Genomic DNA, 72,089 nt, shown 5'->3' with positions numbered 1-72,089 from the left:
TTGTTCCCGCTGTAACGCCGTTATTGGCTGTTCTCAATACGCTTTTCAGCAACACCAGAATTAAAGGAGAGAAATTGTCACAGAAAACCAAATGTCACCAAATGTCTGACATAACCCCTTATTTGTAAACAGAAGAGCCTGCTGCATGAAACATTTCAGAAATACCAGCGGCCTTCCTGCAATTTTGTAATGTAAGTCCTAACTAAATTTGGCGTAGGTGATAAATGTGCCGGCCTTTATGGCGGAGACCGTAATTCTGGTCCCTGAATCAAAGCATCCCAATTGCTATTTAAAATTATTGCTGGAAAGGCATTTGCTCATCTGCCCTTATCGGTTTTGCTTCCGTCTGTACAGAGCTAAATGTAGATTTTTTCTGCCTTTTCCTTCCCTAAGAATCTTTAGCATTTTTGTCAATCTCTGAATGGGATTTTTTGCGTAGTCGGTGTCTTCATTTGTTACCCTAGATGCCTTTCAAATGTGCCTCCAGAGCCCATTCAGTACCTTGTAATAGTTCAGTGACAAAAATTTTCACTGTGTTTGTCTACGTTTTACATAAAGTCAATTTTGGAAGTGTTACAAAAGACAGCAATTGACTGAATACCAAATGGAAGTACAAGGCCACCCCCGATCTCCCAACGACATCCTATTAAAAAATAATAACCCCCAAAATGTACAGTAAGAAAGCCTTTCTCATGTTAGTAAGTACACAACTTTTTCGTAAACTGTGGTGACAGTGACAGAAAAAGAACAGTACGGTGCTGCTGCACCAATCCACATCACTTGTGTTGTGTGAGATTGTGTGCGCTCATAAATTTTGTATGTGAATATAACAAGCATATGTATAATGCAACAGATCCCATAGATACTGTAAATGTATATGCCTTTGGTAAGTGGGAGGGTAGATAAAGAAGATGAGTGGGCAGCATACAGGATAGAAAGAGATTTATTTTGTGGACAAATGATATATAGATGCCACAAGAAGATAGAGAGAGGAAAATGAAACGAGCGCTAGAGTGATGAAGGAAAGGAGAGATGGGCAGATAGACAGGAGAGAGGTAATTCACAGAGTGATGGTGTTCCAGCCAGATGTGCAAAGTTCACGGGGACAGTGGTTAAACTACTGGAAAGCTGTGCTGAAGGGATTCAGTGACACGTAACTGCAATGGCTGGACAGGACTGAGATGGCTGGTACCGTGGGGATGGAGGGCAGCTAGTAAACGGGCTGACAGACAGACAGGAGACAGACACACTTGGTAGGACACTGCATGCAATGGACAAACAGACAAGGCCAATACTGCAAATGAAAGCTAAATGGGAAACAAACGGAAGGAGAGGAATGGGCAAATGCAAGCCTCAACAGACAGATGCAGGCAGTGAACCAGATGAATGTGCCGGGCAGACAGACAAGGCAAGAGATGCAAGAGATGGAGCGGGACAGGCAGAGGAGTGACAGTGGGACACGCAGGGACAGAGACAAGCCCCGGTGCAGCTGGGAGGAGAGCCGGAGGGGAGCCGGGGGCACAGAGGCCGCGGAGGGATGGAGGGACAAGAGAGGGGAGTTGCAAGGCACAGCCCGGGGAGAATCCCGGGCACAGGGGCACAAGCAAGGAGGACGGGAAAGCGCGGGCAGGGCCGGAACGAGACGGTGCGGGGCAGAGGGGAGAGCGAATGAGGCGGAGGACAAGCGGGTGAGCTGGGCGGCCAGGTGCCCGTACCAGGCAGAAGGACAGGCGGGAGGACAGGCAGGGTGCGCGGGGGGCCAGGCAAGGGCAGCCGGGGAACTGCTACGGGTCAGGCAGGCGGAAAGAGAAGGTGGGCAGGAGGACAGGCAGGGCGAGAGGGAAGACTGACAGAGGTCAAGCAGGGGGACTGACAGGGGTCGAGCGGGGGGAATGACAGACGGGGCGAGGCAGGACAGGCGGGGAGCGCGGCAGGGCAGGGGCCGCGGCGGGTCGGGCAGGGGGCGCGGGCGGCGGGGGCGCGCGGCCGGGCGGCGCCCACCTGTCTCGGCGAAGCTGATGATCTCGGAGACCGGGTCGTGGGCCGGGGGCCCGGCGCTCGCCTGCCCGTCCAGGCTGGGGATCTCCACGCGGCCGTCCTCCCGCACCTTGCCGGCGTGCAGCTTGCGCAGCGCCGTGACCATGGCCGCCTTGGGCACGGCGTGCGTGATGTTGGGCCGGTCCCGCATCTGCAGCCGGCTCAGGATGTGCCTCTTCACCGCCTCCAGGAAATCCCCGTCCACCTTGCCCGGCTCCTCGGGCCGCCGGAAGCCGCAGGAGGTGCATGTGTCCTGCGGGGAGCCGCCGGCGGGGGCCGGCGGGGTCGGGGTGGCCGCGGCGCCCAGCAGGAGCAGCCCGCAGGCCAGCAGCGCGGCCAGCACCCCCCGGCGAGCCGCCCCGTCCATGGCGGAGGAGCGGGGGGCCGAGCTGGGGGCCGCCCCGGAGCGCCGCAGGGAGCCCGTCTGCAGGCAGCGCCGCTCCGAGCGCTCCGCGGCGCGGAGGGGGCGGTGGCAGCCAAGCTGGGGGGCCGCAACCGCTCCGCGCAGGGGGGGAGCCGCGGCGGAGGGAGGGGGCGCCCGGGGAAGCGGCGTGTGCCGCCGGGGAGGCGGAGGGGGGAGGCTGCACGCGCAGGCACCGAGGGCGAAGTTGGCGGCGGGGGGGGGGAACAGGCTTGGCGTGCACGGAGAGAGCCCGGCTCCACGGGGGAGGGGGACGGCAGCAGGTGAGGGGGTGGCTGCGGAGCCCGGGGAGGAGGGAGGGGGAGCGGGGAGCGAGCCGGAGGTGCGAGGGGATCCGGGGAGCAGGGGAGAGGCGGCGCCGCTCTGCCCCGGTGCCCCGCGTCGCTTCAGAGGGGCATCCCCGGGCGCAGTCGCTCGTGGTCCATCGCTCGCTTCGGCAGGTCCGGGCGGGCCGCGGAGAGGAGCTCTCTAGTCCAGCGTCATTGAGGGGGGTCAGGGAGATAAACGAAGCAGATTTATATACAATCCAATTTATAGCCTGGAAGGAGGGGGGGGGGAGAAATACCACTTGTACCCCCCCGTTCACTCCGCCCCCGCAACTCCGTGGTGCAGGTCTGCTCCGCGCTGCTCGGTTGTCTCCCTTCAGCGCCCGCTGCTTCTCAGCGTGCCATCAAAGTTGACCCGGAGCGTAGCTGGGGAGGGAGCCCAGGGCGGCGGGCAGAGGGTGCGCGGCTGGCAGCTCCACTGTTGCGAGTCTTCTCCGCTCACCGTCCCGCTTATTATTAGCGAGATGCTTTTATTTTCAAAGCAGCGCGGAGGGTCCGGAGTCCGGCGCGGATGCGGTGGCGGCGCCCGGGGACCCCCGCCGCGGGCAGGGCACCGCACGCTGCGCGACGCGGAGCGGAGGAGCGGCGCGATCCCGGCGATCCCAGGAGAAGCTGCACGGATCCACTCGGTCAGACCAGCTCTTCGGCTCGCTCCCTCGCTTGCTCTTTTAAACAATATCTCCCTTGTTGGTGGTTTGGGTTTTATTATTATTATTGCTATTATTATTTTAAGTGTGATTTTTGTTGTTGTTGCTGCTGCTGCTGCTCCAGTTAATCTGTCTCCCTCTGCGTCTTTTTGATCTTTCGCTCGCCTTGTGCTGGCTTGAACGCTGTGTTTTGTTTTGTTTGGGGTTTTTTGTTTTGTTTGGCTTTTTGGTTTTTTGTTTTTGTTATTTGTTTTTCTTTTTTTACGCGTCTGATGTTCCCTCTCGGATCCGCAGTGAAAGGTCTCGGGGAAGCTGCTTGCTCCTCGCTTATCTTCTCTGATCTCCTGCTAATTTTTCCCCCCTGCAAAATCACGACATTGTGGCACTTTCTACTGAAACTTTTTATACAGGAGTTAAAACCACGTGGGAACTCCGACCTATAACAGACGCCATGGGCTCCTCACTATTTAGGAGCTTAAGTTAAGTCTTTTGCCCCCTGGGCTATTACAGTAACTTCCTGATGTGGAAATATTAACTATGCTGTTTCTTTAACTCCCCCCGTCCCCTCCCTCCCTCCCGGTTCCTGCAAACACACCCACCACACCGGCTCGCGTCTCTGTCCCATCGTCCGGCAGGACGGACGGACGGACCCCGAGCGGCTGCAGCTCTGGCCCCCCTCCCGCCCCGGCCGGGAGATGGATGCCCCCTTCTTCCCCTCCCCCGGTGCTCCTTGCCTTTTAAGCACTTGAAAGAAGAAGTCATTAGAAAGTTTACCGTCGGTTGGCTTTGCGACGGGGCGGGTTTCTGTTTGTTTGTTTGAATGGGCCGGGGCGGGTGCCGGGCACTGTGTGTGTTTTCCATGGGGCAGCAGGGACGCGGAGCCTGTCGGAGGCAGCAGGGGGAGGGGGACCGGGGCGGCGGCCGAGGGGAGCCGGGAGGGGAAATAACGGGACGGCTGCACTCCCGCAGGGGAGCCGCCAGCAGCGCCGGCCCTGCCCGCACCCGGGGACCGGGTTTTCCTGCGCGCCTTCGCGGGGCAGCGCTTTGGGGATGGGGGAGAGCGGGCACCGGGGCAGAGGGGATGGATGGATGGCCGTGACACCCCTCACGGCAGCGCTCAGGAGAGATCCCCACCCGGCTCCCGCCAGAAGCCCTGCCCAGGGACCAGCGGCCAGGGACAGGGGCCGAGGGGGCGGGGGGAGAAGCCTGGCGCACATCGGCAGCCGCGGCGGCACCGCCGAGGCGGCACCGTGGCCGCTCCGGGCCGCTCCGGGCCGGGCCGGGCCCCGCGGGGTCGCGTTCACCTGCGCGGGGCCAGCGCACGCCGCCGCCGCCACAGGGCAAGCCTGGGCCGAGGGCGCCCCCTCTGGGCCGCGCGGGGAAGCGGCGGCGGGGCCGGGCGGGGTCACCGGGACAGCGGCACCGGGACAGCCGCATCCCGGGACAGCCGCATCCCGGGACAGCCGCATCCCGGGACAGCCCTCCGATGCACGGGAGCACCCGGCCGTGGGGGGCGCTGGGGAGGTTTCCGCGGGCCGGGCTGGGGTGCCGGGTCCTGCAGAGGAGAGGGGCTGGGGCTGGGCATCGGGCGGTGCGCGCTAGAGCCGGAGCTCTGCGCTAGGCAAAGGAGCACCTTGGGCTGAGCCTCCTGCCCGCCAGCCCTTCTAATCGCGTCTACTTCTTTTTTAATAACAAAAAAAAAATCTACCTTCAGGAATGAAGACAATTCTCAAGACCTTCATCTTTTTCACCGAGGCAGATGGTGCTTTTCAAGGGCAGATGCAGGACACACAAATTTCAAGCATGACAGCAAAGAAGTCCCTTCTGCTCGTTTCATTTTGTAGAAGAAGAAAATAATAAAACTTCTCATCGATCCCTGGACTGCACTCGAGTGAGAGCTGTTAGCTGTCACAAATACAAGCAACTCAGGAGTGTGAAGAGGGTCAAGTGGAGGATCAGCTCATTACTGTGATTTAAGAGTGGAGGGGATGAATGCTATTCTCATCATAAATGTTTTCTTTCTTGTTCTATACTGCAAAAGGAAAGACATTCAATGCTGTGCTTCAAAAGTCACATTGCAATCCAAATCTAATTGTTCATGTTGGGTTTAATATAAACAAAGTCTAATTGTATATACAGCTTTGTAAATCCTCAGCATCACTGGAGCTACCCTGATGAGAGATCAGAATTAGGTACAGTATTTCCTCCCTGCCAGTAACAGGTTTTGAATGGAAAGCCTGGAATGTAAAAAAAGAAATAATGCTAAAAATCCAATCACTCTGACATCCTGTGGGCTAATAAGAGCACGTGAATGCAACAAGCTTAGTACTTCACAGTAATTAATTTGACAGCAAAGAGCTAACACGAAAACAACAGGCAAAGCAGTGATGACTGGTTCATAGAGGTCACTGTCAAACAAGAAATAGGTGCAAACACAGTCCATCTCCCTTTGGAAAAAACTATTTCATTGCCCTGGTGAAAATGAAATGCCAAAGAGGGAAAATATAATGGGTTTGGTGGGGATAACAAATCTGGCAAGGTATTTCTAGCAGTAAAACAAGGTAGAGGTTTTCTTTTTTACATATGGGGATTTTTAAACATCCCTGTTACTCGCTGTAGTGGCATGTTTTGGTTTTTGCTTCCCCCCCCCACCCTCTCCCTCTCTCTCAGTTAGCCAAAGCCATTTTGCATATTCAAATATTGGGAAGACTTATCTTCTCTCACAATTACTAACAAACTAATACTCTCATAACCTCTATTGTTATTTAAAGTGTGTCCAACACAGCATTCTGGAGGCAGTTCTCACACAATGGACTTTCTCTGGCTTCCTCCTAGAGAAGAACTTAATCAAACCTCAGATGCTTTCAGGCAGAAGAGCCTTCGGGGAGAGCAAACAGGGTTAACAGAAAGAAATGTGCCATCTGATTTCTAATCTTGCTCAGGGAGCATGGCCTATTGATTGAGCCATAAAGCTCTGTTAATTTTAAGATTTCCTCAGCTTTCAGTTCTTTCCCTTGGGCATAAACTTGTTGCTTACACACACTGGCTGAGCTATCAGGGAGAGGGTAGCTTCACATTCCCCGACTCTGCTCTCTTCCCCTCCTCCCCTCCATTCTATTTGTTCTGAGCTCATCTGCGTGAGGATACATTTTCACACACACCTTCTCAAACCGGCTGCTATTCATCTGATTCAGGGTCATGCTTTTCCATACATTAAATGCAGGGGAAAACTGGGAAGGAAATGGCTGGGATTTGTGCTTGACGGGCAAGCACACGATTAGCCAGGGAGCCCTGCTGTGAGAAAGTACAGCGTCGGAGGGTATTTTCTGTAGAATCATCCAGTCTCATGACTGGAATCTGATGCCTATAAAAAGCTACTATATAATCAAAACAGTATAAACTGAGATCCTCAGGCAGTGTAAGTCGGCATGTTCCCGAGACATCCGACTGCTGCACAATCACAGAACAGGTCAGCTTGGAAGGGACCACCCGTGGGGTCATCTGATCCAACCTCCCTGCCCAAGCAGGGTCTTCCTAGATACAACTCTTTCTTCCTTTATAACCTAGATATTTGCTTATGCACATTTTTCTCAGGGATAAGGAGGCAGAAGTCACTCTTGGAGAGGCCAGTCAGTGCAGCCCTGAGCTAGAAACTGAGCAGGAGGCAATGGCACACGGCAGCACCCTCAGTGCACTGTTTCCACCATGCCCTCAGTGGGACCATGAACAATTTACATTAGCAAAGGATCTAGCCCTTCACCTTTAGCTAAAACACCTTTTATGCACTTAAACCATTGATAATATCTATTAGGTAACGTTCTTAATCCCTTTGAGGTAGGATTTTCTCTACTGTACTCATGGCTGAACTGAATAAAAGCCTCACTTACGAGAGGCCTGGTTTGCACTAGAAATGCTTCTCCTTTGATAACCAGCAAATACAAGTTTTACTAGCACAAGCATCTTTTTCTGCAAGCGTTTCCCAAATAAAATAGGCTATACTGGCAAAAGCACTTTTTTTTTTGCTCATATAGCTGCATCTATATGGGGGATTTTTGCACGTAGTGAAACGCAATCTGTTTTAAATGGCACTTCAGAAGAGCATTGCTATCCCACAGAAGTTTCAAGGCTAGACCTTGAAGTATATACTTCTGCCTCATATCTGAAAGAGCTTTTTACAAAGTGGCCATTGTCATCTTGCAGGAAATACAGAGAAACTGAGACACACGGATACAAGCTAGGCTGGGAGTGCTGTGCTCTATCTGGAATTTGTGTTCATTACATTCTTTAGCTTCAGATGAAATTATGTATCCGTAATCAGACTCATTCCTCACTGGGCAAAATTACTTCTTGAATAACTGTGACAAAGACAGTGGATGTTTCAAAAGCAGCATAATTCTGTATGAAAGAAAAGTCTTATTGAAAATCAGGCAGGTAAATGCCATTCTGAATGACCTAGACATTTTCTAACTATCAAAGGTAGACCTAACTCATTAAAAAATAAAAACACTAAGAGGCTAATCTGGCTTCTTTGCTCCTGCCCATGCTTCTTTAATTGAAAACTGTTTGTTAACAGAGATTTGTTCTCTAAAGGAAAGGGCCCTACTCTGAACAGCACTTGTAAGAAGAGGGGTTTAGCAGACAGAAATGAAAGACCTGACCAAACTGGGAACTCTTCGTCTAAAGCAGGTACAACGAGAATCTGAGTCACAGAGAAATACAGTAGAGCCCTCAACAGGTTTTGAAGAGCACCTATTGAATGCCAGCTTTCAGCACAAGTGTCAGGCAGGATGTGGGACATGAGGGAGACAGCAGGACAGAGTGGCAGGGATATACTCACAGCCTCAGCCTCCTGCTCCCAGTGCACCGGCTTCAGCGTGGCTGCAGTCCCACTCCCCTCGCCTCAGCAACCCAGCTGTGCTTCATGGGCAATGTGTTGGCTGGTTGATCCTCTTCAGTGACCCCTCCATGCTCTGGGAGGGCTTGCAGCCAAGCCCCAGGTTCACTGTGGGGAATGAGCGTGGCTGAATCTCGTGCCCGTGGTACAGTGCAGGCAGGTCCCTGCCTCAGGCAGGTCTCTGCACACAGCAGTGTCCCTTTGCCAGAAGGGCTGACTTCAGGGATCTGCTCCAGTCCCCAGAGTAAAGGGACCACACGCCATCGGGTGGATACCCCCTGTGATATTCAAGAGCTTTCCTCTGCTTGTTGATGGCCCGGAGTGTTCTTGCCTTCCTTGCACAGTCTGTCCTCTGCAGTCCAAAGCTGTAGCCTTATAACCAGGCAGTGACTTCCTCTGAAGTTGCTTGTATTGACCTAAATAGGTTGGGGCGGGTGAGGACACACAGAGAACATGAAAAAGCTGTGCTGGTTGCCCAACAAAGAAGTGTCTGCTTTGTGGTGAGCACTTTTAACATATAAGCACTTTTAACATGCTGTAAAGAACATGATTTTCATGTTTGTTTAAGTTCACACCAAAAGGCTTGCAAAGTAGCAAAGTGGGTAAAAATAAAATCTGCATTTAAGTGGTAAACAAAATAGTTAAAACCTGACTTTTTGTAATTTGAACGCTACTTACTGAGGCAGCGCATTTAGAAGTCCACAGGTGCTTTTCTTTTGTCATCCACCCATGATTGATGTATCTGATAGATCCAGCGTGGAGCAATGTTAAAATCAGCTGTCCTGAGAAAAGCAGTGGTTACCAGGGAGTGGTAACAAGATGGTGATGTTTCCCTCAAATTTTAAATGAAGCTCAGAAGCAAAAAATGGCTGGTAGCTTTGCAATGCCCTAAGAGAAATGGAGTACCCGAGTCATTTCACAGTGGACAATCAGTACTACTCTAGTACTCCATGAGTACCTGAACATAAACTTTTTTTTTCCCCCACAAGCAAGTAGCCAGTAGAGGAAGTCTCTACACCTACTTCCTGTGGACAGGCTGCAGCCTGAAGTCCTGGGCCTAGGCCCGAGCTTCTCTCTCTTTACTCCGTTTTCAGTAGCTGTTAGTTAGGATGACAGCATTCAGTCCTCTGTAAGTTGCTTTGAAATGAAGAAAAGAGGCATACAAGAATTCATCTTTTCCATGGAGCTTGACACAAACAGCATGGCCTTGGTGCTGTATGTCAAAAGTAATTTTCAATCTGTTCATAGTTAAATTGCACAGTTTTGTTTCCATGAATCTTATTATATTAAATGAAAACTGTTGTGCAGTTCGGCTGTTTTCAAAAGAATGTCAGAGTGAGATTTGAAAGATGGCTGTGATATGGTTTACTCTCTGCTAGGGCCAGGATCAAGGCACTCCTGTAAGAGCACCAAAGTGCCCCAGTTCAAACAAGGAGGGGCAGAGCAGTAGCACTGTCACAGTTAGTGGAGCTCTACAGATTCAGCCCAGCTGAGAGCTGCCCCACGCGACTCACGCTCATCTGCCCAGCGCTATTTAGCCTCTGCAGGCCTCTAGCTAGAACGTTCAGACTGCCTCACCCACCACGTTTGCTGCATGAACATTGGCTCCAAGCAAGGTCCTCTGCTACCACACTAAATCAGGAGACGCTTATTAACAAAAATTTCTGAATCACCTTCTGCCCTGCTTAGCATCTATCAGTCATAAGTCAGTGCCTGAGTATGCTGCAGGATTAAAACAAAATGGGTTGCAAACGCCATACGACTTGAGTGCTAACCTCTGCCATTTCTTCCAAAATATGTGAAAAAGCAGTTACACTGTGACAGCTTTTTCACTCTCCAGGCTACAAGCAGGTCTTCTTGTTCTGTTGTTTCCCTGCCATGATCTTCCCAGAAGTGGGGGAGCTTATTAACAAAGAATAACCCTCAAACTTCTCCACAGCCCTTTGCCATTTCTGAGTAATAATCTTGCCCCCTCAGTGTTTACAGCTGTGGTTGAGATCCTTACCAGGAACATTATTAAGAATAAATCATAATATGTGGAAATATTACTGTGAAATATACTGATACGATTATACCAGGATAAGAAAATAAACCACCACTTCAGAGATGGCAAGAGCAGAAGCACAGAGATCATGTTAAGCAGACATTGGATCTAACAAACATACACAGGTACTGAAGTCTTAGCAGGGTGCAGAGCTGCAACAGAAAAGTGTGTTGTTCTAGGGTTTTTTGCTTAAAAGATGAGAGAGAGGGCCTAGGGGAGGGGAATGCATGAAAAAGAAAAGGATGAACTTTTTTTTTGGCTACTCCACATGGGGTTTTCCTCTGTTTAAATGCTGAAGGACAGAAAGATTTTAAATTAAAATCTTAATAAATATAGCCCTGAGGCTAGTAACATTATTACATCCAAGATGATTACAGCAACCAAGCCACAAAATACATATATATATTTATTTGAAGCATAATAAGCCTCAGTATTTAGTTAGAAGAAGGCTAGGCAGCTAACTGACTTCCAAATTAGTGAATTTTCCATTCCACTCTACCTAAAGTATAAACCAACATGGCACCTGGTTTGCAGAGTTTGTTTCATTTCTATACAAGATAACATTTTTACTACTTACATTTTAGATATATATTTTTCAGATCTTATGCATGAGAGTTGGGAGGAAGAAACCCAAGTTTGCAATAGGAGATATGGATAATTATTCAGCTTCATTGTGAAAGAGGGACCTAGGTCTCCCAGATTGCCTGAGTGAGGCATATTTTCCTTGAGACATTTGCCTTTTTCAGTCAATCCTAGTCTCAGTATAAGATTCTGCACTCTACATGTTTGTGTACAGCATTGGGTTTTTTTAAATTATGGAAATTTTTTAATAAAGGATACAGGGAAAATATGGGATACAAAGAAAAGGATACAAGCTGATAAAGATGATTAAATCATAGAGCGACTGCGGAGTGGGTCATGAAGTGTTATAATCCCCAACTCCCCTCTGCTTTCTGCCTCAATGTGTTAATGCATCACACTTTAGTACAGTGACACTTTCAGCCCTAGGTGGAAATTCACACATGATGAAGAGGTGGAGGAGGATTTCCAGATGGTCAGACCTCAGGGAGTGCGAAAAGGTGGGGGGAGGAAGGGAGAAACTGCTGAAAGGAATCGGACTTTGGTCACATCAGTAATTTCCAGCTGAAAATGGAATATTAAAAAAACCACCCAAACCCCAAAAAACAATCACTAAGGATCCCATACCGGGGCCAGGTGCATTCAGGTTTGGACATTATGTGTGATAAATCCTCACCAATACTGGTTGTGAAAGATCCCTAGGAAATATTGGTTTATTTGTGTGCAACAGAAAGGTGTGAGCTTCATTTCTTTGGCCAAATTTTATTGTTGGTACTAAAGCACCCTGACACAGGCCCAATTAGTTGTTTTATTCTCCACAAATCCTCTTTACTAGAGGTTATTGTAAACTGGTACTTGCTCTGAATTGTGCACAAATTTTCACTCCATCAGATGCTGCACTTGGCTGCTGCATCCTTTGGGACCCTCTTCTGCAGGGCCACCTCTACAAGAACAGTGAAGGGCACTGAGAGAAAATGCAAGGCCTGCATCTAGTTGGTCCCAACACACCCCAAAACAGGCCCCACTTTCCCTTTAGGGGAGCATAAGGCAGCAGCTGCTATCACACAGCTGGACTTCTCTAAGATGACCTCATTTACTGTGGTCTTTCGGGGCGAATGGGAAGGTAGTCATGGGCCAGAGTTCAAGGGGTCTGGTCCTTCAGGGTGAAAGGTGCTAGAGCTGCATAAAGAATTAGTAATAGATGGTATTTTGTACAGCCACAGCTTTTTCCAGATGTCAGGGTTAGAGAAAATTTTAAGATAACCAGTTATTTAGGCATCACAGTACCCCTATATTTTGTGTGTATGTGTGTTAAAGGTATTCATAATGACATAAAAGCTGAGCATTAGGCATGATGGCTTGGACTGCATTTCTAAGGGCTCTTGCTTCATTCAGCTTCAGGTGCTCCTCAGGTCATAGGCATTTCCCCACCACAAAATGTGCACTCAAGCTGCCAATGGTGTGCAGTCACACTGGAAAGGTGCTTTTGTTTAATATCATCAGTATGATTGCAAGGTATTTACCTGTATTTCCTGGACAGCAGCTAAGTAAATTGACCACAGCCTGGTGAACTACTGGAACAAATATCATGAGAAATAAGGCTGTTGCACAGATTTCACTTTGGGGAAATGTCCACTCCCTGTCACTCCCAGTACAAATCATGTTGTGCATGCAGGTCAGGACAAAGTTCGAGACAGAACACATTTATTCAACTTCTGCTAGAGCAACTTGAAATTTGTGAAACGTGGTTTTAGCCGCTGCTGAATTCCTATCCTCATTAATTGACTTTCTATGTTAAAGTCACTTGTGTCATAGCAAAATGCAAAGAAACCTTGAGCATCTGATGTGGTAGTGACTTCCATGATCATATATTTAAGATGCCCAGGTGCCTGTTGCTGGCTTTAATGGCAAACCAAAGCCCTCCAAGCCTTGTAAAGCCTGCAGCATTCATCTCGGACTAAGTCCCTTACAATGACTAGATGAACATCTCTGACTTTCTTCCCTAAGGACTCAGTGCAGCAGGTGTTTTCAGTCTGCCCACCTTCCAGATCAGGTGTCCAAAAAATGCAGCAATAAATACAATTTTTTTTCTTCTCTTTTTCTAAAAGAGCCCAAGGTGGGTGGAGGATATGGGCGTAGGCTATTTTTATTCATACCTTAATTTAGTCAGTAGTCCAACAGTTCATGAAAAAGAGCTGGGCTCAGTCTTCTTTTCTGCCTGACAGGAATCCCAGGGAGCATGAGAGGCAGCTCAGGTGTTCTCGGAAGGAGCAGGCCATGGGGTGGTGCTGGGACAGGAGCACTCCCCAAGCCTCCAGCTGAGTCAGTGCATGACCAAAGGGAGCAGAAACCCACAACTCTGTAAACAGACAGTTCAGAGAGCCACAAGCCCTGTCCTCCCTTCTTCTCACCCTGCTAGCCAAAACATTTGGAACTAGCTAATTCACACGAGACCAACTCTAAGAGGATGGAGGCAGTCCCCTCCCTGGCACCAAGCATACCCTGGTAAGCGCACTCTGCTGGGAGAGGAGACATGCACATTCCCCGGGGCAGAAGGGAATTGAGCCATGTGAAATTCCCCATGTTCAGCACTAGCCTTTTGAGTGCCGAGCACAGTGTATACAAAACACTGCTGTGCTGCCAACCACCCTGCCTTTCCCTTGCATGAACGGACCCACGCTGTGTTCCTGGAAAAAAGCCAAGAGAGAACCTAAATTGTGAAGCCCAAGGGATCCTCAACCCCCAAGCAAGGTAAATTTAAGAGCCTGTGTTGCCCATGGCTTGCTCAGGCAGAGGAGCAGCCTCTTGGTTTTAGTGGCTGCCATTTTGAGGTAGAGCATGGCCCAGGAAACATCACTTCAAAAGGCAAAGATTTGTGGAGGCTGCCAAGAACTGGCATTGCAACACTCCCCAGTGATGCCCAAGACCTTTTCTAAGCCTGCTTCCCTCAAACTAAAACATCACTGTCATTGCCATGCTAGCACTCCACAAAGCAAAAGCAGGGGCAGCTCCCCCAGAGTCCAAACCCCTGCACAACAAATTCTGTACAGACCCAGGTCTGCCCACAAAGCAGGCACTACAGGAGAGTAGAGAGATCGTGAGGTAAATGTGCCAAGTGACTCTCTTCCCTCTCAAAGTGACAAGGCATGAACTTGCAGGATTAAGCCTGTAGCAAAATTAGTCCTGCTGGAACTTATTTTCTGTCTAGGTAGCAAGGCTGAGCTTGTTTAACAGTGATGGTTAAAGGACAATAAAAGAATACAGGGGTAAGTCATTTAGACAAGGCAAACCATTAACTGTCTGTATCAAGGCTTGAAAGTAACCAAGTGGTTGGTAGCTGTCAAGGAAGACAGCACTTAGAGCAGAAGTGGAAGAGCTGAATGAATAGAACAATAAATTGGTAGAGCATTTGCCCATAACATGGGACTGCTGCTGTGAATGATTACAGGCATGCAGCAAGGCAGGAGTAAACAGCTCCCCGGCCTCACAACTGGGATGCTTTGTTATTTAGCAGAGACCACCTGGGGCACATCAGAGAAAACTTCATCTTCTCACTATGGACTTCCAGCCTTTAGAGGTTATACTCTGTTTTGGGGTTTCTGACACAAAGACATGCAAAAGGCCTTCCCAGCAGGAAGTGCCCAAATCCTTTAACTGAGAAGCCAAAATTAACAGTCTTGCTAAGACACCTTTCCTACCCTCACCCCTCAGTTACTTCCCAAAACAAGAAGAACCGCAAAGGAGCCTGTGATGACTGAAAGGGAGCCTCTGCCAGCAGCAGAGTTTCCTCTGTGCATGCGTCACTTGCTGCAGCCTGTCTGGGGTGATGGTGCTGTCAGCAGGAAGGGGTTACCAGGAGAGGTGGGGCTGCAGAGCTTTTCACCTTTCACTTCCCTAGCTTTTCTGCAGCTAGGAACAGGCTACAAGTCCATTCCAATTTCTGCATTTAGGATATGTGTTCATCAACTTTTTTAATTTGAAGTCCTGGGAAAGGCTTCTTAGGAAAAGAGAAAGAAAACAAAGTAAAGCACACATCCCTTTGTCATACACTTGCATTTCAAAACCTCCAAACCTATTCAATTCTTCTGACTTTACCCAATTTGTGTCTCATAGGGAAGACTGTTTCCCTGGAATCTATATCCCCATTTCTTTCCAAAAAAGAAGAACAAAAGATAAGTTTTAACTTGGTGTTGATGCAATATTCGCCCCACCCAGAACCAACTTTGAAAGCTCATGAAAAAAACATGAAGAGTAATTTTTACTTAGCTCTTGTTATGAACAATTCAGAGATAAGAAACAAGGCAAGACACGTCTTAGCTGCAAGTGTGAACATGATCTCAACACTGCAACATTTTCCTTGCCTGGCTAGAGATGGGTTGGCAGCATGAGGTATATGAAGGTAGGTTACAGGTGACAAGAATGTAAAAGCCTGTTATTAAACTAGGTGTAAGCAGCCTTGGAACTTCATTAGGGCCAGGGAATTCAGCCCTGGACATTGCACCTGCTTGATTATTCACTATTAAACAAATAACTGTAAACTTAGTTTCAAGTTGGAGAGGATTCAGACACAGCTCTTTCTGCCCTCTGACTGGGCAGCGGATGGAAAGCAGTGTGTCATGGACAAACTCCATGCGCTCACCTCTTTCAGGAGAGGAGCTAAGTCTTCATCACAAGTTTTCACCAGGTGCAGCATACAAGTCATTTGCTGTCCTCCAACTGCAACTATAGAAGGGGAGTGAACTGCAGTGTGTTAAAGGTACATTTGGGCACTGACCTATTTTTGTTCATCTGCCATGGGAGAGACATGTGGAAACATTGTGGTTTGATGGATTTGATTAAAAATATGCTAATGAATAAAGAAAATTAAGTGCATCCCTTGGGCTCCTGGCAAGCTGCCAAGACAGACACTGGGACCACCAACAGGGGATCCTTATGTTCCGGCTTTTGCAATCCTTCAGATTCCTACTGGAAAAGGATGGTGACCCAGCAGAAATGGGGCTCAAAGTTGAGTGGTTTGCGTGTCCTGCCTCCAGTTCTCTCCAAATGCCACAATATTTTAAAATTTATGCCCCAGGTGCTGGAATCAGCAAGCATAAGAACATCTTTGTTTTCATTGAAAAAAGTACTTCTGCCATCATTGTTGAAGAAAGCAAGCTTGCAAACATGAAGCAAGGGTACTCAAAATGCTTGGAAACAAAAAGACTGTGAAAGAGAACTCCAAGTTCATTTTCTAAAGCATCTCATTATTTCTAAACCAAATGCAGTTTTGGAGGCCTGACTTATGGTTTTTCAAGCTCCTGAGGCAAAGCTGCAAATGTGGCCTTTATTCCCACGCAGGAGAAGCTCTGCCTGCCCTCCTCCCTCCGTACTGTTCAGGGAGGGAAAGGGGGGGAAAAAGGCAAATCAAAACAATTCAAGCAGGCACGGTGTTACCCTCTGCTCCACGAGCGTTTTAGTGCACTACTGTCATCATTCAAGCAGATTTACTCAAGGTACCACATTAGAAAGTTCTAACCTGACTGCAAAAGTAGGTGAATCACATATTCTGCTGCTGTTCTTCAGGTAGGAAGCAGCTTTCATTAGCAAAGTCTGAAGCATCCAGCTCTCCTAGTGCTCACAGTCCTTCTGCGAGTAGTTGTTCTTCCCATAGTGATTAATTCTGTTGTCCTGCATTCTTCAGAGCTGGAATGATGCAGCCAATCATAGCTGGGGATGCAAGTACCTGTCACACAGTGGCACTGCTCAGCACCTAATTGGGGTGCAGTCACCAGGAGTGAAAGGAAAAGAAGGGCTCATATTTTATTAAGCTGCCTGAACCTAAGCAGACTGAGGAAACTGTCTGAACCCCTCAAGCAGGCTACAGAGAAATGAAAGCAGAGACCCCTCAGTGAAAGAGGCTCTTCCACACCAATGACCAGGGCACAAACTAGAAAATTAAAACCAAACACCTAGTCCATCCTGCAGGCATTTTTCCAGCAACTTAATAGGTTTGGGGTTTCATAGCACCAACTTCCAAGCAAGAATTTAATTTCTGATTTCTGAAGCCTGACATTCTAGGAAAAGACACTTCTGTCAGGGAGGTCTGTGTCTGACCAGGACCATCTCTCTCTGGTTCTCAACAGCCTTTTTAAAACTGAAGAGCCAAATTTCTAGGAGTAAAACTGCAGGGTATCTTGGGCAATGTTACCATGATGGTTTTCATTTAGAAGCAAGGAAGAATTTGGCTATTTTTTCAGATAATTACTCCTTCCCACAGTCCACAGTTGTTTTCCTTGTTTACAAGTATAGAATTGTAATGCCATCATTTTGTGGGGAGAGTAATCATGTTATAGAGCACTCTTACAGACCACAGGTTGAAACACTCATCCAAACAGCAGGTTCAGTTTGTTGTATGTGTTTTCCTTTCTAGAATAAAAACACAGCACTATTAAACAGTAGGGAGTAACTTACCTTGTCTCTTAATGCTACATGTGTGCACAAGTTTGTCCTTGAATTCTGGTATTTGGCCTATGAAGCTAACATGCATAAAGCCTCCGATACCCAAATGCTAGGCTTTAAAAACAAACTCCATAAACTCTGATTATATCAAAAACATGATTCTGCCTCAAAGCCAAGTAACAAAGCTCATTGAAGGGAACTTACTGTAAACTCTGGAGATTAATCAACTCTATCAGGAAGGCAAGTACAGAGCATGTGATCCTAGTCTCACCTCAACTTTTTAGTTCCAACCCCCTTTGGAGTTACAATGCTTAAGGGGCCATTTGCTGCTATATCCCTAGTAGATCCTATTCCCATAACAGCCACTGAGTAGTTTGGGGGAGGAAAGACCATGGGCCAAGAAAAAAAAAAAGTATATTCTCTGCCCCGCCCCCAAATTAAGGTTTTATATTTCAAAGAAAGCCCAGCATCTTCCGTCACCCACAGAAACAAAACATTTAGTGAAGTACTGCACATCTCAGGGAACAATAAGTATTCTTTCAGGCATGCAAATCAGTGCTCAGCAAGCAGAACAAACTTACACTTGCAAGGCAAACTGGTTTAATGCCAGAAAAAACGTAAATCCACCATCCTCATGAGAAATTGGGTGCTCTGCTGCACAGAGCAATGTTTAGGCAAGATTTAACATTAGCATTTGCATGCAAAAGGAAAATTTAATTTTAGAACAAAGTCTCATACAGCATGAGACAATAATATAGCCAAGCAACAAAACCAGAAGAATCTAGCTAGTGTGGATTTCTACATGTAATTCAGGTGGCAGATAAATAGCAGCAACTTGTCTGCTCATCTGAGCATGCTGAACAGCCCCTCTCCACAGCAGAGCTTCTAACTCCTAAATCCACAAGATGGAGCCAGCAGTTCTCAGGAAGAGGTGTCTGTGCCATCCCAGGAATTGTCAGCACTTAGTTCACAGAACCACACTGAAATGTTCTGGTTGGGGCAGAATACAGGCAAACACGAAGGCAGGAGCCAAGCTATGTACGAGTCATCATCCTCCTGTTTTATCCTGCTGCAACCAAAGGCAGGCCTGCTCCTCACAAGCATCTGCAGACTACCTGAAGGTGCCAATCTGGGCTTTGGGTATAGCAGTGTAACACAAGTGTGCTCAGAACCCTCTCCTGCCTCCTACACGACACTTTCTATGATATCCTTTCTCTGCCACAGAGTATTTTAAAAGTTACTTCACTGGGAAGGAGAGCAACATAAACCACCGTGGCAATCAGAAACACAGGGCAAACACCAGGCAAGCACCATGTAAACAAGATTATGTAAATTGCTGTAGTCTTTCGCCAGAAGTCATCAGCTAGAGAATGTTCCATTTCCAACTTATACAGCAGTGGTGACAGAAACTGCCTGAAAGCTTACTTTGAATCCCATTGTTCTGCCACTCCAAATTAAGTGGCATTAGAGAGCAGTGAGTCTGTCCTGAGCCATCCTGCCTCAGAAGCATCTCAGCTTCTCTCCTGCAGTTCATTCACCACAAACCTACACAGAGAATGAGTCTGGCACACTCAAAAGACTAAGGACGACTTTTTCCACACAGTGTTGCTTATTCTGTTATTCAAAGGCTCAAGACTGTCTGAAGAAAAGACAAAGTAACTCTGTCGTTCATATAGTTGATACAAGCTGTCTGATCCAATTAAGTTCTGGAAAATCAACTGTGAAGGAATCAAACAATGTCAATTCAGTCCTGAAAAACATGCATAGCCTTCCCAGAAAGCCAATGATGAGTGTCTGAGTCACCTCTTCCTTCCCTCCCATAGTCTGCAATATAATCTTGTTACATATTTGATAGAAAGGCTAGTTACCAACACTGAAAATCAGTGGCTGGCTCATTCAAGAATTTGGGGATTAGGTATGCTTTTAGAATGCTGTAAAAATCAATAACAAACAAATATGAAGCTCATTTTTTCTTTTTATTATCAATAGTAATACAAATCAGTTGTATTAGCATGATAATGAAAAGTGACCAGTTTTACAGACATTAAAAATGTTTGTGCAAGTTAGAGACAAAGCTCTGAAGCTATGTAAGGAAAAAAATAAGAATTTACATTGTATAGTATAGCATACATAGTTTAGAGGCAGTTTCATTAAGTCTTGCAATCACAATCACTTCCTCTACACTAAACTTCTCACTTGGTGTTAGAGATAACACCTTCCCCTCCCAAGAGGAACACCTGCCATTTCCATGAAGTGTGGAGATTACAGTGAAAATCATAGCTTTTTATTTGTTCCTCTTCCCTCCTTCTCCCAGCTATAAAGTCAACAGGAGGTGAACACTGCAACATATGCTTATAGCAATTAAAGAAAGCTTCTGTCTACATAAGCTCCGAGCTGAACTGATAACAGTATCCTCTTTTTGAGCAAGAATTGATAGACCTGTCAGGCCTAAGAACTGGGTTAATGCTTTGAAAAACTTTAAAAAAAGCTCTGGGTGAGCATTTAGTTAGATGCATATCCCCCCTACATACCTCTTACTGCATTCCAGGTTGTAGTTTTGTACCTCGGACCTGAAGTATTCGTGAGCATTATACTTAAACCAGATAGGACTCAAACTGGAACTTCAGATGGTTATCAACATCTTACTGAAGTTTAATGCCCAGTAAATGTATGCATACATCTTTCTCCTCATCAAGCCAAGTGTTCCCTTAGAAATTGCAGTAGAGATGTATCAGTCTGTATAAGAACACATAGGGCACAAGTCATTGAAAACACATCTGTACTCCCACCTGGAGAGATGCTCCTCTATAAGAGTCAAGTCTGCCGTTGCAGTCCTGGAGTCCTGTATTTTTTTCATAGAATGACTTAGCCCTTGTTATAACAGGGGCTTGTTTGCTCTGCTCAAAGCAGAAGGAAAACTGGAGCACTCGAAGCTAAGCCACATAAGGAAGATTGCACGTAGCAGTAAACAGTTCCCTGACTTCGTGTTAAGCCATTGCGCAAGAATAATACTTGAATGCTTAAGTGCAAGTGCATAGTCAAGTCTTGCATGACCTCCAGCTGCAAATATGCAGTTACCTGCCTACAGCCATGCTCCAGAATGATTTAAGAGCACATTATACCAACAAAGAGAAGCCGTGGTTTTTAATTACCCAACGTGCAAAGGCTGATAGAACACGTCAGCTTCAATCCAGCCTTCAGTCTCCTCAGCTACACAGCAGGGCCAGCAGGCAACCACGAACCCCCTGCTGCCCAAGTCATCCCTTATTTGATGTACCTGACCTCCAGTTACTCAAAGCTCCATTCACACTGCTCACAGGATGCTGTGCCATGTTATATTCACTCCACTCAACCCACCTGCTGGTGATATCCATTGATGTCTAGTGAAGCACACCTGGAAGCCATTCAAGATCTCCCAAATCATATTGCCCCTATTCAGAAGGGCATATTCAGGCACTTCCACCATGAGGTGGAGACAGCAGGATTTCAGTCCAGGGGACCAGCTTTACTGCCTTTCTGGTACAAGTCAGAAAGCTTGCTGCCCACTGTTCCAAGGTAGCTGCTTTGTTTATTGTGTTTTCAGCTGCAACTGGCAAGTTAAACTGAGTTTGTCGCAACTACAGAAGAGGAAAACTTAAAAGCTGCTTTATTTAGTCTCCAGGCCTAGTCTTTCTGGAGCAGGTGACAAGAGCAGAACACTGAAGAGATGCAGCATGAAGCCATGAAACAGCAAGCACCTTCTTCCAAGGAAGTCCACCTCAGTGGCATAGCTTTATCAGTTGGAGAAAAATAACCTGAGTGAAAACAGCACATGGACTGTAAGAACACCAGTGAGAAACTTGCTGTTCTGAGAAGAAATTCATCTGTCCTATCAAATACTGTCAGGTACTTTAAGACTATAGAGATCAAAGGTCAAGGCATTCAAGTCTCTTGAGACAACATAGCTGAGCTGCTCATTGTGAGCTTTGCTGAATTCATTATTCATACAGCAAGGACAGTTTATTTAATTTTGTTATACACATTTCACAACCTGCCTTGGAGGGGCTTGACCTAGATAAGCTTGTAATGTGAACTCAACTGTTGTTCATCCTTTAGGTTAATTAAGGACCTAACCTTTAAGTCTCAACTAAAACCAAACCTAACTGAGTTGCCTTCCTCCAGAAGAGGACATTCATTTCCTGTATGGACAATATACAGTCAGAAATGGACTTTTATCCATGGAAGTTCAATAGGAAACTTTGTTAGATGTATTACAGCTCCCAGTGTCCTGTTCAGTGCTTAGGCTTTAGACACAGGTGACACAGCTCAAGTGATAAGTTCTGTAAGCCAGCAGGCTTCCAGTTTCTGCACTATTGGGCATTACAAAGCCAACTTCACAAATAATTATACTGTTCACAGAGAAGCATTTCCAGAGCTGGTTAACCTCTCTGTCTGCCCATGCAAGATAAGGGTAATGAAGAAGGAATTTAATTTGACAAGAATGAAGATTACAGCACCTTTTATTTAGTACAGTTTCCCCAGTCCAATGAGTTGCCTGACAAGATGAACTAGTGATGGAAGACAATGAGTTTGTGATAAGTCCCTGTGAAACCTCAGGTCAACAGAGGTTCTGATATAGATCACATCTTACTTTTTTTCAATGTTCAGAGACAGAACGCACAAAAGCAATCTAGTACATGTGAAAAAATATTTTTCAACCTCAAATTACCACACTAAGTACTGAACAGTATTCCCTACTCCATCTCAGGAAGAAACACCATTAGTTAATTTAGTGCCGCAGGGAGCTTCATTGAACAACCTTTCACCAAGCAATTGTGTTTTAAGCATCCAGTTACCAGCAAGATACAGTTACTCTTCATGTTTCTCTACTCCGTGGGTGCAGAAGATAGCCATAATTCATTGAAAAACTCCACCACCAGAAGAGAGTTTTTTCCACAGTGACAGAAGAGATTTTTGGCAACTGCACTTCATTTAAACTGCATCAGAAAGTTCATTTCATTCAGCTGACAACAGAACCTGCTAATACTGACTTTTCACTTCTAGACTGCTTTTGTTGAACAGACATGACCACCACTGCATAACTGACAGCAAAACTCATCATGTGCTAGGTTGCTGTGCATCAGAAACAGTACATATAAAATTAACAGTAAATAACAGATGTGGCAACTGCTTAACTTCATTTGCTTTTTGACACCATACAGCTCACTAGCCAGCTAATCATTGAGAGGTAACATATATGCCTCACCTATTCCAGGTCATGATTGTGTGATGGAACCCACCCTTACTCAGCATTTTCATCTACAGCAAGACAGGAGACAGATGCAGATGTTTTCACTTTCCAACATTATCATCACAAGTGTTCCAATATAAACATAACTGATTATTAAATCAACACCTATTTCCACTATTCCAGTACAAGGGAAGGGAAGGATGACAGATGTGGAGTGTAACTGAGTCAAGACAATACATGGAAGAAACCCAGGACAGCATTTTCAGGGAGATGGTGATAATACTATTCCTTTTGAAGAAAGGCTAACAGTCATTTTCTCACCCCATACCATTAATTTAAGGATGAGAAGACAGACCCCAGCAGGGAATGCATCTAGCCTGTATTTAAATATCAATTTTTGCATTTCCTAAATAAGTCTGAATTGAGTCCGTAGGCTTGATTCATGAATGCTGTATTGACTAAACAGAACACAGAAGAAAGTTTGAGTTGACTCTCAACTGTCAGTTGCTATTTCTTACATGGAGCATGGGGAGGAAGTCAGCAGATTTCAGTGTAAGAAATATCAGTGACACCTAAGAGAAGATGGAGATTCAAACCCTTTACTAGGTGTCATCTAGCCTTTCTGCAGTTTGCACCATCAAGGAGGGCAGCAACAGCGGGAAAAAGTGTTTGAACCTGAACAGCTGTGCTGGTTAAGGCCAATAGAGGTTCAAGAGAAACACACAGAAACATTAGAAGGAAGTTAATACAAAAGTACATTGTGTAACCAAGCAGAAGGATTGTAGTTCTGAAACTATTTCTAGTTTTGAAAGTTGGAAGATGGAGCCCATTTCAGTTTAAGGAGGCAAAGGTTTTGTTGGATACTGGAAATGGTTGCAAAGTTGTTTTCACATTTTGAAGGTGTGATATGCAAAGCAAAAGATAAGGGAGTCAATACAGACTTCCTTTCATGAATCCAGCCCTATATCCTTAGTGGTATTTTATCCGTGCCACCTGTAGATAGATATTTACAGTTCCAAAGCATCACAGTAAGCAACATCTTTCTTTAAAGCTTTTCTTGTTCTTGCCACTTTTCTTGCCATTCTTGTCTTTGTTTTCTGACATTTTCTTTGCTCTTATTTCTCTCATTAAATCAAAGAATACCTAGGAGGGAAAAACAAAGAAAGATTAAACAACATCAGCCACCAGAAAGCAGATAAAAACTACTGTATTCAGCAGCAAATAAAGATGTAGAACCACACGGTACTCAACACAGCACAAGTAAGTCTAGACAAAAATTCCGGTGACAAACTCAACATCAGAATTACGGAGTGTGTCAAGCAGTGACAAAAAACTGCACAATCTTACCTGGCTATCAAAAAATTCAACAGTCCTGTTTTAAGGGATTTTTATTAAATACGATTCTTGCACAAAAGCAGCATTCAGAGCTCATGAGAACATTTGTCTGTGCCTAGCAAACATTTCCACTGCTGTTAACTATGGAAAGCAGCAAGTTCATTATTTTCCATGCAGTTACTATTCTGCTTGGTCTATAATTACAAAGGTGCAGCATTCAAGTGACAGGGCACAAAAAATTCTCAAAACTATGTTCTAAGAAAAATTCAGAGAAAGTCATGCTTCCTTTCATGTCTTTCTAATTTTTTTGTCCAAAACTTAGGCAATTTCACCCCTGTATTCTTGATGTCTAGGTAAATAATACTTAAGATGCAAGAGCTGTTTTGCTGTACAGTCATTGGGTATCTATTTTTAGAATTATTTAAAAATAATTTTATTTTTAAAAATTATTTTTATGATTACAGAGTAAGAGTTTAGCATCACTGTGTAGAACAAAAGTGTGGTTTTTTTCCAAACAGGGAACTCTCAAGCCTTTGATACTTGGAAACAAGACCATGCTACTGATCATAAGTAGCTAAGTTTGTAATTCAAAACCCTCTTAAGATTTTTTTTTATTCTGCCACAGTACTAACACACAATCGCCACAAAGAGAAATATCTTGTTGTACAATGCACCTAACAGTGCTTATACAGAGGACAACCAGTATGCCACATGAGCTAGCCAGTGAAGACCTGTAACAGCAAATCTAGATCACCATGCTAGTACACTCCAGACACACAGCTCCATTGCTGTTAATCCCAGCTGATCAGAAGACTAGTCTAAATATAAAATAGGCTAGCCATTCATTAGTAATATGAGATGCTTACAGGAAAAAGCAAGTCTAAATATTCATGTTTCACTGCATCACCCAGTTTATGCAACTGACGGTGACTTCACCAAACTGAAATTATGCCACGTTCTTTAAATCAAGAGGTCTCAATTCAAGAGTTTCATATACTGCAGTTTTAATGACAAGAGGAGTTCCTGCCAGCAATTTGCACACCAACATTTCCACTAGTGAACTAATACAGAAGAACAGGAAGCTGTCTAGAAGAATATAGCTAGCTGCAAGTGTTCTTTAACCAAAGAGAAAACTGCTTAAAATTTGTAATCTTTAAACAATTGCATATTAGTAAGACACATTTGGAGCCCTTAGGGTGCAAACAGTAATTTCATATAATCTTCTATGAATTGGTGAAGTAAAACGACACCCTTTTCTTCAAGAACTCCTCACTACAAACAAAATAAAGGGGATGACTGAAATTGATTTTTCCTCTATACAGGACAAACACTCTATAGTCATAATTCATTTCTCTTCTAGAATATCCCACCACCACTGTTTATGCAAGAAAACATCAGCAGAATAACTGTCCTATACTACCAAGGACAAGTCAAAACAGAACAGGGACACAGCAAAAAGTTCTTCTCACAATTCAAAGTAGTCTTGGCAGAAAACAAAAATAAATTTTTTAAGATTAACCACATTACATGTAGCTTTATAGGGAAGGGAGAACAATTTCTAATTGTCCATAGCTTGTTATTTATTGGTGCTATAAGAAGGACACACCCTACCAAACAAAATAACATACTTAGGGAATCCTTAGAACCATTTACCCAAAGGACTATTGAAAAACTATTGGTTCAGGTACAAACAGTTAAAACAAGACAATAGCATTAACTTGTTCCAGATCTCAGGTTCCCTTAAGCTAGGTATGTGCCTAAATGCACACATTCCAGTAAGTTCATTGGGTTTTGGTATTTTTTTAATAAACTAGGCCTTCAGAAACCAAACTGTGGACTTGCTTTTGTCCCAGCAAGAATCAGCTACTAAATGAGTAGTGATGATCTAATTGAGCAGATGTCATTTCTCTTACCTTATCTACATTCGCCCGAGTTTTGGCAGAGGTTTCTACGTACTGCACCCCCCATTCTTCTGCCTTACTTCGAGCCTCTTCTACAGGCACTTGTCTACGCTCCTCCAGGTCAGATTTGTTCCCCACTACCAGCAAAGGGATTTTATCCTCTTCAGCCTTCACACGCAGGATCTGTTCCCTAAGGCATGAGGTATTCAAAATAAAAATATCTGTGTTAGTAGTAGCAACAAAACTCTCACACTTATGTGGAGTGGATCAAGTGGTCTGCACATTATTAGTGCTTACAACTGGGTATTTCCCAACAGTTGGACACACACTCTAAAATGATTCCAAGATTAGCATAGTAATGCTATGGGCTTTACACTACTGAAAGCCTCACACTTCCAGGAAGGCAGTTTTACTATTTAGTTAGTGAGTAATCAGGCCCTAGGAAAGAAGAAGACTATGGCAGAAGAGCAACTGGCAGCAGGAGTTCACATTTGAATGAGGAAAAGAGTACAAGTGTCATGTTTGCCAACTTCCACCTTGGCATTCAGTCACCATCTTTAATTCAGTCTGCATCATATCTCTATATAGGTCTGGGCAACACCAAGTCTTTGCCAAGGCAGTAGGTTGCAAACAGCCCAGTAACTGGCAGAGATCATTCCTAATGGCTACCTAAACTTTACCCAAAGGAGAGAGTTACTATACAATTCTGAACTAAAATGCTAGCAACCTTCCTCCTTCACAGACTCCAGGATGATATTCAACTGCCAGCATTAACCTGTCATGCTAAGAGGGTGTACCAGCGTCCAGGAAAGGAGATGGAGTGATGTTACATACCAGTCTCAGTCTGTTCTTTACTGGGGTAAAACACAAGCTGAAACCAGACTGACACAAGCTGCTGTCCATCTAGGATGCTGGAAGGACTCTACCACTCTAAACTATTTTTAAATAGTTATGAAGAAGAGCTAAACGAGGCATGAACACAGTGCTACACCCTCTCATCTCACCGAGTCACCACACTACTTCAGATGCCTGCATTTTCCATTTACAAAATAACAATGTATGGAGAGTACACGAGACTCTAAAATAGCATTAACACTGAAGCAGACAATCTGCTGTTGCATTTAACTGCATCTTCACACATTTTCAGATTAAAGAGGCACTGAAAGCAAACACTGAATGCATAGCATCAGCAGGAGAGCTAGGGTTTAAAGACAAGCCTATAGTTTGTTCAGCATTCAACTTTTTCACAGCATTAGGATTCTGGAGCCTTTTGATCTGCAGTAAATAATACCACTCTGCAGTTTGGCCTGGGATGCTGGTGACTCATACTACCCATTCCACACCTTCCTGGACCAAGGAGCTGGTTCTTGAATGCGAGCCTAAATATTCCGTTTAACTAATTTCACTATTTGTTTTACTTCTGAACCATTGAAAAGTAGGAGATTCTGCATCACAAAGCTCTTAGGCCCTTCTTGCCCATCTTCAGGGCTAGCACTGCTTTTTCATTGTCTTGCTGTGCTGGAATCTTGAACCAACACACCGTTAACCTAGTTAAAGAAGTCTGACAAAAAAACCAAATGGCCAAAATAAATACTCCTACTGTCTTCTATTCAAAACCTTAAACTTTGGGTTTAACATTATATTTCACTTAGGCACGTAAGCCAAACCCAATTGCTTCCACTTGTCTCATTTTCTTTGAGTTCTTTGAGTGTTACCTGACCTTTTCTTCCATCTTACATTAGGAAGAGTCCTAGTACTCAGTTTTGCAGTCCTGTAACAGTTGAACTGTTAGCTCCTTTCAGAGCTCCAGTTAGAGTAAACTGAGCTCTGCTTGTGTGTCCCATGACTGTCAGCCTTCTGAAGCAGAAAAAAGTCATAGAAGTATTATGTGAGGAAGGACCAGTATTTTTATACCTCATGAAAGATTCTGTGGTCATTCAGTACTGTTGAAAGAGTATGATATAGTAAGTTCTGGAGTGCAAGGGGAGTTTGCCTTAGCTTTAAGAAAAACCTAGAAGTGTCCTCAGTTACAGCACTTCCATTACCAGTTAGTATCTGTTAACCTTGTACCACTGAAGCAAAGGGAACATAAGGCAGACTGATAAAGAGCTTTTATTCTGAGAAGCATAAGGAACTCCTAAACTTTCCCTATGCTTTGGGAAGTTTTCCTTCAAGTTATATAGCTATTCCAGGCAATCTCTGGTTTACCTTCTACTGAGGCAACAGGTATCATCAAAAAGAGTTAGAACACTTGCCCTGAAGAATGTGGCTACATGTATTCTAAAACCAGAGAAGTGGTTTAAATCCTTTTCTATTTACCCCCCATACTACACAAGCAGTTTCTGTGGTCAATCTAGTGCCAATTTTTAATCAGAACTGCTAATCCCAAGAAGAAAAATGGAAGTGCTTACTACTACCCTGTGTCTTTCTAGGAATACGTCTGCCTACAATAGCAATGTTTGGCTGCCAACCCTTGTTTGGCACCAATCCATACCTGAGAGTGGAGGCTAATCCTTCCCTTCCTTAGAGCACCTGCTTCTAGCAGTAAGCAATACTGTGTCTGAAACCTGGCCAAAAGACAGACTTAATTCCAGAAGTACTGTTCTAAGATAATTAAACTTCACATCCATGAAGACTGAAAATTGGCTGGAATATGCCTGTTTTAGGAGTCCAAGAATCTGTTACTTGCCTGAAGTTGCTGCTGGCATAGTGTACTTGGTAAGTTGCAGGCACAAAGATGACTAAAGCCAGAGGCTGAATACTGTGGTTTGGGTTACCAGTTACTGAGAGCAAAATGGTCAGGCGTCACTTTTATTGATCAAATGGTAAAAGACAAAGAATAAGCTGTAGCTTTTAGGCAGGGTTGTCAGAGCAACATAGGAACTGGATAACTTCCCCTGCCTAGGAGAGAAACTACTCACCGAAACTCTGCTGTTGCTGTGAAGGATTCATGCTCTGTTATTGAAAAGACAAGAAGAAACCCTTCCCCACTGCGGAAATAGTTATCTCTGATAGCTGCATAATCCTCCTGTCCTGCTGTGTCCAGAATGTCTATCTGAACTTCTTCACCATCCAGAACTACTTTCTTTCTGTAGCTGTCAGCCTTGGTAGGTTCATAGTCTTCTACAAACTGACAAGAAAGGGATCAGTGTTTAGAATTACTGTCAAACAGTCTCAGTATTTGTCTATCTTCCTTCTTTCACTTCTGTGACATTTAAATTCCCCAAAACCTTCTCATAATTCAGTCAGCCACTAAGTTCCACCACTTTTTTTCAGTATTACTATTAAAAGGAAATTATTTAAGCCCTTCATACATCAAAGAGCCAATTTGCCTAGTCAAGTTTTGCTACACAGAACACTGTCAGCAATTTCAGTACAATTTAAGAACAGAGCTGCAGTATAAGTTAAGCAATGTGCTGGCATTATCTAGACCTCCCACTTTAAGAAAATGCATTTGAATATACTTCAGGAACAGGTATTTTAACAGGTGTAGATTAGAGCATCCAGCTGCTGAGCATGAAAGCCTGTTCCATAATTACACAGGCACATACTTTAGTCCATTCAGAATGGATCAGATCCGTAAAGCCACTGCCAGTTCAACTTAGTTCAACAGCACACATCCAGCAGAGAAGTAGAGAGGTAAAGAGCCTCTCAGCCTCAGAACACAACAATTAAGCCAAATTAAGCTGGCTGGCTTTCATTAATGATCACATCATGTTCAGATACTTACACTACTATAGTATGTGTGGACAACCTATAGATAAATACTAACTTTTGAGCTACAGGATCATGTATTCCTTCACATACTAGTGTGGGCTGCCTAATCTAGCTTCCTGTAAATCAGTATGGAAGAATTCGTGCTATGAACATGCCTACTTCATCACCTGGCTCACAATGAGCTAGAACGTTTACTTCTGATTTTGGCCTTAGCTGACCTAAATTACAAAATTAAAGTTCAACTCCAAGTAGTAACAGCTTCTGTACACAAGCACCCATACATTATGCATGACTTCTGAACTGAAGACATTTCTTTCACAAATAAGCATCAATTTTGTCACCTTTAGCGAGAGATGTTCCCAGAGGACACATCTCCCAGCTTTCTACATCCTGCTCCTGCCAGTTGGGTCATCAGGTCTTTTGCTCATCACATTTAGTTCCCCTGTCCCACAAAAAAATCTTAGCAAGCCCTAAGAATATGTGCTTTAGAGAAGCTGAACCAAAGTTACTTACCTCATCATACATAAACTGAAGTGTGAGGGCAGATTTACCCACACCTCCACTGCCAACCATAATTACTTTATGGAGGGCCAAGGAACTCTGGTTCTTGCTCTTGCTGGCAGCCATTGTCCTGCTTGCCACAGACGAAGTGCCAGGCAACCAATCAGATCTGCAGAGAGAAGCAGCACAGTCACCCTTCCATGACATTGGTGACATCAGGGTAGTATGCAGGTAAAGTGTCTCACAAGTGCTGAAAGACCAGATTAAAACCCTGCCCTGCAAGCCTAAAGAATGGGCCACTCCAAAGCACTGGCATGCAAACCATGCCTAAAGTATGAGTAGGACAAGGTATTAAAACAAATGCCTTCTATTTGTGACAACTGTATGATGAATAGAAGTGCCAAAGGTTTCTAACTAGCTACTCTTAATTTGTAAACCCAGCCTACAAGACTAGTATCTAGAGCAGATTCTAAAGAAAAACCCACTCTTTCTCAAAAGATATGAAATTAAGTGGTTTTTATTGTTCTTGTTATAAGGCATTACACCTTTCTAAAATATTTCTTTAATGTTGATACAGCTATACCTTAGATCTGCTCATAGGCAGAAATCTGGCTTTTGATCTTCTCCCCACGTAGGCTAAGAAAACAGCAGAGATACACAGTAAATTGGCAGGAACAATTTGCAAAAGATCCTAGCAGAAAAGACTCATGACATGGCATTACCATTTATTTTACACTCTTCCTGCCTTTTGATGCTGCAAATCTAATTTGCTTAGGAAAAAAAATCATGCTTTACTGCAAAAAAATCTCAGTTCCTATTCTCCTCCTGATGTTGCTAAGCCATAAAGGAGTAAGCTTCAATAAACAAACCCTAGCTAACAAGCCTCTGTTTGTGTATTATGTGAGCCTAGTAATTAAATACTGGAGGCTCCTTAAAAATAATACTGCCTCTTTTTTAGGTTGGTTGGGTTTTTTTAAGAGTAGTTGGACACAGTAGTTGTACCAGAAGCACAAGCAGCAGCTGCCACACTGATTAGCACAGAGCAGCATCTCTAAGGACAGCACACTGAAGATAAAAGCAGAAATAAGTGAAACAAAGATGCGTCACCAGTCAGGATTCCCACACAGAATATTAATCCCAAATATTAATATTTCAGATACATGGTGTGTATATGGTAGATGGCAGGATAGAGATTCTTGTGTCCTTGGAGCACCACAAAGGACCCCAAAACCCCATTCATATCCTGGCAGAGAGCTGTAAGGAGACCAGCAGACCATTCAGAAAACACTGCTACAGGAAGTGGCTGTACCAGCTCTGATTTATAGCAGCACACTTTATTCCAGAAGCACAGAAGCAATGGATCTTCCAGGAGTCTCAAATTTACCTGGACACAATTACTCTAGAAAAACACTGCAACACCAGCAAGTGCTACTGAATGGAAACACAAGGCCAACAGTAGAAGTTACTCAGTAGTATATTGAGAAAAGCTTCAGGACAAGCAGCTGGCCTACAGAAAATTAACAAGAGACTAAGGGATCATCAGCCTACAAACATGCCATAGGATTATTTATCTTGGAAAGGGACCTTTGGATACTGTCCAGTGCAAAGCTCTCCCTGAAAGCAGTTTGCTCCAAGCAATCCAGTTTATGTGCCCTGTGTTCTGAGACTGACAATTCCATGCCCAGTCTGGACAATTGCCCTTAGAGTACACTGATAGTGACTTTTTTTCCCCCTGTCATGACTTGATATTCTGAAAAGCAACAAATCAAACTAAGTTCTCATTGACTCATGCATACAAGAACAAACAGGCCAACAATCAAGAAGTGCCCTCAGGACAGCATTTTCAAACATCTGAGCAGCAGTATTTTTCCATGCACAGTTTTTTTTACTCACACCTGTTTGCTACATACATTTAGTACAGCAATGCAAATTAATCATCGTTAAGTGCTCATTCTGGGATAAACACTGGTAAGTGAAGACAGATATTTTCCTCTGGTAATCCTCTCTATTATGTTATACATCAGCTCCCTCATCCAGGACACTCCTTAGTACAGAAATAGGGCGTGACAATTCCTATTTCTCCATAGGTTCTCCCTGTACAGCACAAACATACATTTGTTGAGGACAGTGAATTCAGCCATTGCCACAGAGACTAATTTTTAACTCTTGGTCACCAGACAGGCAAGAGAGGAAGAGAACGTTTCCCTGCCAAGGAAATGTGAAAAAACACAACAGGCAGCACCCAAACTTCAGAAGTTGTTGCTTTGCCTATTGTCCACATGGTCTACAGATGATAAACTAGAATTCACCTTGCCTGGACATAAATATTCAAAAAACAAGGGCTACAGATTGGCCACACAATGAGATAGTTCAGGGACTTTTAAGTGTTCTAGAAATAACACAGCCTGCTCTTAAATTGTAGAGAATGCTGTTTTGTCCTAGCTCAAGAGTAGTCTGGCTTTCACAGTAGTAGATAAGCTGCTTTCTGGAGTGTGACTCTTAGCTACTTTTCATATAGTTGTGACTGGTTTTAACCTGTGAGTATTCTTTTATCAGACATCCTAACATTGTTGTAACTGTTGTATTATCTAATACAAAGGTTTCAAATTAGACATTTTTCTGGCATCACAAACTTAGGAATATGTAATAGGCATCAGCACTAAGTCCACTGTGCTATGCAACAGCAATAAAAACATAATTTACCAATAGCCAAGAGAAAAGACTTTTCTTTCTGTCAATACAAATACCACATCTTTACATGGTCATGGTAAATGAATAGTTGTATTTTAGGAAAAATACCAACAACCTTGAGTTCATCATAAAGGTAAGCGAGAGAGTATTTCAATCCTTCCTTCTCTGTTCCACCCCAACAATGGCTTGTAGAAACTGCAAGGTCAGCCTTACACTATTACCTGACTCATAATCAAAGTATAATATTAAACAAAATCCATCCAATAACATGAAACTTTACAGTTTGATTGCATCTAAAGCTCTTCATGGCCAAGGCACTTGATCTTCCCTGCAAAGCTGTTCCAAGTGCCAATCCAGTATTTTAGAGGATGAGGACTACAGGGACCCTGTGAATGCAGCAGTATGGTCACAACACAGACCCTGTGCAGTGTGCACTCAGTGAGTCCCAGAAGCTGCACACAAAGCAGCTCCTCTCTGGTGGCATCAGAGGGGGCCATGCTCCAGAACAGCCAGGCAGTGAGGAGGCAAGAAGAGAGGACAAGGCAGGGCTGAAGCAGTGTGACACAGGATTAACACAGTCAGTATCAGTGCAGAAGTACCAGTGCTTACAGAACAGGCCGACAGCACATCACTGCTTCAGAAAGGGGCATGGTGAGACTATAATGGGAATATTCTAATGAAACAACAAGAGAAGGCATTGTAGCCAACTGTTTGTTTATTTTTATCTCCACTTCTGCAGCCCAAGAAACAGTTTACACAACATGGTTCAAAGCTCACATCTAACAGTTCCTTGAGGTTAAAAAAAGTAAAAAAACCCCAAAATCTATTAACACAAGTGAAAGCTCTCTCCTCTGTTATCTCTCAGTAGGCAAGGATGAATTTGCTTCCTATTCCGTACATTAGGCATCCTTGAGGCAGCGAAGACACTGACATTAACTCATCTGTTCACAGAAAACCAAGTCTTGGGAAATCCAATCACTTCTCAAAAAAAGGAGCAGTGTCTCGAAGAACCTATGACAATTGCAGTTGCTTTTACTCAAATCCCTTCAGTTTAAGGAGCACAGATTTAAGGCAAAGGGTCTTATTGCATACGCTGAAGAGCATGTTCTTGAATAGGTGTCCAGACAAGATACCTAATGCTGTGGTAAGATGCCTTCTCTCCCCTACTGCTCTTGTTGTTTGGGCACAGTTTACTTTCCAGCAAGATTCACCCTCCTCTGACAGGACAAGAAGCAATCCATTGGAGAGTCAGTCAATCTATTTAATTTCCATCTGTCACTTTACCCTCGGGTTTGATGACACCATGTTGAACTTCATATGCTAAGTGTCATAAGGTGTTAAAAAAAACCAAAAAAACCAAAAAAACACCCAACCAACCAAACAAAATACCCACCACACCCCAAACCTTCTGAAAGTTTATTTGGGGAAGTGAGGTAGGGAGGTGGCTCATTCTGGTTACCAGTCACCCTGCTTTGAAATAAACTGCTAGACAGATGCCACGTCTAGCAAGGAATAAACTTTACAAACAAAGAATAAACTTTTTCTAGCAGTCTTTCTTCTTCAAGAAAATAGAATTACCTGTTTTATGTGTTTTCAAAGATAAGGATTAAGCCACTGACCTGCTAACACTGCATTTATTCTATAATAGGTAACACACAGCCTTATGCACAATCAAACCATGCCACCTTCAGTGTAAGATATCTAACCCTAAACTTACCAGCTATTTCAGCCTTCCCTTATCTGTTTAATTACTTTTCCTGCAGGTTAACTAAAGCCCCCTGAACAATGTTATGTCATTCTTGAAACTGAGCACTTCAAGGCAATTGTTTATAAACACCTGAGTAAACTGCTTTTTCTCCACCCTCTCAACCTAAACAGTAAAACTGCTCAGAACACAGTTTACAAACAGGACTGGTTTACCTAACACCAAGATTCAAAGACTATGACTGAATAACTACATGTATTTCAAATCAGACCACACCTTCACATCCCCGTTTATTTCACATGCATTAAGATGACCACAGCTGCAGAACACTTGAGAAAAACACTCTTGTCACTTCACAAGAAACTTTGCTACAGTTCATCCAAGTACATGAGAAAAAAAAAAAACAAGATCTACCTGTTTTCCAATAAATATTCTGCTGCTGTAATAAAAGAATCTGAGACCCTCCAAAGGCTTTAATTGGAATTGCTGCTAGTTCTTCCATTCAGTTTGAGATTTAAAACTGAAATAAAGCTCTAAGCTCAAAATTGCTGAGATCAGCCCTTGTTCTCTTGCTGTGCAGCTGATATCTTTGGACATTTCTTTTCATTGCTATCCTGCCACTGAAAGCAGCCATTCTTTGGATTTTTAAACAGGATTCTAGAAACTCTTAGCCCAATAGCTTGACAGAGGAGCTTTGTTAAACCCTTCAGATACCTACTTTTAAAGGAAAATCTGGGTATTCAACCTATTATAAAGACTTAAATATGATGTCATCAAAAGCCAGCACAGAAAGAGCAAGGTTTTGCAACGGTATTTTAGTGATCCTCATTTATCAGAATATGAATTAGAGGCTTTGAAGTGCTTGGTTCTGTGATATGCCCATAAGAATGCAGTCACAGAAATTCCCTGGATCACAAAACTAATTAACAATCTCACTGAGCTATGAACTGTAAGAGCTCCTCACCCATTCTGAGGTTGCCCAGAAAATATTTAAGTACTGAAATTCCATTAGATTTCAATGGACTGTAAATGCTCCAACTGGTAATTCAACTAAAAAACCCCATTGGAGATTAAGTGGCCTATTTAATGTCACTGAAAATTTTAGGATATGCAGGTTGAAAAATTACAAATGCTACTCTGTCCTCTTTTGCTGTGCTAATATCTTACCTCTTGGCATATATTCAGTTAATGGTTTCCAAGCTAAACAGAGATCATGATGTGTTTGGTAGAAATTCCTGCCTGAGATATCCTCATATCCTTCCCCATGTAATGCTTGGACACTTCTACCTTCTCAGTTGTGCTTATAGATTTTTTCTGAGCCATGTTTAATTGGATCAAAGAATTCATTCAGCTTGAGATAACTCCCAGAGCATACTGGAGTACTTTTGCAGTCCCCATTTGTATCACCCAATGCTGCCATCACCATCCCCTGCCTCTCAGTCCCCTCTTTCTTGCTCCTGGCTGTTCCAGCCCATCCCCTCCTGCAGCAGAGCCATTCAGCACAGCCCACTGGGCCTGCCACTCACATCTGCAAGGCCACACATGCCTCAGTGCTGATGTGAAGGGAGTTTGAACAGCTAAGGCCAAAGAAGGTTTAGCAGCCAAGCAGTTGCTTATATTGCTGCAGAAACAGGGCAGTGCCCTGGCCCTGATCACAATTCACTCCTCAGACAAGGGGCAGCCACCACTCTGCTGCAGTGGCCAGGCTGAGCCCTGGAGTGAAACCCAAACCTCAGATTTGCTTTTGGTAATCAGGTATTTTCTCTCCCCAAGATCTACTAGTAGGACTTGCAGTTGCCACAATAAGGGCACTGGAAAAGAAACTCAAAACACATTTTGGAAACTTAATAAACTTTATAATATCAGGATGAAAAGTAAGAATTTAAAGCAAGGAACTACTTTACTCTGTACACGTGAAGGGATCTAACCTCTTTATATTGGCTAGATTCTTGTTCAAAGTGGCAACAACTATGTCCCTAAATCTTACAGGAAAAAACTCAGAATAAATACATTTACTTCATACACTGAAAGTTACATTACAGCAGTTTCAGGCAATTATTATTAGTTACTAATCCTGCCTAAATCCCCCAGAATTGTGTGTACACTTACAGATATTGGCTGTCACAAACATGCTCTGGCAGGAGCTACGTATACACTGCTAACAGACACATGAAGCAAGACCAGGACTAGCAAGTTCACTTTGTTACAGCAGTTAAAGGTTAAACCAGAACCTGAAGCCAGGTCATTGTTCTCCATCTCCTACAAGGCTGGGGAAATGACAGGCACAGACTGAAGAACCATTTCAATTCAGAATTGTTTTTCATCAAAACAATCAGACTGGAGTGTTAGCATCCATAATAAGAAAGACCACAGACTGTGAGATGAACTTGTACTGCAGGAGGGTCCCTAAGACTTGCTCATCTGGAAAATATCACAGGGAGTATAAAACCAGTATTTTTAATATAGTTGTGATCAGGAGCCCTCTCTGCAAGCATGAAGAGGACATAGATATCACACTAAAATATTCCAACAGTATCAATAGCATCAGACATCCAGTCACTGGATATCAGCCAATTAGGATTAAGAATTCTTACTAGTGACCCTGGTCTCCATACTTTTCACTGTTCCACACATTTGCATGAATAGCCATCTCCAGCTCTTCACTTAGACTAAAAATGTTTAATAAGATCAAGTGATTTTGACAAGACTGGACTTAGTATACAAAATATTTTTTGGCACCTACAGTTATTATGTAGAACAGGAAGAACAAGAGACACCTAGGTGCACTGCTCCTTTAACTGATCATTGTCCTTGCAACTTACAAAGTCTAGCACGCTGCTCTTTCCAACAGCTTATAGCTAGACTTGGATAATTCCATCTTTCAAGGCTCTGTTTACATCTGGACCACCTCAACAGTGATCCATTTTAAGTACACAATACCTGTATATACTCACATTCCCCACAATCCCCTCCACCTTTGCCAAGCACAGCTTAACTCCTACAAGTTTTCAGAGATGCATCAGTGCAGCTTGGAAAGCAAATCTGACAGCATTTACCTTGCATTTACTTACCAGATGAAATTCTTAAATATATGCCCTCTCACATCATTCAGTACAGGACCATTCTAGATTACTCATTACCAATAGACAGATATTACCTTACACATCAGTAGTAATCTCAAGCCAACAACCTTGCTAAGAATAATCTTGATGTCTAAGAAAAACTGGAACTAAATCCTGCGCAAGTCTGTAGCAAGGTTGCAACCTTCAAAGATTTAGTCACAGGAAAGAATCAGTCTGAACCATTGCTCAGAAGAGCAGCACTTTAAAGCAACCCTTTAAAACTCAGATCTTAGGCTGAAGTTAAATATAAGCAAACACATATCCCTGTTCCTAAGGAACTTAAATATCTGAATTTGTTTTTTCAGGGTTTTTTTTCAGGGATTTTTTTGTTGTTGTTGTTTGCTTGGTTTTGATTGACTGTTAATTTTTAGAATTCCATCAGAGTGAAAGAAAAACAGCCAAGTAACTTGTTTGTGAGTAGTAGCTCAGAGAAGAAAAAGGACTTCCCTCCAATAGTGCTTCTAAAGCACCCTCTCCCACCCCCCTGAAAAAAAAAAATCACATACATCTATATATAAGTAAATAAGGTTTCGATGTCATGCTATAAAGCTAATGCTCTTAATAGCCAGGTATCAACAGCATCAAGAGATTGTCATTGCATGTCAGCAGCACAGTTATAATAACTGCCTCACTGTTGCACAGATAGCATGGAAGCATCATAGTTACACAGAGTTTTATGAGGAAATAAGTAAGAAACCACTCTCCACATGATTTTCATTATTACTCAGTACAGAGCAGCTAGTAGGGTGCATGTAGCACCAGACAGAATATACTCTGTACTTCAGCAAGATAGTGTTACCCAGAGTGAAAGTCGTAAGACAGTAGTGCCATTACAGCTAAAACCGCTTCTTCTGTAGGGAGATATCTAGCCAGACTTCTCCAAGCACTTTCAGAAAGCCTCCAAGTCTAATATTAACACCCAGAAGACACATTGCAGACAGACTACAGCAGAGAAGGATCTACCATGTTGCTCTTACCCTGCAAGATCTTGCTAGAAAATCTGTCAGAATTCTTCTACAAGTACAAAGACCAAGTTAATACCATAAATCAGTATTACTATGCTAAGAGTTTGTCACTGTGGTGATAACAGTCTAGTTGCCTAATTACTCAGGGTGAATTATGACAGCACTGTTCACACTAGTTAATTTGGCTCATACCAGAAAAGTGACACTCAGGCAACAGACTTGCTCAACAGCCTCACTCCCACTGACTTGCAAAGTGTATTGCAACTACACTTCCTTTGGAAGCTCACCCATGCAGAAACATGGCTGCCTTTGATACACAGCATACACAAAGTCCACCAAAGCACTAAGAGACAGTGGTGACATGCTTCAGATAGGTAATCTCATACCAATTTTTAACGGGATCTCCAAGAACCTAACAAATACAACAGCCAAGTCAAACATGTCAGAGCACACAATCAGTGTCTTAAGCGGCACTCTAGAGCTCAAAATAACCAAAATCTTACCTCGGTACGAGGTTACAACATGTTTCGGCTACCTCACTGAAAAGGCTGCAGCTATATAATCCGCAAGAAAGTCATCACCACTCATTTCACAAACTCCAACAAATGCCCATTCCGTGAGAAGTGTGCTACAGAGTTGCAGGAGCTCTCACTACTGTTACCCAGTCCTGGGGCTGTCAGATCCAGCACATTGGTCTCACAAACATGGCACCAGATACTGCAGACAGACCACAAGCTGCTACTGTTGCTTCCCCAAAGGATTCACCTCACTAGATCATGCTTCCCTAGCGAACTGGATGTCTGGGGTAAGTCACAAGTCCAAACGTTATTCAGGTAATACCCACAGAAGCAACTGTCTCTGCCCATTCAACTGCTTGCTCACATTCCTTGCTCACAAACTGAACTTACTATCTCATGCTCACATCTCCATTTGGGGAAATGCAAGCCACTGCTGAGACCACGTTTGAGGCAGACAGGCAAGTAATAATCCCCCATCCTGAGCTCACTCTTAACCACAGAATCCCAGCTCCCTAGGAGCACTCAGGGATCAGTTCCTATAGCCTGTGAAGGTACTTCCACTATTTTAAGCACTTCACTGACTTCACTGCAGGGTTCACAGATGAGTACAGTGAGTCACTAAGCTCCCTCAATCAGGCAACATCACACATGTGTCAAGCACCGAACCTTTCCCTCCATCTTTTCAATCGATGCTTTTACATCTCACAAAACAACAATAGTGACATTTAGTACCCATAATTCAGCTGCTGTGTTAAGTCACCTTTAAATTGATTTCTTTACTCCAGTTTCCCCAATGAGGTAGAGAATACCATACCAAGGTATTCTGTACATGCAGGAAGCTGCCTTTCTACTGGACTAGGAGCAAATGTTTTCAATAACAGACAGTTTTTCAGACTACTGCATTCACATACTTTACATCAAAGCCAAAAGCAGTATTTCTATCTTCAAATGGGAACTGGATTATGACACCAGTAGAGGGGTCTTATGCAATTTCAGTATTCTTATAGTTAAGAAGACTAAAAAGCTGTGGAGAGCTTTACTTATGGGAGAAATGCTATCCTTGGTCTCCCTCATAGAATGCTGTGCCTACCACTATAAAAAAACATTTACAGCCAAATGCATGCTCTTCAACACAGCCTCCAGAGTGCTGTAGAATTAAGAGTGGCACAATATAACATGCTTGGTAATTCTGGGTTTGGGTGGCAGACTATTAACTCAGAACCACTTGACTTCAACACAGAGAATTAGGACACATTTAGCTCAGGACACTTCCCTTTATGACCTAGCAAATGATGGGTCACATGAACATACAGAACTAGTGCAGAATATAAACTGTGCATTTATTCTTGTGTGCTCCTGGAGACATTTCCTATCTCTGCAGAGCACTTAACCAGAATAAAAAAAAAAAAAAAAACCCTATTCTGATACACAGCCAGCTCATCCCAGAGCTCCTGTCTTTCCTGGGAAATCAGCACAACAGGGGGCTGCCATACATTAATGCATGCAGTACAGGGAACGAGCTGGAGATGTTGGGGTCTGTGTGTAGCTGCAGGGGCTAGAACCTCACTGGGACCACAGAGATGAGCTGGGATAGCTCTCATGGCTACAGTGCAGCTGTGTGGATGGCTACAGGCTCTTTAGGACAGACTGGCAAGGCAGGAGAGTTGTCTTTCCCATCAGAAAAGCTGAAGTACACAAAGCTCTGCCTAGAGATGATCATGAGCCAGCTTATGGGTCAGGAGTAGCAGTCAGCAGGACCACTGGACTAGGCAGTCTCCATTAGTGACTTCAGCCTCAGCAACTTTAAGTGAAGTCTGTGCCCAGCGATGCAGTTGCTACAAATCTTATCCGTGGAAAGGCTCATTTTTCAACTTGCACAAGTAGTACAGCAGAGCTAGAAAACTTAAAGCAAATCCATCATGACTAATACTTTATTAGAAACTTTATCTTATACTATAAAGATGCACAGTATCACCACTAACTGGTCCGCCTAATAATTTTTTTAATTAGTTTCCTTCCATTAAAACTTCAGAACAGATTCAATCAATAAAGCCTACTTTGAATTTAGTTTGCCTTATAAGACAAACTTTAAATTTTGAACACCTGCAGAATTGTTTAAAAAATTGATTCTTGAACTGTGTTTTAAAACATGATAAAGTGCAAAGAAAGAGTGGAATGTGTGCTTGAAACCGGTGCTGTCTTTTGAAACACCATTTCTTTAAATTTCTTGGCTATTCCATTTTATGACATGGTAGATAAAAGCAAAAAGCTGCCATAAAAGCCAGTCAGTGAGACTTCTTGGTGAGTACACTAATGAGAATTCCTTACCTACCCAAAATGAGATCTCACAGTAAGCCAAGAACACTAAATAGCAGAAGAATACCATCATGGAGAGGAGTTTCTCACTGCAGGAGCTGGAGCAGTTCAGTGGAAAGGCTGTATCACAGATCACTACACACTTTATAATTAATTCATTTTAATCAGAGAGCAGCTTCCCCAGTTAGCAAAACCATCTCTTTTCTGGAAAGCTGAGGCAACTGGCATGCAACTTGATCTAAAACTACTTCACTTGTTAAATGTCTGCTTTAGACTCGTACCCAAGACAGCATCCTCTGGAGCAGGGTAGCCCTAACCGCATAAAACACCTACAAAACAAAACAAAAAAAAAAACAACCAAAAAACCACACACAAAAAAAACAGCCAACCAAAAAACAAGCCACTTCAGTGCTTTAGTGTTTGTTCTGCAGAATGAAGTCCAGGGTTCAGGTAGATTATTCCTACAAATAATCTTTTAAAGTGCTTTGTCATGTTAAGTATAAACTTGTAATAGAATCCCTCTTTATAGACAAGATTGTTATAGAGTAGTATTTCTCCTGTTAAACCTGTGATTCAAACCATCAGCTTGGAAAAAAAAAGTATCAATATTAAATCCAAGCTGGAAACCATCTACCATGCCCAAAATAGGGGCTAAGTCTAGATCTCCAGTACTCTTCTGAAAAATAATCTTTCACTACAGGTAAAAATATAGAGAGAGAGCCAGAAACCAGAGAAATCACAGCATCTGCTTAACTCAGCATGTTCTCAGCTTTCCAGTTCTATGCTTTGCCTTCAGATTAGTTTTGACACATTCCAAATTTAAGAAGAACATATTAAAAACTCGAGTTTCGCTGCATTATTAGTGGCCTAAAACATTTCACACTAATCACTTCAACTGACAGCAACACTAATTCACAAAGTAACAGTTGACAGGATTAAGTCTTTAACAAATACTTATAATCCCAGAACTGATTTTTTCAGTCTTTGTGATCCAGCAAAGATTCCTAGTCAGGACTGCATTTCCATTAAGTCACATATTCATGTAATCAACCATTATTCCTTTGTCAACAGCTTCAGCAAAGAGGGCTTTGGGCTCAAGGTTCCACAGAAAACAGTTGAAGTTCTAAGCAAGCACCTTGTTACCATAAAGAATCGAGCAGCTACATACACATCAGCCTAAATAACATTCGCACATTACAAGACTCCATGACTTTCATTTTGACAGGTCTTGAAAAACACATTTGCACATCTCAAGCACAAGAGACAAAACAGATCCTCTAATATTACTATTAAAGCAGTATTTGGGAGAACATGAAGAGATAAAGCATGAGTTATGCAGACTTATCTTGCTTAAATGACAAGACAAGTTGATATTTCTGGGGCAGGCATGGAGGAAGTTGGTTAGTTCTGTTTAATGAGCTAAAAGAGCTACCAACAAAGTGATTGCTCCACAGCAGCTATAAGCAAGGACTTTTAAAATACATGTTCTGAACCTCTTATCAAGAAGCAAGCATCAACTGAATCATACAATAAAAGCCACAAATTTGACTATTACCACTAGGAGAGTGAAACAACCAAGACAGTTTGTTGACCTTGCTGCTCCCAAGCAATAGCAGGCAATAAGCAATGGAATCTTATCACCACTTCTTGACAGTTAGCAGAGACATGGGGCTCAAAGGTGGATGAAAAGAGAAAACCTAAAATCTGCAGGTTTTTATCAGTGGGAGAGTATTTCCAACTCAAGACAGAATGAGTTTGAGAATATAAATTGCTACGTAACCTGGCTGATAATTAGGATCAGCTCATCTCCCAAGTAAGCCATGCAAAGTTACTTGAAGTCAGGCACCCAGGGAATGAAAAGCATCAAGCACCTACATTTCTCTACTTCTGGGGCCTCCCCAGCCACTGCCTTTCACTCAAATCCCTGGACACCACTACTGCCATCCCAAATTGCTTGCTACAGCAACAGGCACAAGACACCTACTGACTGATACCAGTGTGCACTTGCACTCCCATGGGTGCTTAGTGCCTGCACAGCTGTCTTGAGAAACAGGCTCCCTCAGTGCCCCTGCTAAGAGAGGCTATTAATTCACATGAATCTGTTGTGTAATAGAAAGCAATTCATTTAATCAGTCACATGGAGCTTGAATCTAGTTAGTAGGAAATGATTGAGTTACTGTGCAATTATCCACTGCAAGGAAAGTGAACAGGTTTACAGGACAAGAACAAACTATGAACCAGATTCCCAAACCATGATGCTAGAGCTTGTTCCACTGTTTCATGTGGCTATTTCTGCTCCATTCACAGGACAATTTTGTTCCACGTGAAGCTTGGACCCCAACACTCCCTAGAGAAGCAAATAATTTTATCCAGCATTTGGTCAAACAACAGTAGGTGCAAAATCAAACAGCTGAACAAACTTTGAGTCCAAAGGAGGCATTAGATCACAGAAACTATAAACCATCCAGGATTTCAGTGTACACATCCAAATGGTCCAGGCAGTGTCCCATCATTACTGACTTGATTTGATCAAAATGCCTCAACTGCCCTTCTACGGAGATTTCCAGTACCACTGCACTGACAATTAGAGACAAGTTTGAGAGTTTTAAAGGATGGCCAAGAAAGGATATTGTCTGGTCAAATTAAGCTTTCAGTTAAGAGCTTTTGTAAAGCATTCCACCTAAATCTTTAGACTAGAAATTCCTCTGCAGTATATACATAACACTAGCAAAAATAGGTCGGTTTCACTTTCTTTCAGGCATGCAAAACAGAATCAAGTTGGTTTACTCCAAAAGAAGTGAAAATAAACAATTTACTACTAAAAGTCTAACACAGGAAACTTGTTTACAGGACTAGTCTGAAAGCTATTTTAGTCTTAAATGAAGTATTTAATAGAGGAAAGAAATGCAAATTATTTCACCATGGTAGGTTGGTATCATCTGATCATAAGCAAAAATCCAAGTAGTTAAAATTATTCTAACAAGTCTGCTATGCATGAATAAGTGCAAAGATGCTATTGTCAAGTAAGATTGAGCCGTTACTATTAAACTCTCTACAACAAAAATTTTCAGCCTTCAAGCAAGACCCACAAGTCTGGTTCCGATCCTATTCTCACTTTAATTGGGGGGTAGGAGGTGGAGGGTCGGGGCATGTAGTGTTTAAGACATTAAGAAAAAAAGACAGCTTTTCTTGAAAATTATGTACCTCTGAGGACGAGGACAGGCATCTCCCTGGCCCTCAGAAGAGAAACAAGGATCTTGGAACCAGAGAAGTAATGTTAGAATAGTTAAAAAAAAAACAAACCCCAAAACTACTCAGGCTGCAGACTTCAGCTTTGACAATGGCAAGGCTGCTCCTTGTGCAGGTGCAGTGTCCTTGTTCCCTTCCACCATGAAAACAGCCAGGCACAGTCAAGGCTAAGTCTCCTGCTCTCAAAACAGAATCGATTCAACAGGGCTCCAGCAGAATGACCGAGTTAGGCCTCCACCAGCTGTTCAGGAAACATGACTGGGCTGCTTTGTCTCACCTGCCTCCCTGCCCTTCTGCAGGTAAGGTCACACTCAGGCACCACCCTTCCTTCCTACAAGATCTACACTGGTAAGGCTGCGGGGAGGATAAAGACGGGCAGAGAGAGATAAAACAGCACTCCCCAGGAACTTCTGGCTCAGCTGAGACCACCAGCATCCCAAGCCCTCTGTTTATCTCCCGCAGACGAAACGTTATCACTTATCCGACGGCACCAAGAGCAGGCAGGGCAGCCTGCACTAACGCTCAAGGCCAGCTCCTCCTCGCCCTCTCCCTCCCCCACGTCTCACTTGTGGACAGGAGCCACGGCGGACCCCGGTTCCAGCTCAGCCCAGCGCCACCGGGAGCCGCAGGAGCGGCCGAATCCACCAGCGGGGCCTCTCGCCTCCCACTGCGGCTCCCGCGCAGGCCCGGCGGACACCGGCTGCCCCCGCTCTGCCCTCGCCCAGCCCCGGTGCCCTCCCAGGGCCGAAGAACCCCCGGGCAGAAGCCGCGGGGCTCCCCTCGCCCGACACACCCGGGAGAGAGGGGCTGCCCCGCACGGCCGCTGACACCTTCCCTCCCTCTCCGCAGAGCGCGGACACAGCGGGGCTCAGCCACATCCCCAGGCTGCGGCCAGGACACGGCGACTCCCGCCTGCCTTCACCGAGGGCGCGGGGCCGGGACAGCTGAGGCCCCAACCGGCCCGAGGCTGGGGTGGGGGATACCGAGGCCGCCGCTCGCTCTCACCTGGGGGCTAAGGCCCGGCTCGGCACGGCGGCTCCAGCCCGGCTCCCGTCTCGGCTGTGCCCCCCGGCCCCGCTGCTCCCGCTGCCGCCGCGCCCCGGCTCTCATGCAGGGGGCAGCGCCGCCGCCCGAGCGACCCCGCCGCGCACTTCCGCCCTTGCCGGCGCCGCTCCCGCCGGGCCCGGCTCCCCGCGAGAGCGCGCCCGCCCGCTGGTCACGTGGCGTTCCTGAACCAATCAGGTTTGGGGCGGGGCTGGCGGGGGCCGTGAGGGGCGGGCCCCGCCGTGTGAGGGGCCGGTGCTGCCCGACCCGCGGTCGCCTCCGTCTGTGCCCCCCGAGCTCTGTGCCGAGCTGCGCAGGCTCGGTTTGACCCAAAGGAGTCACGATCATTTAGGTTGGAAAATACCTTTGAGATCATCGAGTCCAATCTATGACTAAACACCACTATGTCAATTAAACCATGGCACTGAGTACCACGTCCAGCCCTTCCTTAAACACCTCCAGAGACGGTGAGTTCACCACCTCCCTGGGCCGCCCATTCCAATGTTAAATCACCCTTTCTGTGAAGCATTTCCTCCTGATGTCCCCCAAACCTCACCTGGTGCACCTGAGGCTGTGTCCTCCTCATGCTGTCCCTGGTTGTCTGGGAGAAGAGCCCGACCCCTACACAGCTACAGCTTCCTACCAGGGAGTTGAAGAAAGCGAGAAGGTTCCCCTTGAGCCTCCTTTTCTCCAGGCTAAACACCCCCAGCTCCCTTAGCCGCTCCTCACAGGACCTGTGCTCCAGACCACTTCGTTGCCCTTCTCTGGATTTACTCCAGCACCTCAATGCCCTCCCTGAACGGGACACAGGGTTTGAGGTGTGGCCTCACCAGAGTTGAGCGCAGGGGTAAGAGAAGAAGTTAGGAAGGGCTCTGTCTTAAATACATCACGTATTTTAGTGCAAAGTCTACCAATAGATGCAGAAATTAAGTCTGAAGTCAGAATGCAAAGGAATGGAAGTGTCCCTGACTTGGCTCATATGGGTGTGCTGAGTGCTTTATTAAACCATTGAGCTGCAATACTGTCACGTGTGTGCCGCACAGAGCAGTTTCCACTGCTCAGGAAAACAAAGTAATGGCTATTGCTGTATATACTGTGATTATTTCAATTTTTTATCAGTTCTCACATCCAAATTCTCTCTGGCCATCTCAGTGTTACTAATCACACAGTCAGGTGTGTATCTTGCCAGCTACAAAAGAAAAGATACCTTTTCTCATTGCTTTAATTTGCTTAATTTTTCTAGGCTTCAATGTTGACCTATTAGAATTCCACTCACTAAATTTAAAAGTGAATATGTTGGGTAAAATTATTCCTTCTGGCAAAATATGCTTTTCATGATAACACCCACTTTGGGAAACAATGGAAATTATGATAACCACTGATCTCTGAGGGGTTCAGCTCCTCTGGACAGAATATGTTAAGTAACTGTGGTATCCCCTGCTTTCACACTGGGCTTCTATGTGTTCTCCTGCAGAAGAGAAAGGGAAAGAATTAATTACGTTCTAGCTCTATCCACTGATGGCTGGGTGAAATTGCATTTCAAGTTGGAGAGCATAAAAAAGGCCTGTCACTTAAAATAAATGCAAAAAAAATTCATCCTTAAAAAAGTGATAGGTGAAACAATGGCCTATTGCCAAAGCTAAATACCATGGAGGAGGAATTTGAAAGGGATTTAGTAAAATCTCTAATTTCAGAGTCAGGAAAAAAATGCTAGGAATTGGAAAAAAGGAGTTGCAGAGGCAGAAAAAAAAAAGTAGTGTGGCTCTGAGAAACAGCTGAGTACTTCAGGACTGCATAAAAAAGAAGTATCTTCTGAATTTTTCCTCTTTTCAATGAAACAACATTTTCTATGTTGTTTGTAAGTCAACAGGATTTACATCATTCTTACATCATCATCAGTTTGTCTTCCTAAGTCAAACTGCAAACCACCAGATTTTAGTTAACTCCTTGTGAGGAAAAGTGAAATCATGAAATTAAGGTATTATGAAAGGTCCTGATCACAGCAATTACTTCTGTCTATTACTTCTTACTTCTGTCTATTTCCTTCTGCCTTTTAGATTGTACAGAACTGCACCAATATTCATCCTGCACTAGAAGCTGGCACATTGAGAGCTATTTGCCATTTGCTACCATCCACGCAATGAAAGAATAAACAGAGAAAAAAATACTGCCAAATGTGAAGGAATCCTGTTTTAGAGCTAACACTTAAATTAGCCAATTCGTGGTATTTCTAGGATTAAACAGGAATGGTTTTTAATATAGATTCTGGACATTTGTATCTGGTCCTAAAAGCACATGAACAAACCCAAGAAGATCCAAGCAAAAATTCATTAGCACTGTTTACTATTTATCCTGTAACTGTGTCTCCATGGACATCTTTCATGCCATGTGGGCATTGTGGTGGATTCATTGCTCTGATGTAACAATTCACTGAAGGCAAACATTTTGAGCAGATTGTACCTATGATTAAAAACTGCCAAGAACCTGGGAAGCTGAGTCTTTTCAAACTGAATGCAGTACAATTCTCCTGCACATACCATAATGCTGACACTTCCACTTTCCCCGTGCAAAAAAGAGGGTTAAGAAAGTAACCACATCTATCCTGCTTCTGAAAATTGTTTAGGGGAAACCTACTTCTTTGTAGTAATCCACTCATGACAAAGAACATTTGTGTGATGCCACATTTTGAATTATTATGCATGTTGCCTGGTATAATCTCCATGGTTACAGATATATTTCTTGCTTCAGCACTTTATAAAGAAAAATTCTATAGAACAATTTAGGGGAGAAAAATCCTTTTCATTGTCATTTATATTGCATTTATTTTATTCTATTTGCTTTCACTTTCTAAACAAGTAGAATTTCAGTAGAGATGGAAAAATTTGTCTCTTTGTTGCTTTATCCTGCCATAACATCTTTTAAACTGCAGATTCCTGGAGATGGGGACAGTATTTTTATGCATATATTTAGTTTCTAATCCACTAAGAATGTAAGAGGGCAGTGCGTGTCACTGCCAGAGCCATAAACAAGAGTAAGTGTGGTGGGATGACTGAACAGTAAATATTTTTTCTTTGCAAAGATTAGGGCTCGTGCTTCCCTTCTGAGCAGTTCTAAATAGAAATTAGATGAAGTTAGTTCCAGAAACTGGTGATGGGAAAAATGTAAATCCCAGATATTTAGCTCTTTTCCTACACCATTTGCACACCTGGTTATTCTTTGATAGTATTCCTAGGGGAACCAGAGGAATGCTTGGGGAACAGAAACACACCCCCTCACTGCATTATCTAGAACGCTGTGATGTCCCATTTGTTCCCAAAATACACAGCTTTTTGCATGTGCAGAGTTCAGCTGCCAAACTTAGTCTAGGCTCAGATAACTTGTAAGAAGAGGTACATGTACATAGTGTGCCCTCAAAGAGAGTCTGTTCTATATTAAAAATAAAGTAGTCAAAGATGATTTTCTATTTGGGCATGGATAGCCTAACAAGAAGTACATTTTACAGATTATTTGTATACTTAAAGAGAATGCAGCTGACCTCACCATGATTTATGAACTTCAGCATTCAAAAACCATAAAGCAATAAACTAAAATATATCTGAAACAAGCAATGAAATATGACTCTGGTTTTGGTCTTGTTTGAGATTATGGTGTTTTGACTGTACCATTCACTTTATTTTTGTTACAAACAGCCGGAAGTCACCACACTAAAATAAAGTTCACTGTCAAATAACCTTTCCATTTCAGATACAGCTGGGATTTGTCAGGATCATATCACAAGGTCATTTTTAAGGAGATTCTCACTGACATTTTGTGAGGTAAGGGATTTCACATTCCAGTTTTACAAGTGTTACACTTCTGATCGTCATGATTATCAACACCATGACAGATTTAGGGCCTGATCTTGGAACTTTTACAGAAGGAGCTAAGTTTATTGTAAATAACTTGATAGCCAAGAATCAAAAGAAAATAAAGGGTCTACAAAGAGTTAGAAGAGGTTGTTCCATGGCCCAAAGCCAAGATCAGTTACACATATATAATTTTTGGCATGCCATTTTTTAAAATGCAGCTAAGATTGTGGTATTTTCATAGCAGTTTGTTTAAAGTACTGGACTACTTTATCATAAGCAAAAACCCAGCAACATTCACCTTACCTTTCTGCAGATTAAGCATATTAATTAGTTCCATACTGGACATAGCCATGAGATTTTTTTTTCCCCTTTGTTGCACCTGTATGATAAATAGTCAAAAATCATTACTTTTTTCACTCTTTATACTTAGTTCTTTTCGTCTTTCAAATAGTACCTGATTTTGCAGCTGTTTTTTGTAGATCATGTTTCCAAACTGCCAGTCACTCTCCTTCCCCTTTGCACTCCCTCCAGCTGGCTGATGTTTCCTAAAGTGTACTTCTGAAGCAGATACATTAAGTGAAGCTTTAGCTGTTAAATGTAAAGTAGAAAGTGTGCCTTAGTGTCTCACAGATCACACTGAAACCAGTTTGGTAAAAACATGAACTATTACAAAAATTGATAAGGCAAGAGATTTTTTTTAGAATAATAAGCAGCTAACAGAGTTGAGGATTTACCTCCCTGAGTTGAACAGTGCTACCTTGTTGAACAGCTGCTGTTGGAAGGTAGTGTGAGCATACTTGAAAAAAATTCATGCTAACAGATCTTGTTCCCCTTATTTTTAAATCAAAATTTCCAGATTAAAATATTGACAAATATATTACATTAATAATGAAATTTACTGGCTTTTATAGCAGCCAGCATTCTAGCAGTGTGGGAGCAATACTTCTGAAAGAAAAATAATTTTCAACTAAAATTATATTACTTTTTAACTACTTACTTCTGTCTACAATCTCTATTTAAGTTGATGTAACTTAGAATGAGGTTAAAATGTCTTTCTGAAAATTAAACCAGATAATTAAACCAAACTTTCTATTGTAAAAATATTCTGACCCTGAAATCATTCTGATTATGAAAGCCCTTAATTTTTAGTCTACTATCTTTATTACTCTAAGTGCAGTTTTCCCTATTCCATGTTTAATCACAACATCTTTTGCAAATATTTGGAAGCTTTGATGCCCCTTCACTGTTTAAGTGGCAATAGGATTTTTTTTTCTAAAGCATCTCACAACTTAGCAGAGAGATCCTGGCAACTGAATTTTGTAACACAGTTTTTTATTATGACACTATTTTACCTATTCAAGAATGGCACTCCTTCTAGAATAAACTCTGACACGACTTGGCTAAAAACGATCAGACTTTTCTTGCACCTACAACATAACTTTGCACTATTGTGCTGGGAAATGTCTAATTAAAAAAGGTCTAAATGGGAACTTGAATGGAAAATCTCTTCTGGAATTTCTGTTTGAAGTGGTTTGGATGGTGAAACAACTGGCTACAAATTTTATCTACAAAAATTCCTCTTCAGCTGCACTTTGCTACAGATACTACTCCCTAAATTTACATCATATAACACTTCACAGTTTGTTCATTCCTATATTTAAATACAGAGATGAAAGCCTTAAAAAAGTGGGTAAACTGGGTAGTAATCCTGTAGGAACTTATTCCACCAGTGAAGTTTTTGAGGAAGTTTGTGTGCCTATGAATACATTAATGTAAGTATTGTATTACTATAGCATTACATTGTCCTCAACTAGAGAGCTTGTTCAGCACGTTATACAGTCATATGATAATACTGCTGCATGTGAGAAATTTTCACTACTGACCTGAGTGTTCCTGTTTTAGTTTATACAGCATTCTTTTCTAGAAAAGACATGTTACTTGTGGTTGATAAGTCTACAGTCCACAAAGTCTACTAATACAGTCTACAAAGAGCCCCTCCTTTTTTCAGTGTTAAATTGATAAGAGTACAATGTGCTTTACATGAGAGGATTAAGGAAAGCAATTTCAAAATAAGCATGCATTGTATCCTGTAACATTTGGGTTTCGAATTGTTTTTTATCTTTACAGTGAACAGGAACACACACTTAGGATCTGTCAGGAGAGTCCGAGATTAACATTTTAGAAAAAACTATTTGCTAGAAGCTAATTATATCATTAGTAGCAAATTGTGATTCAATATATTAATAGGTTTATTCAATATTCAATCTGCTAACTCATTAAAAAATACATTGTAAATCTAAAAAAAAAACCCACCACTACATTCTGTCTTCTGATACAACTTACAGTAAATCTATTCCTTTGGAAAAACTTGGGAGGAGGTGTGCTGGTTTGTGGGGTCCTCAGTCCACAAAAGTAATGTACTTTGGCAAAAAAAAATAAGTACAGTACACTCTCAGTTCACAACCATGGCATAAGCTTCTCTTCAGTCCTCAAGTTTTGTTATTTCATTTGATTTATTTCTGGACTACTATAAAAAAAATAAAACAGGAGCACTGCAGGCTCCTGTTTTATTTTTTTTTATAGCATTCCAGATAAAGGAAGGCTAAAAAAATTGCTGAGAGCCAGGAAGTTCTGAGTTGAGACTTCTGATACTGTGGATAATGTGAACAAGCAAAGGGGAAGTATAAGGAGGGAGGAACCTGTGAGGGGAGAAAGAGATGCATATCTATGTGGGTATATATACATTCTAATTTAGAAGTTGAAGCTGTTGTGATTTTGCACAACTAAAACAGTGTTTAAGGGACAGAAATACTGTTTGTGCCCAAAATTCATTGAAGCTACACTGGATTTGTAGCACAAGAGAACTGCATTTTGCAGTCACAAGCAAATCCACCCACTCTTCTACCTAGGCTAATCTCCTCAAAATAAATAACTGAAATCCCAAATTCATTCCATATTTGCAGCCTAAAAGGAGCTGTTTACTGGGAAACAGTGAATATTTGCTTTAATTTAGTCTGCCTTTCCCCTTCCATTGCAGGACTGTGTTTTAAGACCTTGCAAGTTGTGTTACAGATCTGCCTAGAGCCGAATGACCAAAGAATGGCTTCTTCAAACATTTTTTGATAACTGCAGTTTATTGAATAGTGCCATATCTTGGCTTTCTCAAATCTTGTTTTCTTGTTTTGACATTTTAATAGATGAGAGCAGAATCTGTGTATATCATTTACTGCAAATCTGCACCTGTACTACTGCTGAATCAGTGTGTCTGTAATGCAAATGCTGAGCAAATTAATGCAAAAAGTTCCATCTATTCAGAATGAAAACCTAAAATTTATAGTAAAAAATAAACTTATGTCTGCATCTTCTAAAAGTCCTTGAGAACTATGATTGCCTTTAATCATACAAAATCATACCTTTGTGTAACTTTGAGATCTTTAGTAAGAAGCTTTATACAACCTTTCAGAGAACAATAAATCAAACTCTGACTTTTCAAAATTGATTCACTGCACTCAGGCATGAGTTTTATCTTAAAGCTGGATTTCTTGAAGGGCAACAACAGACCTTTAGTCTATTTTTCCTGATCATATTTTCAGTAGTAGAAAATTAATTGGTTTGATCTGGCTCACATAACTACAGTTATTCCCTTTCTAACTCTTGCCATTTTTTAGGCTTTCCATTTTCTATGCAATAGTTCACTAACATTTAAAATGGAATGATAACCAGGTCATAAGATGTACAAAGCCTGCTTTTCCCTTAATTCCTGTCTGTGAAAACACCTGCAAAATGCTAAATGTCAATTGATAGAGATTTAATCACTAGAGAAATGGTCACATAATGTGGAGAGGTGGCCCATAATCTTATTTTTCCATTATGTGGAAGCAGTGCACAATGCATTAAAATTAATGTAGAATCTTCCTTCAGTTCTTTCAAAAAAAAAAAAAAAAAAAGCAGTCCTTCATACTCTTTGGAAAGCAAAAGTGCCTTGGATTTGGCCATTGTGGCTGCAGATATCCATCACGTCAGATGCAAAATGCAACAGTCATGTCACGTCCATGCCAGATTCAGCTTGAAGTAGTTCTGCCTTTTCAGTTTCCTTTCACATTGCCTAAGCAATGTGACCACCTGCTGAATCCCTCTCTTTAGGATGTAAAGGATCCTTTGTCTGGATCAGCTGGGCTTCTTTGACTTCCTAGCTCAGAAACAGTTTCCTTGTGGCTTTTCTTATACCTCTCCAAGGGTTTTCTTGGGATAACTTGGGAAACTTTCAATTCAGGAAAAGATGGTAAAACTCAATTCCTTTTCCACTTAGCTGATTTGCACTTTCTTGCTTTGTTGTATATCAATGGAGATAGGTCTAAGCTACCATTTCTAAATACAGTCTGAATCATGGAAGAAAGAGTTGCAGCACTATTCTGCTTGCAGTTAAAATTTCCTTAAACTTCAGGACTCATCTTTACAATGAGTAATAATACTAATACTAATACTTTATTAAGTTGAGCTCATCTTTACAATTCTTATAATTTCTTGCCCAGAGAGAGCTGTGATTTTACAAGTTTTTAGTTTCACTAAGCCATAGCTAGCTTTTCTGCCATTAAGGTTCCACGTATCTTATGGAAGTTTCATTTCTTAGTTCTTGTCATGCAAACACAGCAATTAAAAAGTAGAAGCAGGCAAAGATTTCAGCACGGAAAAAAAATCAAAACTTCTGATGGAGAACTATTTTGCAAATAGAAGTAAAAGATTCACTTAGCTTTTACCTGCGTTAGAAGAATTGATTACTGGCATTAAAAGTTAGGAATCATTATAATATGATTCCAGAGAGCATTAGGAGACCTCAGATCCAGGAGTCTATTCCAGTTAAAAGCAAATGAGATTTATTCAACAGCTTGATGACAGTGTGGGAAATACTCTATCTCATCCCCAGAATTTCCAGCTTGATTTAAAGCTGTCCTCATGAGGTGACTCCCCACACAAGATCCTTATGACATGAAGTTTAACTGTTGGCTTTTGACATAGCTGTTGCATGACACAGGTGAACTACCTGATAATTATCGTGTCTGCTTCTCAGGAATGGGTATAAATCAAAAATAATCTTTCCTGTCAGTTCCCAAAAGCCGTAAATGTAAAAACAAGGTGTGATTGCCATGATTTGTCCTTGGTTGCTGCATCTACAGAATCAATTTCACCTTCTCTCTTCTAAAATAAAAGCCCTTTTAATACAAGGGCTGCCCTCCTACCATGTCACTTGTTACAAAAGCAGCTGTCATAAAGGAGGATACTGCCTGATTTTACAGATCAAGGTCACAAATCAACAGTGAAAAAGGCTGTAAAATTTATTTCTCTAAAAAATGGTTTCCATCTCCCTCAAGCTAAATATAAGTTTCTTTTAATTACAGAAGAAATAAGACTTTTTGTGCTTTTCCAGTCACCTTAAGAAGGACCATGCTCACCTATCTCTTTAGAGACTTCTTTCAATATATAGCCATAATTAAGAGGAAGACCAGCCTTTAAAGCTGATCAATAAAAATCTGTCATCTTTTTAAGATATACATTCCTTCTCCATCTAGCAAATTTCAAAAAAGTGTCACAGGTTTGGATTGTGGAGAGACTCTAAAGTTGCTGCTAGAAGAGGTGTGAAAGCATGCTAGTCCAGATTACAAAGTGCTGAGCAGCAGACAGAGCTATGATACATTAGAAGGCACCACACTTGTGGCTACTCCTGATCCTATTTTAGATCCACACCACAGAGCTATTTCCTATTTGTATTTTGGTCCATGTGCATTTTTAGTTCTCTGAGAAGCATGCTTTGTGTTCGAGCAGGACATTTTGAGTCTGTTTTTATTCTTATTGACTAATATTAATTCTAACTCCATTTCTGTGAATTCCAAACTTTTGACTATTCATTTTTCAGGAGAATGCCAAAGGCTCATTGCTCCAGGACATAACTCATTTGTATTCTCAACTCACTAAAGTAGACTTTTCCAGCCTGCTGGAGACACAGCTCCAGTTATTTGGGTAGCCAGAGCTTTCATTCACACCCTAAGTTTTGAGTGAACATTTTTCTCATATACTCCTGATGTTTTCCAAATCTACAAAACCAGTCTGCTGGCAGCCTTGTTTTCGTTATATAAAAAAATGTTTTAGTTCCAGCTCTTACTCTGTTCCATGTACAACCATTTCATTCTAATTCTGCCAAAACTTTGCCACTCTTGTTCTAGTTCCTGTTAATAAAATGCAGTGTTTCCTGGTCTGCATCCTGTTAGTGCTGACACAGTCTCCTCATATCCAGTGTGGGTTCATCCCACCAAGGACAGGAAATGTTCTGCTTTGCTGATTCCAATTCAACCAGAAATAATGTGGACAAAGAAACTTTTAAGAGGGATAGTTTAGGTAAGAACACGACAGTTGAGACTGTAACAGTCAAACTCAAAGGGACAAAATATCACAACTGGCTTGAAAGTCCTTGATAAATGGTGAGAGTAATAGTAATGAAACATAGTCTGAGATTTTAGATATATTCACCTAATATCACCTTTCTTCTTCTTCTGTTTTTCCTAAGGTTTTTGTTTTGTTTTGGTTTTTTTTGTGATAGCTTTCTTTTTTAAGTGTATTCTAGTCTGTATAACTTGTTACTTACAATGGTTTGACACATACCAATTTAAATTTATATTATTTAAAAAATGTTTCAAAGTATTTTTGGAATTCAATGTTGCTAATAATAACTTCATGTGGAATCACCTTATGAGGTTGGCAGCTTTAAATCTGCCATTTAAGCTGCCATTTGTGACCAATTGTCTAAAAAGACAACCAAATCCACTTCTAAACAGTTAAAACAATAAACTGTGTGATTGACTGTGATGGGTTCTTGAAACATTAATATTACAAAAATGTCTGTGGAACTGGCAATTGCTAGACAAGAAGTGAAGGACTCTTAGGGCACAAGAGGCTGAACTCTAAGGACTCACCTCGGCTTAGGGGACATGGAAGTTCTTTGTATAAAGACAAACCATTGTTATTCAAACTCTGCTACTTAGTCACATTAAATATATTTCAATTTCACAAATTATCAAGTGGCCTGCAGGAACTGTGCTGCTGAAAGAATGAAAGTTCTCCACTGAGAATTTGAATGGGACATGGTATAAATATTTAAGCCAAGGCACAGCACTAAAAGGGGAAAACTGACCAAGTGTGCTTGTTAAAGCTTGATAAAGGGAGATGAAACAAAGGCAGGTAAGCCCTCAGGTTCTTCATTTCACAGCACTCTTGAGCAAATTAGAAAGTCACAGTGTAGGAGAGTAAAGTTTAATAGGTACTTTGCACAGCCACATCCAAAATTGTGGCTTCTTTTTCCTAACCAAATTTGAATATCCTTCTGCTTCAACAAGGATGGGTAAGGGATTTGCTGTGTTAGTAGGGCCTCTTTAGCTGATTTAGCATGACTAGGCAGGATGCTGTCCTTCCTCTGAGATTGCTAATGAGTGTCAGGAAGTATTGCCTTCCTTCCTGGCTCCAAGCTTGCTACCTCTACAACATCCTATGCCTCTTCTGGCAGGGCTTCCTTGCCAGAGTACAGAGCACATATCCACATGCTGCTAAAAAATAGAGGGTGCAGACATTTCTGGTGGATGCAATAATCTTATTTCTTTTTTCTTCTCTGTTGTATAAAGAACTGTCATGTCTTATCTAGTAGTGAGTATTTTGGTTGTGAAGGACCAATCTTTATTATGATAAACTTTATTATGATAATTATTATAGCAATGTAAAATTTTGGACATATAGATTAATTACAATTTTGGAAAGCAATAGTTTTGCCATCTTTGGGTTTGAAATATGCTGTATCAACTGATTTGGGTACGTTCAATATACCTACAAAAATTTGAGTATGTTCAAAATACCTACATTTGTAGTTATTTTCTTTCAATTCTAGCTGTCACAATTACATGTTTCACCTCTGTAATAATGGATTTTCCCAGTGATGACTCAGAGGAAATAGTCTTTCCAAGCAATTTTTCACAGAGTAAATCATAGAAGTTTTCACTGAAAAAAATGCTACTGCTCTGCTAGAGCAGGAATTTAATGCAACTCCAAATAAATACTAGCCTAAATATGTGACCAAATGTAATCTCATGAAGTTGTGACCTCACTAGAATAGTTTGGGAACCCTTTTACATTGTTACATAGCAGATGTGCACTTCTGAGCTATATTAGCAGCCTGTAACACAAGGCAGCACAGACTCAGCTTGTCCTGCTGACTAAGCCTTATTTAATTTAATGTCTGCATAGTCTGAGATACTGGGAATGAATCTATTAGCTGCAGTATTACTGGCCTCCTCTCCCCTTCAGTCTCTCTGTTTCAAGAGTTATGACCATATTCCATTCCAGTGACTTTAGCACCAAATCTGGATATACACTGAGATGGCAGAGTAGAATTTGACAGCTATTCAAGATGGAGCTAATTTGTATGGTAAAATTACTTCTTGTTTCCTTCTCGATCTTCACTATTAGCTCAGCTGGTCAGAGTATGGTGCTAAAAACAACAAGATCATGGATTTGATCTCCATATGGGCCATTCACTTAAAAGTTGGACTCAGTGATCCTTATGGGTCCCTTCCAACTCAGAATATTCAGTGATTCTGTGATTACAGAAAGTTACAGACATAAATGATGCCTTAAAAGGCATAAATGATGCTTAAATACAAATGCCCCTTCCTTGTGGAGATTATAATCAACAATAAGTAATAAAAACACAATATAAAGAACTACTGCCAGGAGGCAATAGATTCTTTCCAGAGACTATGCTTTCCTATGGGACATGCATGCACTTAGTCATTCTTACTCTACAATCAGTCCAGATTAAGTCCTGTGTTTCTTTTAAAGATGTAAATAGCAACGCCTAGTGGATTAGCATAGAAACACCTTATGGAAGAAATGAATCTTAGGAAGGATTTGAATGAAGATAGATTTGAATGCAAGTTCTTCCAGAAATCTTATCAGAAAAGATTTTACATTCAGAGAAGAATAGTTGCTGCCTTTTCATCACAGTTACTTTCTGAAAAACAAGCATTGAAGAGAGATAAGGAAACTTTCTTGTAGACTATTCCTATTATCAAATAGCAACTTTGCTCCACCCTTCCCTTGGATTTGGCTTCTTACAGAGTGCCTGGAGCTGCTGTTTTGTTCCAAAATTACCTTCAGAAAAATCCCCTGCCATTATCAGACATGCTAACAAAAGAAAGAAGTGTATACCACTTCCAAAGAGGAAAAACATAATTAATTGCCATTGATCAAAATCTGTAGAGGTACCCTGCTAGCTTGACTGAGACAACAATCAATAGCAGCTCAGGACTGTGATTTCATACCTCCTGCCATTCACACTGTCATACTTGGACAGTGAATCAGGCTTGAGGGGAAGGCTGGGTGGAGCAACAGGCTGCAGGGGAAAATTACTGTCCCTTGCTCCCTACTCTGTGTCCCATCCCTCCTCCCCACCCCCCAACAAGCAGCAAATGAGAACAGCACTGGTGGAGAGGTGCTGCTGTTCTTACCTGCTCAGCAAAGAGATAAGGCAGCAGGCTGTCTAGGAGTGTTTCTTGTGTATGTCCAAGCACTCAAAATCATTCAGACAAAAGCACAGCAACAACTTCTCTCTATTAGGGTGCTCTCCTTGCCCACATTTCCTTCTCTTTAGGATGAGGCAGCAGCTCATCCTGAGAATAGTCCTCACTCCTTTCCTTCTCTTTGGGAGGAGGCAGCAGCTTGCTAGCTGGAATTTCCATAGAAGAGGTGTTTCAAATTACAGAAGATCCTGCAGACCAGACTGGGCCAGAGGGCTGCATCTTGAACCATGCTGGTCAAGAATCTCCAAAATTCATCTGTGTTAGCCTGACTGCATCCACTGACTGTGCTCAGTGTTAAGAGCTTTTGGAGATCACTGTTTATATCTGGAGATAAAGACTCTTATTCCATCCTCAGTTTTTGTGCAAACCTTCTCTTTGCAAGAGGACACTGCTCACAGCAGGGCTACACAACCCTATCAGGACAATCTCAGACACTGGGCAACATTACAAAGGAAATTGTCATCACCCAAGAAATTGACACACAGTTTGTGGCTTTTGGAGTCATCAGTCCTTACTAGAAACAAACAGAGACCAGTATGAACAGGCTAAAGAATTATATTGAACTCATAATTCTGACAGCTGTAGCCAGTTTGTTTTTTCCTTGGTTACCTCACTTGTTGTCACAACACTTCATTCTGGAACAGAAACCCAGTGGATAAAGCATGGGATCAGTAAATTAGTAAGCACGGGATCAGTAAATTAGTAATCTAACTGCACCCTTGGCACTAGTCCTTATGTACTGTAACAATGTGGAGATTTTTGCACAGTATTATGAAGGAAAGAGTTGTGTCACAGTGCTGAGGTGGAAAAAGTACTGTTTATGATTCCTATTGATACTGTGTTGCTGCAGCATAGTTTTAGTAAGAATAATGATGCAAGATAAATGTTTCTTTCAGCTGGAATATACCTTGTTTGTTAGACTACAGGAGTAGAAGGAATTTCCAACATTCAAGCTCATAAGATGCCTTTTAAGTGAAAACAGAGACTTGGCTGACTGAGACGAAGACGAAGGACTGAAGAAGTTTGGCATTTAGATCACAGTAGTAGCAAAACCAGATGACAAAGCAGAGCTTTAAAAGCCTCTCAGACGGAAAGATTTCGGATGGAAAGGAAGTGAGAGGAATGCAGGGTGTCTCTTATTAAGGGGAGGAGAGCAAACAATGATACTATTGTGGCAGCAGAGCTGATGAAGGTCAGAGACAATAATCTCTGATTTGCATTCTTTCAAAACACATACAAAGTTGGTGATTTTTTAGTGTAAGATTAGGGACATTGTGGCCAGGGAGTTTTATGTGCTTGTATGATTGTAATCTACAATGCTTTAGTTTTTCAAGCAAAAATCAGTGCCTTCAGCAATTTCATGCAAAGAATATCTGCTTTGCATTAGACTTGCCATAAGCCTTCTGAAGAATTAGCTATAATCCTTAAGATCTGCACTTTACAGAAAGCTCTGGGAAGGCTCTGGTATCTGGAAAAGTCACTGGAGGACATGGAACAAGCAATGAGGCTGTCAGGTCTAACTCCATCCAAGAGATACTAAACAGAATATTTTCACTTTAAATACATGCTTTTCTGACCACCTATTGAAGAACTGTGCAAGACACAAGAGACAAGTGTCTGAAGGGCATGGGATCATAGCTGGATCTTGTGAAATTAATAAGGGGTAGTTCTACAGGGGGATCCATGTTAAATTTCTTTTACAGAAATAGCTTATACATATCTATCTCCTAGGAAACAGTATTTATCTACATTAACATTCTTTATCTAGTACTAGATATATAGAATATGCCTAGGTTCATTGCAGTTTAGATTTCCCTTCTTTAGCATTCCTACAGCTTGCCAGAATGTCTGCTTCTGCAGAAACAAAGGTTAATTAAACACATCCGCCCATTAGATCAAGGAGTGAACATTATTACAATCTGGCCCCGAGCTACCTTCTTCAGCTGTCAGCACTGAAAGACACTTGGAACTACAAATTAGTCCTCAAGCAAAACTAGTTTCAGCAGAAACCACCTGTTTTATTGAACAGAGAAGGTCTTCCCCATATTTACAGTTTCGGCTTTTACTCATCTCGCTGTTCCTAGTTCCAGCAAGAAACATTCTAGGGGTATTTTGCAAGTTGTGTGATGATCCAAGGTTCTTGGACCTTTATGGTGCCATGTTAACACATAATAAGGAATGTTTGAAAAAAATCTTCCTTGTCTGCATTGCTAACGCCATATTTTATAATTAATAGAGTTTAAGGTAACTCATATTGGATTTTTTTTTTAACTTGAATGCCTAGTTTTGCCCCTTTCACTGTGCTTTGGCCAGTAGAAGAGCTTGGGAAATAAACTGGCCAACTCCCTCATTATGCATTTCTTTTCACTTTCTTTTCCCTTCCATTTTCTGGCTCTCATGTATAAGCACCATATTACCACAAATGCTTTCTCAATCCTGTGAATCAAATCTAAAGAATTACACATTAACTATATGAACTCTTCAGAGCAGCACTGTGGCTGTACCTCGGTTTCCCTCTTCCCATCACGGGGAATGAAGTCTAGCAGCATATACCTTTCACAAACATGTACTGTTACCATGCCTATAATCCCCACTACTTGAAGAACTGACATTCTTAAAATGTTTTCTTTCTGTGCTGAATCAACAGAACAGGGCTGCAACAGACCTGCCAGGGAGCAGTGACCAATAATCCGATTACTTAAGGTAGGCAGGACAACGAGGTCTTCTCTGAAAGTAGGATCTTAAATAATGTTAATTATGTAAAAAAACACAGTATCTACTTAATCATAGAAGCTGGCTTGTATCTATTCTCTTCAATAATAGATGAAGCAAGTATAACTCTTTGCATCCAAAATTCAAGGCCCATATTTTGTCAGAACTCCTCTCAAATGTGATAATGTATTATGTATCCCCCATTCTGATTCAGATTATCCACAAGTAATTTCTGCTTTTCTCACACTGACTCATTCTTCATACTTATTAGCTGAATTGTTAATGAAAATGAATCTCTACCCATGAACTGAATGTTCACGTATTAATTTTCTACTGGCTTGGTTAGTTTTGGTCAGACACACAGACCAGATTCTTTCCCCTATTCCCAGTCAGGAAGAGAACACCTGGGCATTTTATTTTGAATCCTGTTTTTTTTAAGTATTGCCTAATGTTTGATTAAAGTTTTCAACTTCTCAAACACTATTACCATTTCACTTAATGGGTTAATAATAGGAACTACAGAAAAAAGGAGACATAAAGGAAGAGCTAGCAAAAAAATCAGTTATTTGCACTGCTTTTTGGGGTTTTGTTTCAAAGTCTCTAAAAGTCACAAAACTGTCTTCTTTGCCCAATTTGTACTGAACAACTCCTCCCTGCTTTTCAAAAACCCTTTGAAAGGCAGCATCTCTGTCCCTGATAGTGGTACACAGGCACAGCGCTGTCTTTCAAATGGCTCATCACTTGGCTTCAGGATATTTGCTGAAATCTCCGAGAAAAACCTCTTACTCTCTAGCAAAAACAGAAAGCAAAGCTGGGGTGGTACTCTGATGGATCTTGGACAGCTGATCACTGATTACACAGCCCAAGTGGCAAAGTGCAAAATATGCTCATAGTTAACATTTTAAGAAGAAGATAAACCCCAAAGGAAAACTACATGGTAAACTAGAAGTATTGGCCCCAAAGAGGAAACAGAATGTCCTTCTTGGAACATCTTTCCTTAGCATCTTACGTGAAACATTCTGTCTAGCCTGTAATTCAGTAGGCAAGATGTGACAATCTTCTTTACAAGTACAACGCGTTAAATTACTTTAGAATTGTTTCTATAAATATAGCATGCCAATGCTTAGTGACTGATTCTGCCACCTAGGAGCTTTATTTGCATTCAGAAATGAAGCAGTTGAATTTTTAAGGTATTTTGTTGTTAAATTTCAATTAAGCTGTAAGGCTGCCTACATCACAATGTAAATTTGTTACATGTGGCAAAAGTCTTTACAAAAATCTTGGAGCTGACCACATCCTTTGCTGCTTGTCTCACCCACACTAAAAATATTGTATGATACAAAGTATTCTATAAGGCTGTGTAACAGACAGCTATGTCTGTACTCAGGTTTAATAGGGAGCAAGCCACAGTAATATCATTCCCTCATTCCTCTTTCCTGAGCCTCTTTAAGTCTTATGCCTATGTACATATCTTCTGGGCCATTTATTCTATCCTATGCAGAAGAGCACTATTAAACAGGTAACATGGCAAGGATTGGAAAAATTTATATATGTCCTATCAGCATAAACAAATCTGTGGACCATGCTCAGGAAAGCTCTAAAACTGCGGGAGCATTTCATTAGTCTGAACATGGGTACTGTTTGTTTAAACAGGTCTGCAAGGATGGCATCTCTTTCTCTACCAGTTTATTCAGAGATGACCCAGCATGTAGTTCAGTACTGCACTTCTAAGCACATATTTAACATGCTGTTGCTCTTCTGTGCTTCAGGATACATTTTCATTTAGTCATGACAGCATAACCAGCAGTCTATCTTTTGCGCTCTGTGGGCCAATAAGTTCAGCGTGCTCCATTAATTAAAGCTATGGCTATTATTGAGTGGAACAGCCCTATACTCACGAAAGTATGAAAAAAAGTTATATTGACTGAAGGAGATTGCTCTGAGTTTTAAGTGCATTTTTAAAGTGCTTTCCTTTTTTTTTTTTTTTTTTTTTTTTTTTTTTTTTGTGGAGATCTGCTAGATTATATTTTTGAAGTTCAGGATCACTGTAAACAAAACATATTGAGCTAATAACCTGAAGCAACATCTGAACAAGAAAGACAAAAAGGTCCTAAGCAAGGAAAACTTTTGTAAATATTTGTAGTCACTGGTTAGGTGATTAAAACATTAAGCAAAATTTAGAACAATTATTTTAATAGACTAAGGAGTTTATTCAACTTTAGAGTTGAATCTACTTTGATGATTAAAATACAGGGAAAAGAACCAGAAGACAAAGTCTATTTTCAGCATTAGCACTGACTCACTGTGTGATATTAAGTAAGTCACTTAATTTACTGCCTCACTCTGTCTCACCTGTAAAATGAAGGAGCCTGCCTCAGAAGTGCTGTGTGGGATTACTTAATTAAACATTTGCTATGCACCTAACATTTCTTGAATGCAAGGTGCTGGAAAATTTATTTTTGAAGATGTATAAAAACAGGATGCAAGAGGAGAATCAGATAGTTTCTGTAAAGGAAAATACACATCTCTTTCATTTGATTCATTCTTTTCTTTGGATTCCTAAAGCATGACAACAAAATTAACTCCTGGACCTGTTAGTCAGCAACACAAGTGAGCTAATTGGTGAGATCAATATTGGCAGCACCCTGGGCTGCTGTGATCACACACTGGTGGAGTTTGCAGTCCCCAGGGATATGAGTTAGGTGAAGAGTAAAGTCAGGCCCCGGAATTCTAGTAAAGCAAAAAAAAAAATTTCCAGCTCTTCAAGGAGTTAGCTAAAGGAGCCCCCAATAAACCATCCTCAGAGAAAAAGGAGCAAAACAGAGCTGGCAGACCTAGACATTTTCCATAGAGTGCAAGAGCTCTTAATACCCAGACGTAAGAAATCAGGCAAGGACAGGGAGGAGATTTGAGATATTCAGCATGGCTTCATCTAGGGCAAGTGGCCAACCTAGTGGCCTGACTACATCACATATTCTAGAATTCTAAAACTGTGAGTCAAGCCCTTGAAATAAGTTTATAAGTTGAAAAAAAAATCATTGTCACAAACTAGACAGACTAAACTATAAGTAGGAATAAAAATATATCATTATTCTTCAGTAGATCACACAATCAAAATACTAAGTTGAGTTTTTTCTATGATGTATAAGCAAGTTTATATCCAATGGAAGTGAATGGCAGTGATTTAAATCCAGAGAAAGGAAATAAATGTTTTTTCTAAAATGGAATTTTTACTCAACTCATGGCCACACAACTTTGTCAGAACCAAGAACTCAGTGAATTCAAGAAACAAACATTTCTATGGAAACATGAACATCCACTGTGATATTCTATTAAATGAAAGAGTTACAAATCTGTCATGTTGCACTGTACAAAACAATTATTAACCAGTAGACATGTAAAAGTACTAATTGGAAGGCATGTAAAAACATCATCTGTGAAGCCTATTTGACAGCTGATCTCTCTGGACTGAGCTGGATCAGGTCACTGTGGGAGGCAGAAGCCTGGAGGAGGTGTTCTAATGGTCACCTCTGGTACAGCAATCTCCATGCTAACGAGGCTGAGCAGCACACAGCACATCTTTAGCCTCCTGCTACTCTTATCATAGCTGTGTTATAGAAAACGTCAGGTTTGATCTATCATAAAACTAACGAAATCAGCAATTTTTTAACCAAAGAGGAGTTATTACCTCACAGTGCAGTTTAGCAGACAACAAAAAGCAATGCTTTTTACTAACACTGTGCTGTGACCCCATGAAGGAGCTCATCAAAACCACAGTAAGCAAAGTAAAAACACAAAGTAATGTCATCAATGACATATGCAGAGGTTATGTGTTTCCTGTATAATTGCTCACATCACCAAGGACTTTTTTTGAAGACAGTTATTGTTATCTTAAGCATTCACAGAAATTTCACTGCTGCTTTCTGTTGGTTTCATCTAATCCTAGATCGAGGCCTTTATGTAAAATATGGTCATAAGTCTTTTACAACCTTGGAATGAAGTTAGTGCTTGGTATTCTAGGAGGACAACAGGACACGGGAAAATTTAGACGCTCTATCCTTTTAAAAGCTACTTTCTAGGTTAATAAAGAAGTTCTACAAGTTCATTTGGTAGATATAAATGCATGTCATTTATTTACTTTCATTGTAACAGTTTTTACACTGTGATCATATTACCATACTCACACATATATTAAATAGAATAATAAATCATGACCATAAATTTATTATTTAGCACGTCAGAGACATCTAGACAAAACCTTAGGCTCTCCACCCATGGTAGCAGAGCCTTTAGCTCTGCATTTCAGCGCTACAGACCAAGATGGAAAAATGCAGCAGTAACACCACCACAGGTTATAGTTATACTAAAAAGAGTCAATGACTCACTGTGAATGTGTACTTGGCCTGCATGCTTTAGGGATGAGTGAAGATTACTGAAGACAAGTCTTTCTTTTATTCTTCTTTTATTTTGCTTATTACTAGCTAGTACTACTACATTCCTTATACAAAACCAGATTAAGAATAAACAAGAGGTGCTTGTCATCCAGCATTAATACAGTACCATGTGCTTGGGCACAGCTACTTGTACATACATTTTAGCAGCTGTTTTTTTCCTGTCTGCCTGTCCATCCACAGTAAATAGGTATTGTTGCCTGGCATAATACAGGTAGCTTTTCTACACCTAGCCCACACCTTTAATCCAATCGCTGCACCCTGAGAGCCTCCCATGTCACTGCTGTTCCTTTTCTCACTCCAGCTGGGCCAGGGAACTCCCTTCTCCACTTCAGTATCAAATACTGACAGCAAGTTTTGCTTTTACTTTTGTGTCCCAATCCATGCAGAAATGTAAGCACACAGAGCAGTGATTGCTCTCTGATGCAACTTTACAAGCTGGATAAATTGGTTGCTTTCTCAGCTGATACTCACCGTGCTTAAAGGATCCTTTGTCCTAGAGCACCAGTTTCTTAAGGAGTATGACTCGGGCAGGCAGGAGGTGGCAGAAGGAGCTGCACTTCAGTTTTATAGGCCAATCCTCATGATGACTGTAGCTGGACTCCTCCTAGTGCCTCAGAAAGTTACAAGAAAAGGGAAGGGCTCAGGATATGATATCATGCACTCATTCTAAAAACAAGGAAACTGTTGTAGATAATTTAAAAAGTAACAGCTTAAAAATCCTGAATGGCCAATAAGAGAAAATTACTTTTTTAATTCATCTCCTACCTTTTCCAGGGAAACATTTCAATAAATAAAAACTACAAAGTTAGAAAACTATGTTTTCATCCTTAGCAGGACTAGCCTAGGAGACCTATTACAACTGAGCCACCTCAGAGCAATTCTTGCTGCTGCCTCTGTCAGAACGCAAGCTTTGAGCTTGTTGCCAGCTCTGTTGAGGCAAATATACCCAGGCCCAACACAGCTGGGTCTGCAGCCACAGCTGGGTCTCCGTAAGCAACAGGGACCCACGTGTATCCACTCCTTGCCAGTATCCTGACTTGTTCATTGCCTTTCTCAGTAAAATTAAAATCTTCTACAGCATCTAAGTGATTCAGGAATCCAATTAATATTTTCTAAAGCAATGTAAGCAAACAGGATTTTAATTCTTATGAAAAGTCAGTGTGATTTTCTGCAGATTTTCCAGGTTAAGTTTTACTCCTTAGATACTTTTCTAATTGCAAGTCTGCTTCAGAAATTGTTTGCAGGGATATATTACTATAAATGTATTTACCAGGTCATTGTCTACAGCTTTTGAAAAAGAAATTAATAAACATTTGAAGCAAAGCAGATGTTCTAACTCAGCACAGTTGTTCTTTACCTGGATTTAGTTTTTCTGTTTTTACTTCAGTTTAGCTTTTTCTGGTTTTACTTCAGATCCGAAGCAGCATTTGCATGCCTGGAAGCTTCTTTGTCCTTTCCAGCTTTATCAATTCGTCTACCAAGCCACTCATTTTTCTTTCAAGTTGTCAGGATAATTTTGTTTCTATTCTAATCCCATAAAACACACTCATAGGAAAATTTAGCCCAGATTTCAAGCAAGCAACATTTTAATGCTGTGTTAGGAATTGCTACTTTCTCTGTTATGGTGGTCATTGTGCTTGCCTTTCAAATTTCTTCTTTTTGTATTAAAAATTTCCAGTGATTTTTGTTCACGCAACTCATCCCAGATTCAACACTAAGGCCACTCATGAGTGATATTATAGTTTATCATAATTTTCATAAATGTATTGGCTTTTAGTTTAATGGCTGGGATTTGGAGGACCCCAAATTATCATATTAAATCAATTTAGGGAGCAGGCATTCTGTGTTTCAGTATTTGTCAGTACTCTTCTACTGAGCTGTACAACAGGGTGTTGCTCTTGCAGCTCTATTGTTAAAGAAGAAATATTTTGCTGCCAGATTTCTTGTTCTATTTGTACCTTTTGTTAGTGGACTTTCAATTTCAGGAACTTGTTCTATTTAAGAGGATAAGGGAAGAACAATACTTTATAATATATTATTTATTAAACAGATGCTGGTATTATCAATGCTCGTTTATCCGGTGGTGATGCATCTCCCAAATAAACCAGCAGCAGTAGTAAAATAAACCAGAGCACAGAACCATTTTCTTCATAAAGATTCTGGGGACTTTTTAACTACTTGTACTCTGGAATGAAGGATCTGAGGGCAATGACTACTCAAATTGTTATGAGTTGGAAGACTGTGATTTAAGATTGCTAATACACTAATTTTTGTAGAATTTAGGAAGTCCTTCTAAAAAAACTGTGATAGAGTTTATGTGTATATTTTTTGCTCCTCTGCCCTCACCTTGATTTTTACTAGTACTATGAAACCTATAGAGGTGATCACCTGGATCTGAGATTTCCTAAAAGAGCAAACACTTGTCACAGCTCTGGTTTTGATTTGGACATTTCATATATTCACACACTGGACTGCAAACCATACCTTTGAAGTGTTCATAAGACAAGAGAGCGGGAACTGCTGCTTGCCATGAAGGGGGCAGGGGCACCTCTGGTGTGCTCCTACTCCTCCTCCCCAAGGGGGTTAATCTCCAGTGAACATCTGGCTGCAGCACCCAGGTCAGTGCTCAGCCCAAGCTCTGAGGAGGTGGGTACTGCCTGCATCATGCTCCTACTCTGAATCTGCAGCAAATAAAACAGATGGTGCCTTGGAATATTTCAGAGAATATTCTGAAGACAACACACTCAGTTCTAACCAGGCTTTGAGGTCAAAGAGATGAAGTAAGCCTTGGTTAACCACAGACACGTTGGTGTTCATTCTCTTCTTGGTTCTCTGCAGATTTTAGCCTCCCTCTGATTGCATCTTGAGTTACTTCAGTGTAAGCATGAAAAGCAGGATAACTGTGCACAGCTCTGTTTTGTTTTGTTGTATTCCTTTTGCTTCTTGCCAGAAAACCATCTTTTTCTTAGATTCTTGTGTGTTCTCCTTCTTCCTCTTTTTCTTCAAGATTTAATTAGAATTATGAAATAATTTTGATTAAAAGGAATCACTGGAGATAACCTCATCCTTTACCTGCTAAAAACAGAGCTTCAAAGTTAGGTCAGGTTGCTTAGCACTTTGCCTGGTCCAGGTGTGAATATGTCCAAGGGTGGACATTCCAATCTCCCTGGGCATCCTGTTTAAGGGTTTGACCACCCTCAGTCAGTGAAGTCCATATGAAGTGTAACTCATGTTCCTCTCTCATGTACATATAGAAGGCTGGGAGGTTTCCTCATGCTAACATACAGCATCTGGTAGAAAACCTGGATAGGGAAGAAGTTTTGGGCTTGGGAAAGAGGTGGAAGGGATTTATAGCATGGGGAAACGAGGAAAAGCCAAGATTTAACATTTATAGTAGGAGAGACACTGATGAGCAGGAGTAAAAGGAATCATGGCAGTGAGAAAGAAAAGCAAGGACCACTTCACAGGTCAGGCAAGGTTGTGTGTGGGAGGAGAACTTGGATGATGACAAGGCAGGACCATAACTGAAGTGGTCACCACCCCCAGATTTGGGTACCTCTTACAACCCTAAATAAATCTTCAAGAGTGTGTCATAGCTAAAAATATCTTGCCAGTTCTGGCATGAAGTTGATTGCAGGAGCTTCCAGAGCATTTTGCTCTCCTGGCACCCTGTGCAATTCCAGTTGGATAGTACGCTTCACATTCAAAACAGTGCTGATCTTTTGGTCTGCTGCTGTTCTGTTCCAGAGAAAGTTGCCTTTTTAAAGAAAGAACTACAGGTCCTGCAGCATGCAAACATAGGCAACACATAATATTTATACAGGGGCACTCTTTATAGATAACTCCAGTTTCAATCACAGTTAATTCTCTTAAAGACTGCTGGACTAAAAAATGCTTTACAGATATATACATAATATTCTTCATAACAATACCAAGGAGTTGGAGCAGTGATGAGAAATTTTAGTAGTCAGCAATATGAGGTAGAAAGCATTTTCCAATACTGATAAAAAGGAGAACAGAAATTAAAGAAGAATTACTTTCTTTTGCTGATTATTTAATTGTTCAAGAAAACACAGTGTGATTGTTAAAACTGCTCTCAGGTGTATAAAAGCAGTGCTAGCATCAATTACACTTTGCAGTAGCAGAATGCAAAGAAGAATACAGATATGTGAAAAGAGGGAGAAGATCTTTAAGAAGTGTGAGATGAGTTTGTGTTCATAAGAACCGAAGCCTAGGTGATTTAAACATGTTAACTGATGATTCCTCCAAAGACTGTTGTGAAGCAGGGAAGGATTATGCCTTGTTTTGACAGATGGAGAAAAGGCTAAGTTCTTACCAGGAACTTTGCCAGCTCCTTTCAAAGGAGTTTCCAAGGAAGATCTTTCCCTTCTGAAATCTGGAAGCTACAGACATCTCTCAAAGCTTCCCTGTGTTACCATGGGAGAGCAGAGATGGTCATAGGTGTTGAAGGTACTGGCCTGGCCTTTTTGGAACTCTGACTGGATTCAATCCGAACAAAGAACAAGCAGAAACAACCTTTCCAATGTGATGACTCACCCTGCCAGAGGAAGATTAGTCAATGGAAATTTGTGTGTGCCTGTATTAGTCAGTAAATATGTACCCATGCCTGCACAGGGCCAGGGGCAAAGCACCAGGGCGGTGGGAGTGGAAGGCTGAGTGGAGCAGTCACAGCTTTTTTGCTGTTGGCACTCCAGCATCAACAGAAGTAAGAACAGAGGAATGCTAGGCTGATTTCCAGCACTGTAACAGAGTTAACGTGTGAGGGATGTCAGGTACTGAGTCTCAGCTCTTCCATTTACCCTTTCTGCTCAAAATCTGTCCAAGGCATACTCCAGTCCTTCCCCAAAACATGCTCTTTTGGCCTCAGGGTCAGTACAGGACTCTTAATTTTTCCTAGATTTTTTCATAAGGAAAATTATTCACTCTAAAACTCAGGTAACTCTAGGTTCATTTTACACTGCCCTATTAATCAGTAAAGTGGTAATGTGGTAAGCAGAGTCTCATAGTGGTAAAGGTAAGTAGAGATTTAAGAAGTTTGCATTTAATAAATATTCGTTAAAAAGCCAGTCTGCTTCTTTTTCTTCGTTCTGGTCATTCACACTCGCATCAGGATAGTTCATATATATAGTCAGGTGTACCTTGGCTTTGCCATTCTTTCCCAGAAGTTTCTGAAACAGAAAGAATTACTTGCCAGCTAAACAAAGTCCAGCTCACATTTTCCTAATACTAGTTTGAATGTTGCCAGCAACATGATATATTCATGTTCACATCCTAAATGTGGCCTTCACTAGAGATCCAAACAGAAACCTTTCACAGCTCTCTTCATAGCATCTTCTCTCTACAATGAACTATTGTTGAGACAACTCTGGGACAAATGGGACCTCAACAACATAACTTTGTGCCCCTTGGTTCACCTAAAAGTTCAGGAGTTTAAAACCTGCAGATTCAATCACATAAATAAAGGCTGCTAATACCCCACTGTAAAGAAATATTTTCATTAATCTTAATGATTATAAAATGATTCTACTGCCATATTCTGCCATATTCTCTCCACTACTCATTAATTGTAGGACATTAATAAAGTTCCTGCTTCCAGTGTATCTTGATGAAACAATAACCAATAAGAACCCCCAGCAACACCAGCCCAAACCACTGAACCCAGTTTCTCTGTTCCAAGCCCCTAATGTGAGCTGAGCAACTTTAAAATAACTGTTCCTATATTGCTTTAATGGCACACACACAGACTGAGAAACCTCC

At 41.9% G+C, this 72,089-nt stretch overlaps 2 protein-coding genes across 3 annotated transcripts in view; both read right to left on the bottom strand.

Moving 5' to 3' along the window:
• The window catches only part of INHBB (inhibin subunit beta B), a 4,920-nt gene extending 1,984 nt beyond the window's left edge, over positions 1 to 2,936 (bottom strand). Inside the window, exon 1 of the mRNA XM_030952434.1 lies at positions 2,002 to 2,936. Coding sequence (XP_030808294.1) covers positions 2,002 to 2,404 — 403 coding nt within the window. The 5' untranslated portion in view covers positions 2,405 to 2,936. The remainder of the gene's footprint in view (positions 1 to 2,001) is intronic.
• Positions 2,937 to 19,341: 16,405 nt separating this feature from the next.
• Positions 19,342 to 66,882, bottom strand: RALB (RAS like proto-oncogene B). 2 transcript variants are annotated; one of them, XM_030952368.1, is made up of 5 exons: positions 66,783 to 66,882; positions 30,083 to 30,239; positions 28,774 to 28,982; positions 25,865 to 26,042; positions 19,342 to 23,759 (listed from the first exon to the last, which is right to left on the bottom strand). In XM_030952368.1, the coding sequence occupies exons 2-5, from the start codon at positions 30,194 to 30,196 to the stop codon at positions 23,640 to 23,642; spliced, it is 621 nt and encodes a 206-aa protein (XP_030808228.1). In that variant the 5' UTR covers positions 30,197 to 30,239; positions 66,783 to 66,882; the 3' UTR covers positions 19,342 to 23,639. The 2 variants fall into 2 exon arrangements, with proteins under 2 accessions (XP_030808228.1, XP_030808227.1); XM_030952367.1 differs by lacking the exon at positions 66,783 to 66,882 and adding an exon at positions 45,642 to 45,809.
• Between the last annotated feature and the right edge of the window lie 5,207 nt (positions 66,883 to 72,089).

The sequence above is a fragment of the Camarhynchus parvulus genome, chromosome 7 (genome assembly GCF_901933205.1).
Source record: "Camarhynchus parvulus chromosome 7, STF_HiC, whole genome shotgun sequence".
NCBI lineage: Eukaryota > Metazoa > Chordata > Aves > Passeriformes > Thraupidae > Camarhynchus > Camarhynchus parvulus.
Note: the sequence above shows the minus strand (reverse complement) of the source record. Positions and strands in the feature narration are given on the sequence as shown.

What these genes read in the sequence shown, in the direction of transcription:
- RALB (XM_030952368.1), bottom strand. Translation starts at nt 30,196, where the DNA reads ATGGCTGCCAGCAAGAGCAAGAACCAGAGTTCCTTGGCCCTCCATAAA. An exon ending in TTCAGTTTATGTATGATGAG is followed by an intron (nt 28,983 to 30,082) that starts GTAAGTAACTTT and finishes CTTTCTTGTCAG; the next exon opens with TTTGTAGAAGACTATGAACC. An exon ending in CTCGGGCGAATGTAGATAAG is followed by an intron (nt 23,760 to 25,864) that starts GTAAGAGAAATG and finishes TTTCCCTCCTAG; the next exon opens with GTATTCTTTGATTTAATGAG.